General features: G+C 38.8%; 2 protein-coding genes and 1 long non-coding RNA gene across 4 annotated transcripts in view; 2 read left to right on the forward strand and 1 right to left on the reverse strand.

The window, feature by feature from the left end:
• Positions 1–2,225, reverse strand: part of LOC309507852 (uncharacterized protein C14orf132) — a 27,852-nt gene extending 25,627 nt beyond the window's left edge. For both annotated transcript variants that reach the window (XM_082182312.1, XM_082182311.1), the window contains exon 1: positions 2,106–2,225. In XM_082182312.1, coding sequence (XP_082038438.1) covers positions 2,106–2,189 — 84 coding nt within the window. In that variant the 5' untranslated portion in view covers positions 2,190–2,225. The remainder of the gene's footprint in view (positions 1–2,105) is intronic.
• A 17,296-nt stretch (positions 2,226–19,521) lies between these two features.
• LOC309507884 lies at positions 19,522–42,350 on the forward strand. Its single transcript, XR_014209279.1, has 2 exons — positions 19,522–20,576; positions 41,360–42,350. It is a non-coding gene; the product is annotated as an uncharacterized lncRNA (long non-coding RNA).
• Positions 42,351–53,129: 10,779 nt separating this feature from the next.
• Positions 53,130–68,945, forward strand: LOC309508209 (uncharacterized protein; the record flags this gene model as incomplete). The annotated part of the gene is made up of 4 exons (XM_082182728.1): positions 53,130–53,464; positions 59,050–59,120; positions 60,941–61,220; positions 68,690–68,945. Exons 1-4 carry the CDS (start codon positions 53,268–53,270, stop codon positions 68,943–68,945), a joined length of 804 nt encoding a protein of 267 aa, XP_082038854.1. The 5' UTR covers positions 53,130–53,267.
• Between the last annotated feature and the right edge of the window lie 3,144 nt (positions 68,946–72,089).

The following is a 72,089-nucleotide window of genomic DNA, read 5'->3' on the forward strand; positions in this document are numbered from 1 at the left end:
CGACTAATAAACACACGACTGCCTTATTCTGTGTAAGAAGTACATCATCTCACAGAAGGAGGAGCTCAACTGTCCTTATGAAGTGAGTTTGGAGTAAAAGCATGTTATTAAATGTTGTCTTTTGTTGGACAAGAAGCTCATAAATGCTTCTCATGTTTGGAAAGATGTTTGACGCATGTTGATTTTTCAAATGCAGGTTATAAGCGACTCAAACGCAGTGCTTTCAGAGTGAGCAGCGTTTACAGAGACGTACAGCATTTGCGATTTCATAATCGCGATAAGCCAACTTGATTTAAGTGCGATTTCATGTAAATTGCGATTAATCGTGCAGCCCTGAAGTCAAATGCACACAAAATAATGTTAAAATGCTGGTTTAGGCAAGTATTCACGTAAACACAGTCAGTCATGATTTAAGTGAACATAAACCGTTGAGAAAGAAAACGCATACACAGTATATTGGATCCGTGTGTCAGGCCTTAACACAATATATTAGAGATGCACCGATTGATCGGCTGGTGACCGGAATTGGCCCGATTTTCACGTGATCGGCCATGACCAGCGACCAGCCGGTTAGTCTGACATATGCCGGTCAAATGCACCCGGCATGATTAACATCGCGCAACATCAGCATCACACATGCAAACGGAACGCATTAGGAAACCTAGTGAATTACGGCCGTTTCACACCGCAAGCATGAGCGGCGCATGAGCTGCGCCAATTTTTTTCGGCATGCATGATAATCAATGAGTGCATTCACACCGCGAGCAGGAGCAGCGCGTGAGCAAGCAGGAGCGTCGCGGGCAGTGAAGCGCAGGTTTCGGCGCCAAGTCTATTTTTGCTGCTGCTAACGCTCAATTAAAGTGAAAGCACACTTTTGATGGACAAAATAAGTATTATTTCACACAAAAAGTGCCCAAAATGCACAGAATTTGCATGCCTAGTGTGTTTTAACAAGACCTGGAGTAGGCTATGTCAGAAAATAATATTTATAGAAAATGTACCCATTTAAACTTGTTTTTATTATTCAGTTTGGGTAAAAGTACTATATGGTGTTTTATAAAATAAAATACAAAAAAAATGAGTAAACTAGTCAAAATATACAGTATAAGCTTTCTTTTATTTTAATTTTAATTAACTTTTAATTTCCCACACCAGGAGTAATTTATATAGTTCCATTTTATAGCGATTATCTGTTAAAAAAAAGTCTATGTTCTATGCAAAATGTTCTATTAAAGACAAGATAGAAAATAAATATTTGTGTGTGCTGTAAAGTGGTTAGAAAAAATGAAATCGCACTCGGTTAAAATCGGTATCGCAGGTCAAACTCAATGAAAAATCTGAAATCGGAATCGGCCAAGAAAATTGTAATCGGTGCATCTCTACAATATATACCTTAATGAATATATACCCGCTGCCAAATTATGAGACAATATAAAAAATTATTTTTCAATTTCAAATAAATTAACTGAAACTATTTAAATGAATGAATGGAAGGCATAATAATAATCTTATTCTATTACATACAGGACTGTACTGATACGCTTCAGATTATCCCCATTTTTTATAGGTAATTTATCTTTTTTATTATTATTATTTTGGCTTGATTATTTTATTTTATTTAATCCATTTTAAATGGTTACTCAGACAGGGCTTAGATTAAAACAGGATTAAACCTTAGTTAAATCAAGACATTTGAGTAGGTTTAATAATCGTGCATTAGAAAAAAAAAAACATTACTGATGTGCATCTTGAGACAAAACAATGTAAGTGACATATTTTAAGATCTATATATCAGTGCAAGTTGCGTTCAGTTAAAACAGCTCAGACTTGCATGCATTTGAGTCTGGGACTAGCTTAAGCCTTTCCTGTGAAACCAGAGGTTTGTCTATAAATGTTTCCTTTTAACTTTCTTTTGAAGAATATAGTTAAAACACTCGGAACACCAGAAACCAAAAGTTAGCCTCTACAGTGAAAATCAGATTGATGAGGAAGACAGTCAAGCAGTGTCGCACCACGCTATTCCACAGCAATCTGTGAATCAACTAATTACCCTTAATTATACATATAACAACATTTTATGACCAAACCGAGGTAGTTAATCCTACCTGTGCTGCCATCAGAGATAACTCCATTCCCTTCTTCTCTGCAGATGTGATGTTGTTGTGTTGAGCTGAACTGAACTCTCTCATCCTCGCGCCCGTCGCTGTTGTGCGCGCGTAACTGTGCTCGGCTCGGCGCGCTTCTGCTGACGAATTCAGCTGCAGGCATGCACGTGCACGCAACCCTTAAAGAATTATTTATGCAACTTTTTTTTTTATCTTTGACAGTCAGACACACTGACACTTGAACTGCCTACTACCTATTAACTATTGGGCTGTAAACAATATTCTTTTGTAAAATTTTTAATTATAGTTACAGCACAAAAGGTGAGTAAGTAGCCTACAATCTGAGTAAGGTTTGGAGACAAAAGTCCAATTACACAAATATCTGTTTGCGGTGAGGCTGATATCTAATCAATAACTGATGAAACCAAACTATTGCGCAGTTAACCTATTATGAAACACCAATGATAACACCCTGAAATCTTAAAATAGCCTTGATAAATATTGACCCAATTAGGCTTTATCTCTCCAAACACTATAACACAACACTCGTCAATTTAGTAAATCAACAGAATCACGATATATGACCATTACAATGTTTACATATGAGATAACATGAGGGAAGATATGCTGATTTAGAAGTTATAGAACAAGATGTACAATTATTCCACGAGGCCAGATGTCTGAAATGTACATCGTATTCATGGTATAATACTGCATAATAACCCCAATAATTACAATACATATTACATATTATAACAAACATGCCACTTGGTGCCTTCTGTGCTAATTCTGAGTGGCTCATCTTACCCCAAACGGTTCTAATGGTATATTTACTTCAAAATAAAAACTATAACTTTTACTCCACAAATCTAAAAACATGAATGTGTCCACAAACCCCTCATTAACAAATAGACACAAAAAAAACTTAGATATTCAACATAATACAATGTCAGATCTCTTTTTTTCCAGAGACACAACATTAGATCAATTAACCACAAAACTATTCCGACTGACTAAATCTCACAAATGATGATATTCAGATGAAATGACTTCATCGATTTTCAGAATCAGGTTGAATGTGTGAAACACTAGTGTTTTTATTTTCTTTTATTTTAATGATTTTTAACTGATTGCTTGCGTGAATCTCATCTTATTTTGCTAAAAGCTCTTTCTGGACGCAATAATGCGTTGTGTCATCTGACACATTCAACCGATGCAATGACGAGTAATAAGAGGAGCTTTTATGCAACACCCTCGGCTACTGCGCATGTATAACCATAGACCTATATTTTTACATCATGTGCTTCTGAATTATGGACATTACTATGGAAACTTATTTAAACAAACAAACAAAACATTATTTAACAATAAACAAAAGGTGGCTTAATATACCAGATGTTAACGCCTGAAACTACTGAATAATTTGTGTGCAAACAGTTAGAAAGCTAACAGTTAACAAAATAATTATAAGTAATATAATAAAAAAAAAAGTATTATTATTAATAATTATGAATAATATATTAATTATATTATTAATTAATAATAACTAATAATAATAATAGTTAAACAATGTTTACGAATGACTGTTCAAACAGTCCCAGTTTCACCACATCAAGATTCATCGTCCAGGATGACATTTCTACTGAATTATTCACTTTCTGAATGTTCTCGCTTCCTTTTTAAGGGCCAGAACATCATATTACGAAATCTTTCAAATTATTAAAAACATGCCATTACCAGAGATATTCAGAACTCTCTGTCAGGCAGTATTGAGTCGATGCACTGTGATAAAAAGTGCTTTTTAAAACATACGGCACAGAAAAATAGAAATACTCCAATATCGAGAATACCATTGTGAAAAATGATTAAGTACGTATGGATGTGCATTGATGCTTTTATTTGATCAAATAAAGCTTCTTCTGTGCGAGAAGGAATTATCAGTCTCTTTGATGCAGTCTGTCATTCACAGACGTCTTAATGCTCCCAGCCTGAAATCACTTAAAACTGTTAGATATTATTAACCTTCTGGCTGAAGCTATTTTTGAACATTTGCTTTATTAAGTGATAACAAAATCTGAGGATGTGCTTGAGGCTGATGAGAGCAGATGCATCACGTGCATCATAAAGCCATGATGAGTGTTGAAATGCAGTGAAGAGAGAACGACTCACATGTCCTGCCCCAAAGCACAGGAAAAGCTGAACACAAACTTTAGACTTTTGTCACCCTTTATTAGTTTGCTTAATGGCTTAAATGCACAATATGTACGATTTTTGGATTTAAATATCCAAAAACCAGTAGAACAATGTTATATATTTTGTACATTATCCCAAATGTTTCCAATAAGGTTTAAGTCTAGATAAATCAGATATTTTAACCTGTGTCAATGTGTCTCCTGTCAATGACGTCATATCCGTTTTATGGTTTCAAGACGCTTTAGGCCCTGTCCCAAATGGATTTATGGACTTCCTCAGAGTCCACACTTTGGTGACGTCATGTAGTGCAGACCCATAGGGCTCTTGGCGCGAGTCCACGACGCCGCATTGAGAGGTATTTTTGGGACAGACTCGATCGTCACGCCGGAAATAATGATCTGGTTGTTGTTGGACAGGAGAAATCACATTTTTGTGTTCAGTTTCAGAAGAATTTACAGGTTTCAATATTCATATATGTTTACATATGACTCAGTAAAGCCCTGACATTCGGTTCTATTTATTTAATGAATCATAATACGATCATATTATTCAACGCGCTATTATTGTTTGAGACATCAACCACTGGTCGATGAACATAATGTTTGTATAAACTGTAGGTAACAACTGGTAAAATGTACATCTAGATAATAAAAACCATAATATTTTCTTCTCAGCATGTTAACAATTATCCGTGAGCGAAATCTCCCCCCATCCGTTGACTGATTGGCCTTTCGCAAGGATTCCTGGGTAGTTAAAGTGTGTGGAGCCTGCATCTATGTGGGCTTCGTGGAAGACCGCTTCAAGGGTACAAAGGGGGCGCTGCTGAGCACACTTCAGAGCGTTAAAATGCTGAATGGGACGGCCTACGGACTCGTAGACTCAGCGAGCACGCGCAATTTAAGTCCACGAGATCGAAAGTCCTCATGAAGTGTGCCATTTGGGACAGGGCCTTAATATATTACGGCCTGGTTTCACAGACAACGTTTAGATTAAGCCATATTGGGCCTTAGTTCAACTAGGACCCTTAATTAGCGCCTAAGAAAAAAAAAATATTACTGGTGTAAATTTTGTGACAAAACAATGGCACTGATATATTTTAAGATATGCTTTCCGTTAAAACAGCTCAAACATGCATTTTAGTCTGGGACTATAGGCTTAAGCCTTGTCTGTAAAACCAGGGGTTTGTGTTGTATTGTAAGCAACTGTTTGGATCGACAGAAAACTAAGCTCAACACGGTTAGTCCCTTGTTTTATTGGTTTACTGCAAGTAAACTGTTTGAACCACACCTCAGAGACAATTGTGTTAAAGGGCTAACACAGTGTAATCAGAAAGAGCTTTATTTATAGTAACAGTAATACAGCATTTACCATACAATATATTTAAAAATCAACTGCATGCCATTTAGCCATCCAGCTTTTATTAATATGATATTCTAATGTCAATCTAGCTTACTGATATGTGCAACAAATGCCTCATAGTAGCTTATTATAGTAACATTATATCATAACTTTCAACACACTTAAATGTATATTTTAGTATAATTGTTTTGATCAATTACAACAGTGCTGAGTTACCTCACAATTTTAATTGGTCAGATAAAGTGAACTTTATGAGTATACAATTCAGCACCTGCGGCTATTTCATTAGAATGAAATAAAATAATGCGAATTAAAGTGATCAAACGTAACACTAACAAAGTTCAAGTTCAGCGAAGAAGTCAAGTCAAGTATATTTGTATAGCGCTTTTCACAATACAGATTGTATCAAAGCAGCTTCACAGTATTAAATTAAAATAATACAACAAAGTTTGTTTCAAGAGGAATTTATTGATTGATAAAATTAAATTAAATATCCCCAAAATATCCCCAACTGAGCAAGCCAAAGGCAACAGTGGCAAGGAACCGAAAAACTCCATCAAGTGACCTAATGGTGTCCTAAAACTCCATCAGGTGACCTAATGGAGAAAAAAAACCTTGGGAGAACCCAGGCTCAGTCGGGGGCCAGTTCTCCTCTGGCATTTATGAGCTAGAGGCCGGATTGTAGTTTGAACTGTAGGATTATATGAATGCCTGGCTGAAGAGATGCGACTTTAATCTAGTTTTAAACTGGGAGAGCGAGTCTGAGCAACGAACAGTATCAGGAAGACTATTCCAGAGGTTTGGAGCCAAATGTGAAAATGCTCTCCCTCCTTTGGTGGTTCTGGATATCCTAGGTATGACCAAAAGCCTTGAATTTAGTGATCTTAAAGAGCGCGATGGATTATAGGGTGATAGAAGATCCGTTAAATAGACTGGAGCTAAGCCGTTTAGGGCTTTATAGGTCAGTAGCAATACCTTGTAATTAATACGGAGCTTTATAGGTAACCAATGCAGTGATGATAAAATCGGTGTTATATGATCATATTTTCTTGATCTCGTAAGAACTCTAGCGGCGGCATTTTGGACTAACTGTAGCTTGTTTATTGAGGATGCAGGACAACCAGCTAATAAAGCATTACAGTAATCCAGTCTCGAGGTCATGAATGCATGAACTAACTTTTCTGCATCAGAAAGAAGGAGGCGGACGTTAAACATAACTTTAATCGTTAAATAAACATCAACAACAAAACTAAAGGAGCAGCAACAGCCGAAAGCGGCATATAAACATAATAAGCCCCGTCCTGCTTCATTCCACTGTCACGTTAATAAGTTTAATACATTAGCTTAGTGGTCTTCACTATTTCTTTCATGAGAGCCGCACTGATAGGACAAAGTCAGTAGGAGAGCCATTTTTACCGCAAAGTATAAAAAGTTACATCCAGTCATAAATACCATGTTTGCTTATCAATCTGTCATCCCTGAACAGTCAATATGCAATGCAAGAAATACAAAAGGGTGAAAAAAAAAAACATTCTTTATGATTTACCAGTCAAATTTGTAACTGAGACAAGATGATTTCCCTTAATGACAAAAAAAAGGAGGATTTCCAGAATATATTCATCGCAGAATGACCTTAAGTTTTTTTTTTTTTTTCTACATTAACCCATCATGTATCTAACCATCCAAGAGCACATGCAGCGTTGAGAGCCGGATAACTGGCATCTCCGCAGAGACTGGATATGTTTACATGCACAACTTTTGTTTCAATCGGACTGAATTCATTCCGATTGATGAATCTGAATGTATTGTAGTTTACATGAACACTATACATCGTGATGTGATAGATGATCGGGTTGATGAGCGCATTCATAAGTCAAAAGATTCAAATCAAAATCGATTTTTTGACATGCGCACACTGCACAAATATACAAAGTTTCTCGCTGTTGTCGCTTAATAACTATTCTCCTACATTGGTTCTTTATTTGTTTTAAACAGCAGACTTAATATTTATCCAATTCTGGTCATAATGTGGAGACTATGAACATATGAACCGTTGTGCCCAAAAACCAGTCGTCTGTGGATGAGAATCTGAAACAAGGACTGGTGAGCTGTTGTCCTGCTTCACTGCACAGATGCTGAGTGAAAGGAGAATTAATGAATGACAGGACACTCATTGCTTTCCATCAGCTGTGGACATAAATATCATATATAATATATAAACGCTAGATGTCTCGTGCGCGCTGCTGGCCAATGGAGGTCGACGTCCGCACGTGGCGGCCATCTTGCCACAGTGTGCTCGCTCACTCGTTTAATGGTGCATGTACTTTTAAATAACCATAACTTGCTCAATTTTCTACCAATTTTCAAATGGTTTGGTTTGTTATAAACGTCAGAGATGTAGTTATGACACTGCATACATACACTGCATACATATGAATAATTATAACATACATGTTCAAGCATTCGGAATTATAGCCACGTTAATAACGTTTGTAAGAAACCAAACCGTTTGTAAATCCGTCAAGATTTCAGCGAGATAAGAGGATTTGTGTGCATGCTGATCACTCACCTTACATTAAGCCGGCCTGTGACAAGATGGACGAACGGTGATGCCGGAAGTGACTGCGCCATAAGACACCTAGCATTTATATATGATATCTATGGCTGTGGAGGTGAAGACAACAACTCCCATGATTCCACGCTCACTCACAGACGCCTGTTATTGTTTTGAATAAGTGACCTCTAGTGGCCAAACTTACATTCTGTGCCTTTAAGCACTAGAGGGCTGTACGTCTATACACGTCTGAACTAATGCATGGATAAATAGTATTCAAATTCAATAATATACAATAAAACACACTCTACATTATATAATGTAACAGTTGGCAATAGATGTCTTTTGTTAAGGACAGAATGAAGCCACACTCGTGTCCCCATACATGCTCACTTCCGCCTTTATTGTCTCACAGTGCGAGTCGCCTGAGCTGTGCTTCACCTTCACAGCGTTCATTCAGATGTCATGCAGTTTTAATCTCAGGCTCAGAGGTTCTGGTTTTGAACATGACAGCGACTGATTCAGGCGCCGGTGTGTGTTTTGATCCCGCATGACAAGACCAACTCTGGTGTGTGCATGTGTGTGTTTCAAACCTGTATGAATTTCTTTCTTCTGCTGAACAGAAAGGAAGATATTTAGAAGAATGTCAGTAACCAGACAGTTTCTGGTACCATTGACTTCCATAAATATATATATTTTTCCTACTATGGAAGTCAATGGTACCAGAAACTGTCTGGTTACTGACATTCTTCTAAATATCTTCCTTTCTGTTCAGCAGAAGAAAGAAATTCATACAGGTTTGAAACAACATGAGGGTGAGTATAATGAAAGAATTTTCATTTTAAAGTGGAGTATCCCTTTAAAACTCATCTCTGATCACCAAAATTACATATTTAAAAGTTCTTTTTTAAGTAAGTGATGGCTTAAAGGGAGCGCTATTGACAATCTAGATAAATAGTTTTGTTTTTCATGCTTCTAAAGGACCAGTGCTTACGTTCACACTGTAAAATATAAAGAGTGAAAACTGCATTTTAAATCCGCTAAATTTTTCTCCTGTGAGTCATGAAATTGCGATGATTGACATAGTAACCATAGCAACATGAGAACGTGATACCCATAGCAACATTTTGGCGTCTAATAATGTTATGATTTTTGTTACATTTACACTTTAGTCATAAGTTAACATACACCTTGCAGAATCTCCAAAATGTTATTTTTTATTTATTTTTTTAAATAAGAAGGATCATAAAAACATTGTTTCTAATTAGTACTGCCCTGAAAAAGCTTATACACATAACAGATGTTTAATAGCCTAGTCCACAAGACAAAATACAGGAAAAATTACATAGGCTTGATTTTAATATTGTGTGGCATTACCTGAATGGTAATTTAATGGTTGTTCATGAGGAAAAATCCTCCAGCTCCTGCACATTCTTTGCTATCCCAGCATCTTCTGCATATTTGACTCCTTACTAGCAGTGACTATGATTGTGAGATCCATCTTTTTACACTGGGACTCATACACAACTATTACAAACCCTGCAAACATAGTGATGCTCAAGAAGGAAGCATCCGTTAAGAGCCAGGGGGTGTAAACTTTTGGATCATTGGTGTAAATTGTTCTTATTTTGTTTAAAAATTAATTAATTAATTTAGTCCTGCCCTTCAGAGGCTAAATAAGATAATAGGATGTAAAACAAAATAAGAAAAATGTAAACATCACCATCATCTTGCTCAGAAGTTTACCCCTGGCTCTTAATGCATTGTGTTGCATTCTTGAGCATTACCTTGCAGATTCTGAAAGATGTACAATAGGTAAACGTATGACTGTAACTATACATTGCAATCATTTTGTAAGGTTTAAAATATTAGACCTTTCGCCGGAATTTGATTGACAGGCGATCTGACCAATCATAATGCAGATACCTGCCATTTTTGCCCGACAAACAAACCAAACCAGTTAATAGATTAAAGTCAGTGGATCTGAACTTGGTGTGTATTGATTTCTTTTTGCAGTTCTGATGTTCATTCATGTTTAATTCGTGCTATAACTAGAAGAGATGATCAGTTCACGTGCTGCTTCATCTGAGGCCTACACATTAAAGCACCACAAAACAGTATTTATTGTTTGAATTTCATAAAAATTACAAAATTTGAAAGCTGAGACTTAATTTCATACCAGAAGTAGCCTGCTCTGTCTTGTCTGTTGGCGCATTGTCAGTGTCCTTTTTGCTCCGCAATATATTTTTCACTGTGTGAGAACATGTGGAGTGAGAGCGGAATGGCTTGTCGGACGTAGCAACAGTAACTAAGAGGGGCGGGTCTTTGTGAAAGGTCAATTTAAAATCATTTAAATCTTTGTGGACTCGGCCGGACTCGACTCGGACTCGGATGTTAAGGACTCGGACTCAAGTCCGACTCTGCCCTCTTTGGACTCAGACTTGGACTCGGACTCGATTGTTAAGGACTTGGACTCGACTCGGAATCGACAAAGGTGGACTCGAACCCAACATAGCGATATCAAACTGTGTTTCTGAGACTGTCTTTGGTTCACTGCAGTTTTAAGGAGAAAATACTCAGCGATGGTGTCGACTTATGAATTTACACATGTCGCTTTTTTCCACCTTTGTTGCCATTGGCTTGCCTTGCTTAGTTGGGGACATTAAATTTAACATTTAATTTATTATTCAACAATATTATTGATCTGCCTGCATTGACACTATTATACAAGAACTGAACTGAGCTGGACGATGACATCACGGTTTACTCCAGAGCGGCTATATATAAATGTATATATAATAAAACTAAATTAATGACTTTTCTAAAACAAAAATGTAAAACTTATCTAAGCTGGACTGTGACGCTATTTTCTTCTGGAAACAAACTTTTTTGCATTATTATCTGTAAAGCTGCTTTGAAACAATCTGGATTGTCAAAAGCGCTATATATAAATATATAAATAATGTGACTTGACTTGACTTGAAAAGGTTTGTCTTAAATCATATTAAAAACAACACATAGACATATAAACAACATTAAAAACTTGATTTTCACCACAGGTGGACTTTAAGGGAACATTCCATGTGATTATTTTGCAAACATTATTAGAACGTTACTTTTGAATGTTCTCTAAACGTTCTGAGACTATTGGTAACATTTATGGCCCTATTTTACCGATCTAAGCTCATGGTCTAAAGCGCACAGCGGAAGTGCACTCAGGCCGCGTACGAATCCACTTTTGCTAGTTTAACGACGGGAAAAATGGTCGGCGGTCCCGGCGCATTGTCTAACAGGGTCGTCCCTATTCTCTTAATAATGGGTGTGTGGGTGTGTTTTGGGCGTAACGTGAACAAAACCAATCAAGAGTCTCATCTCCCATTCCCTTTAAAAGCCAGTTGCGCTCTCGCCATGCCGTACTCGCTATTTACATGGTGGAATTTGCAAGCGGAACAACTGAACGTTCTCCAGAGCACAAACGGATCTGCTCGTGTGCGAAGTTAAAGACCATCTACGGGACAAGCCGGATTTCACCATATCTTTATGTATACTATAATAATCTTATACATTGTAATCCTTTTATTTGTAATATTTGGCATGTGTGTGTGCTGCTGGGTGTCCCTGTGTGTGTAATAAGCAGAGTGTGTGCTAAGCAGAGTGTACGCACGTTGTGGACCCGCCTATAGGCGCGTATTACTAACGCGCTCTTTAAATAACAAAAAGACATACTGCACCACAGTTGACCAATGGCTCAGTCTATTTCAGTTCCTCAAAATAGCAACGGTCCAACAATGCGCCTGAACACACACCTCGTTTTCAGACCAGCTGATCATGGGCCACAGATGGGCGCAAATGCATTTGCTATTTAAACAACGTGAACGCAGGACGTGAAAATGAAAACTGCGTCGGGCTGAAACTATCAAAACACACTTGCACTGCATTGCACCCGGTGTATAGGGCCCTAAAGATGTTAGACAAACTTTCCATGATCAATGTATAAATAATGTACGTTTGTTTATAACGTTGAGAGAACCATGCTAGAATGAGTTCTAAGAATGTTAAAGGCAGCAAGGCGGAAAAAAAAGCTTCACATCCTAATAGCAATCACTAATTTAGGTGGTCTAAATGTATGTATATGTATGCAGGACCATAAAATGTTCATCCAATCATGCATTTGATCCGTCTGTCGTGACGCTACTGTTTGCTCCCTGCTGTTCATGTGTTTTGAAGGAGGCGTGGCTTTGCAGACGCTCTGAGGGGAGGGTGGGATCTTATGCTTTCAAAGCTAGCTCACTATTGCTAGCCTCTCAGAAAATTGCCTACCCGGCCTGCCTTTAATTCCAGAGAGAAAACGTAAACTTTGTGCATGTATCACAGCAGTGAGAACTATACAGTTTCAAAAGTACAAGAGCAACTCAGGTAAGCTAGTCAACTGACCCAGATTAGCATCCATCATCATGTGACATGGCACCCGCGATGAGGTCATCATGTTGGGTTTGTTAATGCTCTGTGTCCTGCTGTGCCTCCTGTCGGTAGTGTGATGTAATGAGCCCTGAAGAAAGAAAGGATTCACAGGCAAACACACTTGCTCCACTTTAGTGTCTATTGCATCCCACTACACACATTACAACTTCACTCAAAGACTTTTAAACAACACTTTTCAATGCACTTACGCTATTTTATTTCATTTGACAACAACAATGTCCAAATGCATAGGCTATGCACTTCACAGGAGAATTCTGTCCTTTTTATGAAACATCAAGACCGTTTCCACCCCAGTGAGCAGCTTCACTTAATTTCAAAACTTTTCAACTAGCAAGCAAAGGTTTTAACGCTGCCTTCATCTGCTATCTGAAGTGTCCTACTTCCCACTTCTGGAGTCGTGATTACAAGTTCGTCACATTCAAGTGCTTTATTGTTGGAAAGAACAGGAATCATGGAGGACACCAGGTTCATTCTTGCCTAGTTTTGGGAAGTTTTGGGAAAATATTATTAAAAATATTATTAAAGCCAAAATGTATGTAATATAAAACATTCACTGCGCTATCTACAGTATAGGCTAGCTGACGATACAGGCTATTTTCACTGTACAATACGCTTAAATGATTATTTATATGTAAATAAATAGGCCTACATTACTTTCATTAGTTGTGATTAAAACTAATAAAGATTAGAAGTCACAGCAGCAATCTTTCTCCCCTCCGCCATGTTTAAAGTTTGTGTCCCTCCCATCTCGGGAACTTGGGTATCAAAATTATTCCCGGGCTTCCCAGTGGTAAATACTACTTGAGAGGGCTACTTGTTCAATGCTTAAGCACGAAATTCCTATTTAGCCTACCTATGATAATTCCGATAGCACGAGGAGGCAGCATTAGACCCAAAAACAATGACAGCAGAACAGAAAAAAAAAAAAAAATTCGTTTTGATCTCAAACACGGATGTTTAATTGCATAAAAAAAGACTTGATTTCTCGTCCCTCAGCCCTCTCGAAAACATTAAAGCATTATGCAGTGCTCTGGATTCACCACTAGAGTGCTCAGTTTCACATTAAACCTGAATGCATGGAAGAGGTGAGTAGAGTTCCCAACACTGCGAGTCTCGTTTCTCTTCTCTGGAACATTACAGTCGTAACCTGACACGTTTTTTTTTTTTTTATTACCAAACAATACAAATGTTTTATACAGCGGAAACAGATGACAGAAGAAATCCGAAATTTGGGGCAGAACTACCAGTTTGCCTCAACTAAGAGGTCAAGTCAAGATTAGTTGCTTTTTGATGCAGACGCTATAACTGAACTGGTGTAAATGCATCTGAAACCATTAAAGGTACAATATGTAAGAATTTTGCATTAAAATATCCCAAAATCTCAAGGCCAGTGTTATATATTTTGTTAAGTTGATTACTTACAATATCCCAAATGTTTCCAACTATTTTTAAATCGTGAGAAAATTGCGATTTTAACCAAGGAAACGGGGCGTTAGAGCAGGGGGGAGCTGGGAGTCGCCAGTCAATTGCGTCATATCCGCGTCACCCTCGGTTTCCGCTCGTACTGCGTGGAGTCCTGGACAAATGCGGAAGTTGTAGTTGTAGCGTCTATCAAGCTACAAACTTTAGCTTGTTTCTTGCTGTCGTTATGGTACACAATTATTCTTTACCGATTGCAGCTGGTTCTGTCGACAAAGCATGCTTAATTTTATATTTTCCAAATGTAGCATTCGGTAATAGTTATGTTTATGTAAGGAAAGTATTATTGCTTTAGATTTGTGTTTAGTTTATTGACATTGTTTATCACGTCTGGTGTTTATGGCCATGTAAATAAACATAGCATGTGTTATACATAAAGATTAATCAGTATTTTGGCAAATGATGTGGGCATGTTCGAATGTACTTTTACAACAATTGTTTAGAACACGTAAAACTGCGCAGCGTTATCACAACAATGAATTCGACATACAGTAACATCTATGATAACCAATGTAGTATTAAACCTTACTTTTCTTGCAGTTAATTCATTTTAATGAAATAAAAGTGTGATGAGGTTTAAGAGTCAGGAAGGAAGAAGACAGGGGTCGTCGTGACTGGGACTCGTACTTTATTAAAATAAAGCAAAACAAACAAAAGCCGCGCACAACGCGCATTCACCGTGGCAACCGCGACGGCACAAAACAGTTCAAAAATGAGAGCTCGGATCCACCGGTTCTCTTTCTCTGCGTCCAATTTTCTCTCCAGTCTCTCTCTCTCGTTCCAGCGCGCGGCTTATAAGCTCTCCACGCCAATAATACTGCAATAAGACACAGGTGTTCGTCATTTGCACTTGACCTACTTGCTCGTCTCTTCTCTCTCCCATCACAGACCGCGCTGAACCACGCCCCCCTCGCCACAAAAAGCATGTCATTAAACGCAACATTTATAAAAATAGAACTTAGCCTCATCCATGAACATGATTTTTCGATTCCCGTCTGACTGATTTACATCCACGGTGGAGTTTAAAACGACAGTTCCCATCATTCCACGCTCCTTCACATCGTCATCAAGCTACGCCGTTGTTGTTGTTTGGAATGTAGCGCCCTCTAGCGGCAAACAATTATTGCATATTGTACCTTTAACGAACACTTAAAATCATCCGTGTATGTTTTATGATTTTGTCCGAGCAACACACACACACACACACACACACACACACACACACACACACACACGTGTGTGTTTGTGTGCAAGTATATTTATATATATTTGGGGAACATTTAGAAATAGCCACATTTCCTTTTAAAACATAGGCCTAACATTTAAATTCAAACATAAAAATCTTGATTAGCCTATATCTCACTTTCGGCTGCTCTCATACAAATAAGAAATAAAGGTTCTAGAAATAAAATAAACTTTAACTGAGATAAAATAAAAATATAATAAGGCTTAATCTTACAATTTTCAACCTAGTTGCCATTGCCTAGTTGCCATTTCTAATTTCTAATGAACTTCTCATTAACTAAAAAAATTATAAAACCATATAGATCAACACATCTAAATTATTAAAACGTTACCTAAAATTAAAATGGAAAATATACAAATAAAAAAGTAATTCAAAATATTAATAAAACTATACTAAAATAACGCAGAATAAAAAAAATAAATAAATAAAAAGCTGGGTGCCCTCTGATCAAACATAGCCTATATACAATCTTTTAATTGCAAAAGTACAATACAAGTTTTACATTTCCTGTGCAAATCCCTATACATTTCTAGCTCAGATTGTCCGTATATTACACTTTCCAAGTACACACAACATGCAGTTCATAACAAAACCAGCAGACGGCGCACGAACACTGTTGGTATGTCCTATGCTTTTCTCCACACACCCTCACTCACTCACACACAAACTTTTGTTTTACTTCCTGTTTCTTGTCCATCTACCAATGTTGTAGTCCATTGTAGTTTTCCCTGTTGATTATCCCTGAATGTTCCCTGGTGTGTCGTGTTAGCTTGTTAGCCTCTGTGTATATTAGCCCTTGTGTTTCCCATGTACTTCACAGTCGTTGAGTGTTTGTGGACGGTTGGTGTTCCTGATCCCTGTGTTTCATCCAGTTCTGGTCTTATTTCTCCATTTAATAAACAAACCCCTCTGCATTTAGATCCGTTTCTTCTCTTCTATCTCTTCTGCTCCTGCCTGGATTACACTGGATATCTGTTACAGTCAATTGAACAAACCAATACAATCCATGCTGTGATCGGGGGTTTAATGTCTCAAATTATTCCTGTGTACAAGGAAATCAATTAGCCAGTGACTGTACAGATCTCCTCATGATACCGATCATTATTAATCAACACACTTCTGAGGTCACACACACACAGTGCTGTTTTCATCTCCTTATGACTTCTTTCACTTCACTTTCCCGTGTCTTATCTCATCATGTCAGTCAAAATGTAATTGCACCGACCCTGAAAGACTGCCTCTGAACAGTAGCGCTGCGAGGCGTAATTGCGGTTAGCTCAATTTCAGGATGTTTTAGTTTGTTTGGAGAGCCTGAGGTAAAGAAAGCACAGCTTGCTTGGCTAGCGTGAACTGACAGCCATTTTCTATGGCCGACATGCTTTCTCGGAAGGGAGATGGACACACACACACACACATTATGAGGGGAAACTCAGTCCTCAGGCTCGACGCACACTCTGACATGTTTCATCACTTTGTGACGCTTGCTCTCCATTCACATTTTTCACAGCGTGACATCAGAGAGCTCATTCATTATAGCTCACATTCAATCAGCCTGAGCACTTTAAAGTGAAAAATGATCAGCTTTGAAATCACAGTTAATGTGAAAACACCGTGTGCCGGGCTGTTTGGGAGCAGGTTAGCATTAGCATTTCCAACAGACAAGAAGAAAATTCATGATTTGGTACTAAATCATAATTATAACACAAAAAGTCAAAATTAAGACATGCTAAAATGAAATTATGAGATGAAACGTCATTGACATGAAGTCATAATTGACTTTTTATGGCATACTTTTCACTTTTAAAGAAATTGTCTATTTTATAACAACTTGGTCTGTCATAGTTTTGACTTTTTTTCTCATAGCTTGTCATAAAAAGTCAAAATAATGACATTCTAAGTCATAATTATAACTTATTTTTTCCACTTTTGACTATAATTTTGACTTTTTATCTCATTATTATGACTATCTCATAATAATCTCTTTTTTATGTCAGTTTTGACTATCTCGTAATTATTATATAATGTCACAAAACTTTTTTAATCTCATAACTATGACTTAGTCTTTCGAAATGTTAACATGTCATAATTATAAAAGTTTTACCTCATAATTATGATTTTTCTGATGTGACGGAAATGGGCTCCCATAACAACTAAATGATTCAGGCTTGATGAATAATGACTGACTTTAACTTTCTGAATTGTACATGCAAGCATCATTCATCTGATTATGTCATATCGGCCTTCCGTTTTTAGTGTCCCGTTGAAAACCACTTAGTCATTTTCAGTCCTACAAGATTAAAAATGTATCGTATAAGGTACGTTAAAGTATTTTACTTTTTATGAACTTGTACAGTGCTTATGTATATGTATGTATTAGTATGTATACATGATATATGAATCATATCATGAAGAGAAAGTCATGTACACCATGGGTCGATGAAAAAAGTCAGTATGATTCAAATGTCTTGATATCATGATGAAGAAAAATGTCTTATTAACAGAATACATTCTTGAAAATAAATGTACTTTAGGGTTAATCTTCCTCATTAGTTTGGCATAATCGTTTTTTATTTATTAGAACAATTGTTTCACTGCTTATTAACATTTGAAAAACTGCAACCAACATGCAAAAACATGCAGAAAAAAAAATCGTAAAAAGGTTCCTCATGACTAAGTCAAGGTCAATAAACCTCTTAAAACATTCAATCATTTGGCCTTTAAGACAAGGTTAGTTCAGGTTGTACATTATAAAAAGTTATAAAAAAACCATAATATTTATAAAAAAAAATATATAATTACCTCGAAAAATATTGAAAACTATTTTGAACTTGATTAAGATGTGTACACTGGAAAATATTACTTTTTACATGATGTTTACAAAGACAACCTTTACTATAAAACTTTACTTTACACTGAAAGCCAAACCCAAACTTTACAGGTGTCATACTGTACATGGTTATCAGCCTGCTACTGTACGCTCTGGGCAAAAGATGCTCGCATTGGGTTTGCTGTTTCAATGCCTTGCATTTCAGCCTGTGAATATTTCATCAGCCTCTTTTCTAAAAATAAAAGACGGTGAAAAAAAAATTTTTGATGGAATCGGGCATGACTCCGCCTCCTCATGAGTCGCTGCCGATCTCTTATTCAGACATATGTTATGACTCTGTCTTCTCTGTGTCAGCTTTATCTATCCTTCTCCCCATTCCTCCCACATTCTCCCTCGCTACATACTTAGGTTTCTGACTCACATGTCTTGGACGGGCTGCTTTTGATGCGGAAAAAGTCTCCCTGGAGGCAGTTGCTAAGCAACTGGCTACTGTTGGATTATGGGTTAAGTCAGAAGCAAAGAAAAACAGAGATGATGTGCATGTGTGTGTGAATGTGTGTGAGGCTGAGTCAGGCCATCACAACACGTCTCTATCATCGCATACCCCAAACACACTCCGGAACGGAAGCTACAAATCTCCCCTTTTCTCTTGTTTGATGACAATGTGTAAATAATATTGACCTTTAAAATGGCTCACCGTGACATATATCAAAGTTTTTAAGGCAAAGGACAAAACAAACACCTGAAGGATCTCAGTATTGTCACCACAAACTTAATGTGTATTCATATGTGCAGCACAGATATGAGTTCATACAGGCATTACATGTGAAATTATACAGTTACAGTGCTTTATAGGAAAAATCTAGGAATATTTTTGGAAATGTAATATATGAACATATATGAAATATCAATATATGTAATATATGCTCACATAAAGTAAAAACATATATGAAATCTATAAGAAATTGGAACAATTCCATGTATTCACATACACACATGTATGTGTAACCCATATTTTGTCATATATGAAATATTCTAAAACATAAATGCACATATATTACATTTCCGTATGGGTATTTCGCTCTGAAATCACATTCAAGTGTCATATATTTCTCTGTTCTGTGTGCATGAGTGATTTTGTAGCCACTGATGAATGAATGAACTCAGTCTGTTACTGTCTTTCGCTCTGGGAGCTTCCATGTGGACCGAGGGATGAGGAGGAGGAGAGAGGGAGGATACAGAGAGAGCAACACAGAGGAGATCAGGAGCGCGGGAGGAGGGAAAGTAACTGATGGAGAGAAAGCAAGAGAGAGAGAGAGAGAGAGATGGAGTGAGCGGCTCTGAGAAACACTGAGAGCTCGGGAGGGAGGGAAGATGCCAGACAAAAATATGAAAAATACCTGAACGCAATTAAAAAACGGGACTGAAAAGATTGTGAAACCAAGTGAGTCTGAAACAGGAGACGGATTTTTAAACTTCTGGATACTGTGATTCCCTTGGACGTTTTGTCAGATGGGATTTCAATATTTAAAGCCGGAGAAAAATGGTGCTCTCTCCTCCTGACGTCCTTTCTGCTCTCTTCTGAAACATGGCTTTTTGCCCTCTGACCTTTGAACTTGTCCTTTCCATCTGTTCTTCATTTTACTTGATTTACTTTCCAGCTGAAAGAGGACAGGTCTTCCATTCTCGGACCAGGACATCCAGTTAGCCGTTGCGATACAGAGGACATCTCTGTAACTCTTTGAAACTCATTTATCTGAGAGATTTTGACAGTTCAACTTGGAATAGGAAGTTGCATTGTGTTCTCTTGGATGTGGACAATCAAGAGAAGCTGGACAACACTTCCATCGCAAACATGACGGACGCCGTCGCCAGTCGAGGACAGCGGGACCGTCAAACTCACTTGCAGTGAAAGATTAATGAACCTAGGCATGTTTCTTGTTCTCTCTCTCTTCGCAGCAAAAATAACACCACCGTCAACCAGATTCATCTCTCAGCACAAGCAAGAAAGCTTGTCGTAACTGGATCTTTGAGCTTCTGGAAACAATCTGAGCTTGAGTCTGAACACTGAAGGACTGTTTAAGAACCAGAGGGAGGGATAGTGAGTGACAGAACTGGACCAGGCGGGAGAAAGGACCAGGACCAGGACCAGGATCAGGACCAGGACCAGGACCAGGACCAGGACCAGGATCAGGATCAGGACCAGGACCAGGACCAGGATCAGGGCCGAGTGGGGTTTCCACAAGTTCTTTCCTTCCTGCAGGCATGGATGCAACACCGGAATAAAAAACAGGACGGGAAGTTTCTGCTTTCCCACTGGTACAATGTGTGGTGAGTAATGAGTTCAAAAAGAGATTTCAGGATTTTAAAGGGGATAGTTTGTGCAAGAATGAAAATAATATCACATCGTTCCAAACCGTTCCAACTTAAAGTCCCCCTGTAGTCAATATTATATCCCTTAAAACTCATCTTTGATCACCAATATTACATATTTTAAAGTTTTTTTTTTCCTTGACAAAATATTCTTCATGCCTTAAAATATCTTGAATGTAACTCGACACCCTTGCCTCATTTAGTATGCATGGTTCTATGAATATGCAAATGAGCCCCGCCTCCACTCACTCACTCAGCTCAGAGATCCACTGGTTGACGATCACACGTTGATCTGATTGGTTACAAGGTAGTTTGTGACGTCAGAAACACCAGCGATTTCAAACCGTGTTTTTGAGACTGTCTTTGGTTCACTGCAGTTTTAAGGAGGAAATACTCAGCAATGGTGTCGACTTATGAATTTACACATGATGTGTCTTAAAGCATATTAAAAACACCACATATACATATAAACAACATTAAAAACTTGATTTTCACCACAGGGGAACTTTAAACAAAATATTGTTTTAAATATCTTCTTTTGTGTTCTATGTAAGAACAAAATAGTACAGGTTTGAAACCGAGAAAGAGTAAATGACAGAATTTGAATCTGAATGCTTCAGTGATTGATTTAGTGCTGTGAGAAATACACAAGATTGTTTTGATCATTAAAGGGGTCATGAACTGGCTTTAAAAATATATACAGTAAATATATATTGTTTTCTGAGGTCAACTTATGTCGTTCACTTGGTTTTTACATTCATAAACATCAAAATGAATAAGTAATAGGAGGATCTTTGTTGACATCTTTGTACGCATGCGCGAGTGGTTGTGTGGCAACAAAACAAACAGTATTGCGGGCAGTAAAGACGCGACGAGCATTTTCAAGAGAGTTAGCGGGCGAAATCCACAATATATAAGCACTTTAACATCTGAAGACCGGAGGAGGTTTGGAGAGAAGCTCAAAATTTGTATTGGTGACAAAATCGAAGTTATTCAAAGCCCATATGAGATCTGGGATGACAAAAAACGTTGGTCCGACTTGCCCGTGTCTTGGCCACCAATCTGCTGGGGAGACATTTATTCTTATTTAATAGAAACCCCTGGACCCTTCACTAATGAAAGATTAAAGGCTTTCAAAAGTCTGGAGGCCTATGATTATTTTGTTTTTTCGAAAAGTTGGGCCGATCTTTTCTGCCAAACAGAAAGCAGTGATCGTAGAAAGCAGAGGTTAGAACAGCCTTTTATTTTTCTTTTAAGTTTTGCGATCCAGAATAGCCCATTTTGATGTGAGGAACATAGTCTGGGTGCTGTGGATCGCGGTTTGGGACACCTGAATCAGAACGCGAAAACATATGACTCGGTTGATTTGACTCAGTTTTTTTTATTTTTTTATTCAATCTTCTATAAATACATAGTCACTAAGACTTAGGCCTACCATGAACAAAATGAGCCTCACAAACTCGATCAGTAACGTTAGCTGCAGGAATCCAGGCTTTCTTCGGAGCGTCCAGGTTCAATCGCCTAATTGCACGCAACCATTTCTTTCGTTTTTCGCGATCCTTTTCGGAGGGAATTCGGAAAAACTTTTTATCAGGCCCCCAACGAGCCGTACTCGACCACACAGCAAGAGTGAACCATCCTCTTCTCTAAATCCTCCTCCAAACGTGCAAAACAATCAAATTACAGGTATCTAGCGGTGTTTCCTGCCACACGATTCCCATGATGCAACGCGACAAACATAAACAATGACGTCACAAAAGATCCGCCTATAGGTAGGGGTGTGACGAGATCTCGTGTTACGAGATCTCGCGAGATTAAAACGCGACGAGATTTCTCGTCGAGGTGAAACTTGTCTCGTGAGTTGTTGTGATGTCAGTGATGGAGCGTAAGGGTGAAATTAGTATTGAAGATGCCCCTGCCACTTTTAAATCATTTGTGTGCCGGGCCAATCACACACACACTCCGCGCACACACACACACACACACACACACACACACACACACTCACTGTCCCTCGCTCACTCACTCACTCGCGCGCACACACACACACACACGCTCACTCGCGCGCGCACGCACACTCACTGTGGCTCGCACTCAACCCGTCGTGGAGGACCGTTAAAATTAAACATGCTAGTCTTTCTGTCGTGATGTCCTGAAGCATCGCAGACGCGTAGGTTATCGCCCACTATGACACACTATACGAAATGAAACGATCGAATCTTGCGTCCCGACGCCCGTTGTCCGAATCTCCACGAAACGGATCGTGCCAAAATCGTGCTAAAATAGTGTAATCTGAACCAGGCAGGTAATAAACATTTGACCTATCACGCAAAGAACCTATTAAAGCACTAAGACATGGGAACAGTATAGCTAACATTCACATATCACATATCGACATCGCAATATTAAACAATGTTATCGCACATCGCAGCTTTTCCTCATATCGTGCAGCCCTGCCCAAAGGTCTCAACTGCTGCCAGAAATCGTCGACATGCTTATATTCTTGAAAAAGAACATTACCATAATCTTAGGCTGTTCTGTGTAGTTAATTTATCTCTTTTTCATGCTTGAAGAAAAAAATTGTTTCTGTTTGAACTTGTAGTTTTGAGAGAGCAGTACTTTGATTATGGATACACACTTTCTGTTTGCATTTAAAGTGTTATTTCAGTTATTTATATTTATTTTATTTATACTGTTATATTTTTTTATGTTCGATTTGTGGAAAGGAGTTAGATTTCTCATGTGAAATCGTACAGGGGAGAAGCCAGACGGTAGAGTTTATAGCAAAACATTTTGCAGTGTTTGCATGTCCTTTACTGCATAGAATTCATTAAAATAGAAGTAAAATAACATTCATTACAAGTTGATTTCAAAATGCACCTAAATTGTTTTGCATTTTGTGATTTTCAGTTGAATAAAATACAATTTTCCATTAATATATTTCATCATTGAGGATTTTTTAAAAATTGTGTAAAAATCTCGTCTTGTCTCGTTCTCGTGAACCCAATCTCGTGTCTCGTCTCGTCTCGTGGAGTAAGCGTCTCGTCACACCCCTAGTAATAGGCTATTTTCTACCCTGGTTTTGAGCCTAGCTCCTGAAACGCTTGGCTTTTATGGGCGTACCGCACTGAAGAGTTGGAAGTAAATGCCCACTGCTATGATTGGATAACAGTTTTGTATATTATAATGAGTTTCATGTAATGCTTCAATCAGTGGGCGGGGCTAAACAGGCAGTGTTGAAGTAGGCGTTGATCTTCTTCTGTGGAGGCGGGGTTTGATACCCTTTGACCTCATAGATCCCCACTTTGAAAAACCTGTCGTTCGCTGTGACTGGTGACAATAAAAGTTTTTATTGGGTTTTAACCCAAATTTAAGAATTTTTAAATTTAAGAAATGTAAGTTTTAACAAGGAAGTTTTCAGATCTGAAACTTACAGGATATTCTTATAGTATGATGACCTCTAATATGTCAAAAGCTCAAGGAAAATTTGATTTCACCCCTTTAAATCTGTTTCCACAGAATGAGAATTGTATTATAGCATGTAGTGTTTCTTTAAAAATGACATGTTGCACTGCTTCTTGCTTTACTTCTGAATGTGCATGCAATCATGGACATGATTTTACTTTTGTCTACACCTAATATTTGTGGCTCCAGGATAGAAGTTAAAAGGGTTAGTTCACAGAAAAATGAAAATTATGTCATAAATTACTCACCATCATGTCGTTCTAAACCCATAAGACTTTCATTCATCTTCAGAACACAAATGAAGATCTTTCTGATGAAATCTGAGAGCTTTCTGTCCCTCCATTGACAGTCTACGCAACTACCACTTTCAAGCCCCAGAAAGGTAGTAAAGACATCATTAAAGTAATCCTTAAAGTGAGAAAGACATCATTAAAGACATCATTAAAGTAATCCATGCATGTGACTTATAAAATTGAGGTTAACCACTGAAGTCACAGGGATTACTTTAATGATGTCTTTACTTTCTGGGGCTTGAATGTGGTAGTTGCGTAGGCTGTCAATGGAGAGATCTTCATTTGTGTTCTAAAGATGAACAAATGTCTGGGTTTTGAAATGACATGAGGGTGAAGTAATTAATGACGGAATTAAAATTTTTGGGTGAATTAATCCTTTAAACTGGTTCATTATTTGAATGATTCCATAATGATTTTTTACATTTTATGCAAAACTGTGATGTGGATTACCCTGGAAATCCAGAGTTCTCGCGAGAGCACAAGTTTAATTTGCTCAGCGAGTTACTCTGGCGTCAAGTAATGATACTCATTAAATATGCCCTTGTATCCGAGCTGCACCAATCACATCAGGTTATCTGATATAGGCGGGCCAGAGGCGAGATGACGACAGCGCTGTGACGTCAAAGTCATTAGTAAACATTGCAAGATGGCTATGGATGAACACCAGTTGTTTGAAACGGCTTTGGCCGCTACAATGAACGAGTTAGACTTGGTTTTTTATCTAAAAGAGGAACAGAAGACGCCGCTCGAATCCTTCCTTTGCAAGAAGGGTGTTTTTGCTGTTTTGCCAACCGGATACGGCAAGATTCAAATCTACCAGTTAGCTCCGCTGGTAGCTAAGCTTATGGGGCTTGTTGTGATTGGTCGTAGTGTTATCCAATTGCGTGCAGTGAGATTTTCAAATGCATGCTTGGTGCCGCCCCTCGAGCTGGCCGATATTCATTAGTCGATGCCAGACTCTTAATCTTTCAGATTTAGGTCTGGATTTCCAGGCTAGATGTGGATTGTGAAGGATGTTGAATGATCATAATAACTATTAAATTGGCGGTTCTGTTAGACGTATAGCATGACCCAAATATCAGTTCTGTAAAACTGTGGCCTAAACCCGTATCTAACACAGATTTTACTGTCCATGGACAGATTTATGACGTCTTTATGAGAGTCTCTGATCATTGAGTCTCCGCTCTCCTCGAGTGATTGTGTGAAGTTATTGACGCCTGTAAATATTAGAATTATAATTCGAAAATCTGCCTTTCAAAGCCTGTGTAACATGCAAACATGTGGATCTCAACACAGTTTGTCTTCTCAAAGTCTCTTTTTAAAACTATCCACTCCCGTTCAGAAATCCACAATGATACAGACACTGTTACTGCTATAAAACATAAATACATTTTTGAACTTTCATTACACTGTGTAAAAAGGTTTCAGAATTGTTCCGTAATTTTCGAAATTCTTTCTTTTTGACTTTATTTCCTGGTCCATGAACAAAAATCATCAACCTATAGGTTTTAAGATCCGTTCCGGATCCTTGTTGTTTGGCAGAATATGGGAAGTTGTGTGTGGAGAGATGAATGAAACACGAGTTGTATGGTGATGCTCCAAAGCAGCGTCTTCCAAAATCTGCTGAGAAATATAATAACACAATTGACAAGTTGGTCTTGTTGAATATCTAAAGAGTAATTATCAGATGATATTTTTCTACAAGACAATGCCCAAACTGCAAAGACAGCAAGAAGTTGCTTGAGAACAATGCTTTGGCCTTGGTCTGAGTCCAGATTTGAACACTATAAAAAAAAAATCCAAACATATGGAGCTGCTTATGTGATGAAAACATCGAAATGTAAAAGCTTACTAACCATGCACTACGGTAAAGGTGTTTTAGAGCAAAAATCTTGAGGCACTTTTTTCCAAGTTATGGTTAGTTACTGGTACATTTTTGTAAAGAGAGAAAGAGGAAGGGCAGAGAAAAAACTGAACATCTATATAGTTGTTTTAGACTTTTATCAAACATAACTATGAATATTATGACAGAAACCAAAGTAAATTCACCAGGAAAAGACAACTAAACGACAGCTTACTTGAAAATGTTTCTTCTCTAAAGGTTACAGTCTAAATGTAAACCACATTAACCCAAAACCACAGGAATACTGTATGCAAATGAGCACAGTTAATAATCACTCTAGACTTCATCTCTAACAGAAACCCCATAAAACTGTGAAGAATCAAAGAACCACAACGTTAGAAAAAGGCCAATAAAATTTAAAATAGTAAAAAGATAGTAAATAAATGCACCACACAAGGAAGAATGAAGTGCCAGGTCTTAAATGCATGGTTGCAAAAAGGCACATTTGTTTTAGAAAGATGATTGAATATGATCATAAAATCTAACATCTGAATATTCATATGCAAGCTATACTAACATTATAAGTTGCCCTCAGGAAAACAAGGACATTCATTTGTAGAAAGAGTAAATACAAATGCTCAAGTCTGTATTCACTGTACCATAGCAGTGTGAATCATCATGTGTGTGTGTGTGTGTGTGTGTGTGTGTGTGTGTGTGTGTGTGTGTGTGTGTGTGTGTGTGTGTGTGTGTGTGTGTGTGTGTGTGTGTGTGTGTGTGTGTGTGTGTGTGTGTGTGTGTGTGTGTGTGTGAGAGATACAGGAAAAGAGAGAGACAGAGATGTGTTTGTGAAGCATGTGAGAGAGTGCTCTGTAACTTATGGACACATTAGTGAAGTGTTCATGACACTCACATTAACACATGCTTTCGACAAACACAACAGGCCCTTCTCTGGCTGAGAGTGAGAACAGGTTTAAACAGCGAGGCCTCGTGTCAGTCAGACTGTGTTTTCTGCAGGGACTCTCATTGTGAAATTCTCTCACTTTCTTCAAGCCTGAAGGTCTTCAGCATGGACTCGGTTCAGTGACCCAGAGTAATCTCATTATTTCCTGTTACGCAATCACCCGAAACTCAGCGTTCGTCATTCCAATGCAGTGGGTGGATTTCAGATCACATCCATGTCTGTCTCTCCAAGTGCTGCCATCTCTTTCCTTTCTTTTCTCCATCATTACTTTCATTGTCTTCCACTTCCAAATTCCCCCCACCACCCCACAATTAATCCAATTACCTAGAAACACTGCAAAAAAAAAAAAATCCTAGAAGCACTTAGAACATTTCTCATTCTCAAACAGCTTGGACTCATACGTTGGGTGATAAGAACTGAAACTCAAAAATATTTTAGATAACTAGTCCTGTGTGAATAGGCATGTGGTTTCATGTGCTTGTGATTTTATTTTTATTTTTGTATGCATGCATTTTTCTCCCATTAAAACAATGTTTTATACAATAGTTGATGCATTTATGTTACCAGTTGAAAGAAATGAGTGTAATGGTTGCACAATGGTTGATTGACATCAGCTGAGGAGTAGTCCGTCATTCGCTGTTTTTGGGGAATTTACACCTCAAATCCAATGAAATCACAGTAATTTCTGACTACCTCCAAATGTGGTTTCACTGAAGGTTTTCAAACCTTCCTGTTATATAACTTTATCATTTTACTTTCCCACCGCCCTCTACTGCAGAGAGATCATAGAAAGGGCATTATGCAGAAGAAAATGTGGAAGATATGTAATTATGCAATATGCAGATACAGAGAGACCACACTAGAGCAGAAATGAGGAACAGCATAAAAATAATGTATTCATAATTTTGATGCTACTTTTTTTGCATAATTTTTTGACCATATCTGGATGGAAGCTTGTTTCCAACAAGGAACAAAATAAATAAAAACGGAAATTCTGACTTTTTTCTCACAATTGTCATATCACAATTTTGACTTTTTTTTTTTTTAATCAGAATTGCAAGGTTATAAGAAACATTTCTTTCAAACTAATTCAACTATCTATATTTCTTTCTTTCTAACTTATCTATTTGTCTTTCTTTCTTTCTTTCTTTCTTTCTTTCTTTCTTTCTACCTAATCTTTCTTTCTTTCTTTCTACTAATCTTTCTTTCTTTCTTTCTTTCTTTCTTTCTTTCTTTCTTTCTTTCTTTCTTTCTTTCTAACTATTCTTTCTTTTTTCTTTCTTTCTTTCTTTCTTTCTTTTTTTAACTAATATTTCTTTCTTTCTTTCTAAGTTATCTTTCTTTCTCTCTAACTAATCTATCTTTCTTTCTAACTAATATTTCTTTCTTTCTTTCTTTCTTACTAATCTATCTTTCTTTCTAACTAATATTTCTTTCTTTCTAACAAATTTTTCTTTCAATTTTTCTATTATTCTGTATCTCAGTTTTTTTTCTTGCAACAGTGAATTTATATATTGCAAATCTGACTTTATTTCTTGCAATTCCAAGCTTTTAACTCGTAATTCTCACTTTTTTCTCGAGTTTGTATCTTTTGTATCTTGCAGATTTTTAGATTGAAAAAAAAAATCTGAATAGTGAGAAAAAACTCTCAATTGTGAGAGAAGAGTCAGAATTGTAAGATAGAATGTCACAATTAACTTTTTTTTTTAAATTATTATTCCATGGCAGAAATAAGCTGTGTGGAATGGATAAGTATGTAGTAAAATGGGGTAAACTGATGATTGATGGATTTCGGTCTTGGTGGTTCAAAAGTTTCAATGACTTTCTGCGAAGGTGCTACTGAATCATGATGAGAGGAAAGTGAACTTGTTGAGGTGAGCCCAACCTGGTTTTGAGACAGAGGTATTTAGGGATATCTAGACCTGGAATGTCCCAGACTCGTCTCTAAATGATGGTCGGAGGGAGCAGACCGGCACAGTCACATTGAAGGCAGACAGAACTGGGCTACAGACGGTCAATTAGGGACAGGGCTTTGCTATTTTAGGTCTTTCAGCTTAAGACGTATCCATGTCAGACTTATGGTGTAGTTGTTGGGACTTATGTAGGGAAACAAACATAAAACCAAATGACTTCATAACATTGTAATAACCAAATAACATTTGTAATGCAAATATTGAGCATGCAGTCTTTTATCTGAAGAGTTTGACTGGGAATTTCTCGTTCTGTGACCTTCTCTTCATGCTAAGCTCTTTTTTGGACTGAAATGAAGTCTGGGCACCGACACTAAAACCCGGGCTTACGTACGGCACTAAATTAATGAGAATGAGGGCACACGTCCAGTGAAGCTCAAGTCTATTAATTACTTTGATTGATTTATGTGCCAATTAGTGCCTCTGGAAGCTTGGCACCGCTTCAGACGTCCTGATTATTAGTGACATGGAGTTGTGTGATGCTCTCCGTTCACAATACATATAGACATTTCTATCGTCATTAAGGGGCCGTGGATAATTCAGGATGTGTGAGGAAGTAATTGTTCAGTTTTACTTCCTGAAAAGTGTTTTATATCGCCTGAGGACACTTGATTCATGCTTCAGAAGAACGATGAGGAAATCTGAATCAGACTCAAATCTTTAAATAGATTTAAGTGGATCTTCATAACCATTTTCCACCGTCTCTCTGGTCTTTAGAATTAAACATGTTTTATTTTGCCTGCTATGGCTTCCGTAACTTTGCATGTGAAAAGAATAACCATGTTTACTGACTGGCCGCTTTGCTGTTGGCTCTAATGCAATCTTTGAAGAACAGCCTGGTGTATTGTGACAGGCGCACAACACAATCTGCTCAGAAATGTGCTGAAGATCAAACATTGTTAAAAATAAACCTCAGCCACTACCGATTCTTTCCGAATGAGTCACTTCTGAGTTTTGTTAAATGTCTTTTTGGACGGGTAGAAAGCTTGGAGTGACAAAAGTGAGTTAGATTTATTTAAAACTTACTAAAAGGTAAAAAAAAAAAGTGGAAACATGTTTAAATATTAACCGTTAGATGGACAGTACTGGATTCAGATGGACAGGAGTTTTGAATGCATTTCTATTTTTAAGGTTCTTACCTGTTGTTTATCATGTATTATGTAATACACTTTAAGGAAAAAGCCACCTTTAAGGGGTAACAGCTTATGTGGGGCAGAACGCTCCAATGCTGCACCTTAGTTACAGTACTTTCTAAGGCGACTTAAAATTAAGGCAGAAATAGTGGCGGGAATATTATATTACCTTATATGGGGGGTTAGTGTTAAAGGGGTGATGAACTGAGAAATCAAATTTTCCTTCAGCTTTTGACATATAAGAGGTCATCATACTATAAGAATATCCTGTAAGTTTCAGAACTGAAAACTTCCTTGTTAGTCCAATAAAAGCTTTTATTGTCACCAGTCACAGCGAACGGCAGGTTTTTCAAAGTGGGGATCTATGAGGTCAAAGGGTCTCAAACCCCGCCTCCACAGAAGAAGATCAACGCCTACTTCAACACTGCCTGTTTAGCCCCGCCCACCGATTCAAGCATTACATGAAACTCAATATAATATGCAAAACTATTATCCAATCATAGCAGTGGGCGTTTACTTCCAACTCTTCAGTGCGGCACGCCCATAAAAACCGAGCGTTTCAGGAGCTAGGCTCAAAACCAGGGTAGAAAATAGCCTATTACTTATTCATTTTGATGTTTCTGAATGTAAAAACCAAGCGAACGTCATAAGTTGAGCTCAGACAACAATATAAAAAAAATTAAAAAGCCAGTTCATGACTCCTTTAAAGGGTAACTAAACCCCTGGTCAGAGCCTGACTCCACCCACTGGCAATATTTGAAAAATGCTAGAAAAGTGGGCAGACCCCGGCGGAGATAGAGGGGACGAACCGTGAGCGGGGGGGCGTGCACCTGAGACCCGCTGTCAGACTCTCTAAAATGGAGAGTGACTCACAGGGTCGCAAGACGACGTAAAGTACATGCATCTGATGAGTTTTATCGAGTTGATGTCAATAGCGCGCACTCTCTGTAGGCATATTCATATTTTGCCGCTATGTGAAAAAATCCAGCAAAATGCGCCGACGCGTTTGTCGACCCCAGAGGATTAACTTTAGCCTAACCATAAATTGTGATTAAAATCTATATGATCACTCACACCAAGACGCCGCTGCGGTGGTGGAGTCCATGCAGGAGGAGCAGCGTTTGGCACTGCGTCTCTTTTCAGTGCGAGCTGTGTGGAGAAGCCCATTTCCACCACTATTGCATTTCAAAAGCAATTCCACGTAAAATGCAGGTTTCACACTCACGGTCTTCCAGGCCAAGTGCATGCAACCACTGGCGCCTAATTTCCAAGTCTGCTGGAAAGCTATGCAGTCCAGCAGTGCTGTTGCAACCAGCAACACTACACCTACTCTCCTGACCACTGTACAATACAGATAAATCTACGCTAGCTCATCCAAGGGCGTGGTGAGCTGGAACCTGCTTATGTCACGTAGTACCGCAAACATCCAATAGGAAAATTCAACTGCAGTAGCCACCGTTCAACCTGAAGAGGGCAGCACTCAGACGTTTTTACACCATATATTGTAGAATTAAAACACTTTATGGCCAAATGTCAAAAAAGTTACTCGAATCAATGAACAGCATTAATAAAGCCCCATTCTTACAGATCATTAACTAAAAAAAGTTGGTTTAGGGTTTAGTTACCCTTTAAGCTCCTGTGGCATGTAGATTATTACACACACGCAGTTCAAAGTGAGCCATTGACTGTACGGACACTCCATCAGGACTGTTAACAAAGAAAAGATCTGGTGCAAACCCAGAGACTCAGACACCCATCTTCTCTTTTACAGAGACCCGAGGGACATGAGAGTACAGCAGATGTAGAGAAGTGGTTGTTCATCATCCTTTCAATCAGCATCCTCTCATCTACAAATGAGAAACAACAAATGAATCTGCAAAAATAATACATGTGAATGATTTATTACATTCATTATTTTTATTAAACATTATTAAGTGCCAAATTCAAGCAACAATATTGATAGATGATCAGATTGCAGTGGACGCAAAAGTTTGTTGTTGACTAGGCATGTGACGGTATCAAACATTATTTTGCGGTTAAAAACAAGAGAGATGCATTTCTTTAACCTTGAGCGCTGTGTTTTTGTCGGGGCGGCAGTGGTTCAGTGGTTCATGTAGGGTGTCTACAAACCGCAAGGTTGGTGGTTAGATCCCCGGTTCCACCTGACCAAGTGTCGAGGTGTCCATGAGCAAGACACCTAACCCCAGCTGCTCCCGACGAGCTGGATGGCGCCTTGCATGGCTGACACCGCCGTCGGTGTGTGAATGGGTGAATGTGAGGCTATGTAAAGCGCTTTGGTGGCCATAGGTCTGTGAAAGCGCTATATAAATGCAGTCCATTTACCATTTTTAGAATAACTTGTCATGTGCAAAAGATTCCCTTATGAAAATGAACCATGGTTTTATCATAGTAAAAGTGTATTTACCATGTTTTGTTTTTATTGCGGATTGATTACCATTTGCATAACCGCAGTTTTACAAAAAAATACCATGTTTATACTATGGTTAGTTTAGCAAAACCATGGTTAATTTGTGGTTAACATGGTTTAACTTTATTAACCATGTTTTTTTTTGGTTTTATTTGTAGTGAAACCATGGTGTGAGCACAATGGTCAAATGGTAAATGGACTGCATTTATATAGCGCTTTCACAGACCTGTAGCCACCAAAGCGCTTTACATAGCCTCACATTCACCCATTCACTCACTCATTCATACACACACATCCATCTAGTGCGCGTTTACAGTGCAAAAGCATTGGAAAAACGTGTTCTGTGTGGACATTTTTTTGTGCATGACACACATCTGCTCCTTTACTGAAAACTTTTCAAAAGTTCAAACAAAGAAAAAGACTAGCGTACTGTTTCCATCTTGTTAAACATGATTCATATCTCAGTACCTACATTAATGCTGGGAAGTGGGTTCTCATTACAGGTATGTGTCATGTTCATGTCTTAGATTGGGTCTAAATTTAACCACATTAAACATACACACGGGCTCTTTGCAATCCCTTATAATATTAATATTGCAGAGTGGGCTCTTGTAATGTGGGCATGTCTGAAAGGTTATCACTATTGCATGCTTTGTGGACTGAGTTGAATGTGTACCACTGGACTTCTGTATTCAATATTCATTCTGAATTCAAACAGAGCTCTGGCCTGGTTTCTCACCCTCTCCGGATGGCAATTTTGTTTTGTATTCCTTTCACAATCTCTCACAGTTTTGTCTGATATGTTTTAGCTATGGCTGCACCATTCTGGCTGATGATGCCTTTTCAGTGTTCAATAAGATGTTGGAGTAGCGCTATTAATATTAGGGTAGATGAGGACAAACAATCCATACACAGATTAGATCTGTTTGATTCAGTGTAGACAATAATACACACAGTCAGTTTAGTGATGATGTTCTGAATTTGACTTTTCACTGACTGGAATCAAAAAGTATTTAACTAGAAAAAGAAAGAAAGTTTGTCAAGAAAGTTTTGAAGATGTACAGACACAGGATAGATAGATAGATAGATAGATAGATAGATAGATAGATAGATAGATAGATAGATAGATAGATAGATAGATAGATAGATAGATAGATAGATAGATAGATAGATAGATAGATAGATAGATAGATAGATAGATAGATGCCACTAGGTGGAACAAGTTGTAATTTGCTCCACTGGTCTGTTCAAAATTAATGAAAATTGGGGATTTGTTGCTTTTCCCTGTTGTAATAGAAACTCTTCATCCTGGCTTCAAGCACTAGTGCTGCTTTTGTCTCTTTCCAGTGTTATAGTAATTTTAGAAGCTGTTTAGTACAATGGATAGAACAAGATGGTTGACTCATTGAGCTCATCCGAAGATGCTGATTTTTCTGACAGTGGTTTTAGGCTGTTGGGCTTGCACAGTGTGAGTCAACCCGACCCAGCTTTCATTCGCCTAATCGTCCACCCCCACCTTTTTTCATGCTTTCTTTTTTATTCTCTGCTTTTTTTAAATTCTGACTCAACGCAGCACTGGAGTTCCTCCAGTTTCCACAGGACTGCTGTTGGACTGTGAACATGTCCCTCAACCGGGTGTTGTACCGTACATGTAAAGCTACGAGGACTGAAAAAGAATATCTCTGTTGCGGTTGGTCACATTTTAGGTCGTTTTTGCTAAGCAACTACTACTGTTATTGCTGAGGGATTCAAACCCTAAAGCCCTATTCGGATGGGATTAACATGTAACTTAACTTACATGGGTAGATGGAGTAATGTAATTTTACCACATGACGTCTGTAATATTAATGGCCAGTTCGCACGGGATAAGATATCTCAGTAAAACTAGCAGAAGTGGGAGAGTAACTCGATTTGCTCATCGCCGTCACCATCCTGATATCATGTGTGTATTACGTTACTTCCTGATATCATGTGCGCAAACACATATAACCTATATTTATGTATATAAAACAGTTATGTCCGGTCGAACGATGTATTAATTAACTTCAGATTGGATTGTGTTGGTAATAGTCACTTATCTAACGCTAAAAGATGTTTCGTACCTCTAACAAGTGCTTTCGATCTTCTCTCTGATCTGAATGGTGTGTGTGAAACACTTGAGTTTTGCCACAGACTCGTCCCAGCGTCTCGAACGCAACTGATGCTTTTTCAAGCGTCTCCATTCTTGGAAAAATCGCGGAAAACTACTTTTAAACAAGAAATTACTAAATATTTACGTACATATTTACAGCGGGTCTATTCGCACGGGATTAGTATTACCTGAGGTCATTTTTCCAGATCTTATACAGAAGGTAAAAGTCGCCGTAATCTTTACTGACATTGTCCGTGATGATCACTGAGATGCACATTCGGACGGGACTAAAATCATGAGAAGCTCTGGTAATAATTACTTTACCCCACCTCTCCATGTTAAACTAGTCCCGTCCGAATAGGGCTTAAGTATTAAACTTGTTATGAATATGAACTTCAAATCGTGCAGAAAGTGAGCTATTTCTTTTCTATTTCTAAGTGGTTAGGTGAACTATTTACACCTGACTGATTATACGAATCAGATGATTTGTTGTTTGCAGTCTGATCTGTTTCTTTCCCCATTTTCTCTGTGTTTCTCTTTCGTTGTTTCTTTCACTCCCCCTCATTTCTAGAAGCCATTTGACTGTTGCGCAGGGCTGTTGAATATCCCTCTGAGTCTGGCAAGGCGTTCAGACCATGTGCAAGTGCCTCTCTGACTGGGCCTAGAGCAAGGAGGTGCCGCTTGTATTTCCCCCTAATTGGGTTGGAAATAATCGTGTTTCACCGCTGAATGGCTAAGCCACAGCAGAGTGGAGAGGGTGACAGCCTTGTCTCACAGGCTCTCATGGGTCCTTATGCTACTGCAACAGCTGCTTGGCTCAGTGCTGTTGACCTCCAGCCATCTTCTGTGAGGAAAAGAAAAAGTATAAAAACAGTTAACAAACACCTGAGGAGATCCGTCTTTACCGGGCACGTTTTCTGGAAGCCCTCGAAGCGTGTGCATCTGCTCAGTTCCTGTCCAACTGATTAGCCGTTCAATGACAAGGTGGCAAAACTAGCCGCTCATGATTAGGCTGAACATACATGATAAAACATTCACTTTGACATGTGGATCACATCAGATTAGAGGGGAGAAGTGAATTCCTGAAACAAGACAGAAACTACGAACCAGAGATTTCTATTTTCAGAATGTTGTGTATGGCTAAATGTGAAATGCTACACGTTATTTAAAGATTTGCTAGATTTCTCAACTCATGCACCAAACGTGAGGACTATTTCTGTGTGTATATTTGTTAAACATTACTGAATCAACCTAAATATGTTAGGTTACACCAACAAAACTAAATAGCTCTTTAACATAATTTATTTCAGGTTACTCATTTTTACAGCGTTAAAGTGAATGCATTTATTAATTCACGCGACCGCCATTAAACAGTGTTGCGAGATCCAGCGAGAAGTATTCAAGTTCTCTGAGATACACCACAAATGTCTCGTGATTTAAACTGGTTTAAGGCTAAATGAAACAGCGATGACATTCTCAACAATAGTGACGCAGAAAACAGGAGAAAAATTGTGCCACAACAATCCAGTTAGAAGGGTTTTTAAATCCACAAATCACCAAAAATTACCATGGATTTACTGTAGTAACACTAAGCACAGTATTGGGGAGGAAATGTGAGATTATATTATTACGTAGTCATGTATTAAATGCATTAAAGGAGTAATGGAATACAATTACAGTATTTGTGTGCATTTGTATTTACTAAAAGTGTTTAGGGTACTGTTTATCATAACAAATACCATAGAATCCATACTGTGGTAATGAGGTGTCATGCATGGTTTATATTATTATGCTCTACTACAAATATATGATACTACAAAAGAGCAAATGGTGTTACTGTTATTGTTCATGTAAATAAATGTACATCCACATCCCAGCTCAAGCTACTGCTACTGTGAACTCAAGCTAATGTGCATTTCTAAGACACAAAACATGTAGTATTATTTTTTGCCACCATCTGTAGATCTTGGTGGCACCGGTGCCACTGCTCTCACATGATAGTCTATAGGGCCCTGCGTTAGATATTCGAGTAAGTTGAAACCCAACACTTACATTTAAAAGTGTAATCCAGTCATCACTGGCGCACAATGAATCTTGGGATAAGCTACGCTGCGAAACGATCCACTAGTCAGAATCACTTCAGAATCTCAGCGAAGTAGTTGGTCATCCGGGTACTGTGAATTCGGACATACTTCTTTTTGTCACATACTGTTTTTCGCCTAATATATAGTGGGGAAGAATGCGATTTCGTATGCAGATGCTGGTGAAATATCAGCAGTCTTAAGCCCTATTCGGACGGGACTAGTTTAAAATGGAGAGGAGGGGTAATTTAATTTTACTACAGGACGTCTGTGATAATAATGGCCAATTCGCACGGAATAAGATATCTCAGTAAAACTAGAAGAAGTGAGAGGGGACGGTAACTCGAGGGGTAACTCGATTTACACACCGCCGTCACCTCCCTGTCATCATGTGAGTAATAAGTTGCTTCCTGATCATCATCATCATGTGCGCAAACACACATATATAACCTTTGTATATATAAAACAGTAAGGTTCGGTTGGGTGTATTAAATAAATTCAGATTGCATATGTTGGTAAAAGGCACTTACCTAACGCTAAAAGAAGTTTCGTGCCTCTAAAAAGTGCTTTCGACCTTCTTTCTGAATGGTGTGTGTGAAAACACTTGAGTTTTACCACAGATTTGTCCCACCACCTAGAACACAACTGGATGCTTTTTCAAGCGTCTCCATACTTGGAAAAAACGCGGGAAACTACTTTTAAACTGGAAAAGACGGAATATTTACATACATAATACAGCGGGTCTATTCGCACAGGATTAGTATTACCTGAGGTCATTTTTCCGGACCTTTTTACTGAAGGCAAAAGTCACCGTAATCTTTACTGACATTGTCCATAATGATTACTGAGATGTACATTCGGACGGGACTAAAATCCCTGAGAAGCTCTGGTAATAATTACTTTACCCCACCTCTCCATGTTAAACTAGTCCCGTCCGAATAGGGCTTTAGAAAGCATCTCGTCTAGCCTGATCATCAGGTTTATATTCTGTTATTTGCACCTTTTTTTTTTTTTTGACATTCTGTTTCCTTTAGTTCCTGTTTCCTCGCTCTGTTTAGTTCTGGTTTAATTGGTTACTGATTATGTCCTTGTTTGTTTCTATAATTATGTATTAGTTTCACACGTTTAGTTTACTTGTCTTTGTTCTACCCTTGTTTATAAAGCCCTGTGTTTCAGTTGTTCTTGGTCAGTTCTCGTTTCTGCATTGTGTGGTTTACGTTATTCTCCTGTGTGTTTGGATTATTAACAAAAGCCTGTTTTGTTTTTGAATCTCCTTCGTCTTCGTGCCCGCTGAACACATCATAACATTTGAAATGGCAATAATATTGCATATCGTGATATTGAGCCACTCAAAATGACCACAAGGGAAATTCCTTTACAGCAACAGCCCCCAGCAATGCTCTACCAAACACCCAGAACTCGCTTGCAACTACACAGCAACATGTTGACAACTCATTATTTTCAAATGTGCAGCAACAACCTGTGAATTACTCATTTGCAATGTGAGTTACAAGACCATAGCAAACTGGCCTCAGTTTTTCTTAGTCCCCCTCAATAATTGTATCCCTTAAACCTCATCTTTGATCACTAAAATGACATATTTAAGGTTTTTTTCCTTGAAAAAAAATTCTTCATGCCTTAAAATAGCTTGAATGTAACTCTACACCCTTGCCTCATTTAGTATACGCGGTTCTATGAATATGCAAATGAGCCCCGCCTCCACTCACTCACTCAGCTCAGAGATCCACTGGTTGACGATCACACGTTGATCTGATTGGTTTCAAGGTAGTTTGTGACGTCAGAAACACCAGCGATTTCAAACCGTGTTTTTGAGACTGTCTTTGATTCACTGCAGTGTAACGAATTAGCTCTATGAAATATTAATAATCAATAATATTTGGCTATAATTGATTATGAATATTTGGATCAGTTAATATAATTATCTTAATGTAGTAAAATGAATATTATAATAAACCCACCTGTTCGTCCCGTGAACACTCAGCGTTAATTGTTTATTAATTCTAAGAAATATTTATTTCCGGGGAAGGGAAATGTCTTTCTTACTGTACAGTACTAGAGCCTGTAGTCAAAATCTAAATCGCAAAGTAAACTTTGTTGCAAGCAAAGAATCAGAAAGAAATGCATATTGATCACAAGTTTTATTAACTAAATCACAAACATAACTAATCTAAACACATACATACATACACGGGTAAAATGGTGAGTGACAGGATGGAATCGGAAGAAGGAAATGGAACTATGGGAAAGATCCATTTAAATATGAAAAGAACCATCAGCTTATCATTTTCAGAGTACCTCGTTAAATGTATATACTTGCATGGCATTTGCAGCGGACACATTTCTTGAAGATCGTGGAAAAGGATGTTGGTGTTTCCTTTGAGTGTCAAACATTGAAGTTGCAATCGTTTTCTTCTCTGTTGGATGAAGAAGATATGATGAACTTGCATGGTTAGTTCGACTCTGTTCTGGCTGGAGTGCAGATTGTGGCCTGCCGGCCCTGGGTCGGAGAGGACACGCAGAGCAAATGGTGGGAGTTGCGATGGACTTCTTCTGCATTGAATGAAGACGTTGTGCCAAACTCCTGAGGTTGTCCTTGATGCTGTTGTGGTTGAGAGAGTCCTCTCTCTCCTGAATGAGCACATGGCTGTTGTGAGTCGAGGCCTGCTGCCCTGGGGCCTGCTGAGGCCACGCTGGACAGCACGGCATCCCGAACGTACCGAGAAGGCCAAGAGTTGATCATTGCCCATTCAGTGATGGTAAGGTTGCAGTTTTCTTCTGAGTTGGATTGAAGAAAATACAGGCTGACTCCTTTGGGAGAGTGAAAGGATAACAGGCGGTGGTCACTGCCTGCCGGGGCCCTTGGGTCCCCACAGACATCAACCCGAAGAAGCAGCAGTAGAGAGCCAGAAGAAGAGAGAGAGAGTCGCTGTGAATTTGTCTCTAATAAAGCCTGAGAAATGCCCCACCTCTCCGTGTTTGCTTTACCAATGAGAAGGGTGGAATTTCCAAGTGGGAAAAGTCCTCTGTGGTTGATTTATGAATCTTTGTTCTAAGCGTGTTCATTTGCATGTGCAGCTGGATTGGTTTCTGATGAAGAAACTAAGAAAGATTATTGTAATACTAATATGTTGCGCAGCTATCGGCATATCATGTACACAATCATTTCAATCTTCAAAGTACCAATTTATAGAGACCAAACATGGTATAGGTGAGGTTACACTGACCGTTGGTTATATCATAAAATACACAGTATCAAAAAAATAATAGAATTAAAAACACTACACAAGACAGTAAATCATTCACACAATTTTCTGGGATGCATGTTCATTTATAGATCAGATTAATGCAGCAAAGTCTGTTTTAAAGTCTGTTTCTGTCTTCTCCATTGTCTCTGTCTCGACCAGTGACACATTTTTAACAGCCATAAAACCAACTTATCTGATCGTGGTGATGGTAACTAAGACCTTCTTGCCCTTGTTGGGGGGATGGGACCACAGATCCCAGAGTGAGTTTGAAATATTATTTGTTAAAGGAACCGTATGTAAGAAATGTATTTCAATTAATCATAAAATGGCCCTGATATGTCACTAGACATTAAGAAATCATGTTAATTTCAAATACGTATATCACTGACAACAGGATATTGTCATTTAAAAGTGAAGTTGCAGCCCTCAACTGATGTTGATGTTGTCATGTTGTGTTTTGTCCTGAAGCTCCACCCTCCACCTATCTACCAATCACGAAGTCAGTAGTGTTTCGGCATCCGGGTTGCCAGCTCTGCTCTAGATACACTGGGATACACTGCTCTACAGTAATTTGAAAGTGATTGCAGTACCAGTTTTGGCCACAATCTTACATACGGTTCCTTAAACTATAACAAATACTTGTGTCTGATTTGTCTCAGTCGTTACAGCAGTTTTAAGGAGAAAATACTCAGCAATGGTGTCGACTTATGAATTTACACATGGTTTGTCTTAAAGCATATTAAAAACACCACATAGACATATAAACAACATTAAAAACTAGATTTTTACCACAGGGGGACTGTAAAAATGGGGGAAAATGTAAAAATCTTAATAGCTGAATCCAAAATCGCCCCCTATACCCTCAAATGGGATATTATCTGAGGGGACAGCCATTTGTAGTGATGTCCAAAACCATAGTGGACGTTATTGAGTGCACTCATTCAATCCCATATTGCACCGCAATAACGAGTGAACAGCCGATGTGCGTTCAATGGCTGTCCGAACTCGCTCACTTGTTTTCTTTCACTCCTTCAAGTGAACTGTATTAGTGGACTTGCGTAGGGAATAGTGATTGAGGGTTTAGGGAGCGACTTCGGATTCAGCCATTGTATTTGTAGTATGTCTTCCACATCTCGTCTTTAATCGTGTCTCTCTGTGTCTCTGTAGCAGGCGTAGCGCCCCCTGGAGGTGGGGATCAGTGATATCAAACATGCTCCACCATGGCCATCATCACAGGTGTCGAGCCATCGCGGAGGAGCCAGAGAATGACAGAGAGGAGAGGATTCTGGCAATCCTGGGGATTATCGGCACCGTGCTCAACCTGCTGGTAGTCATCTTCGTCTACATCTACACCACCTTTTAAGATCTCAAGCTACAGGATGCCCTCATTCGACGGAACGGCAATAAAGCGAAGAAGAACAGAGGCAGGGAAAGACTGGCATCATTTTTCTTCACCAAAAACCATCAAGCAGTGCCTGACCTATTCAATCAGTCTCGAACATCCAAGCATTAAGTTCAAAGCTACACTGAGACCTTTTAGTTTCAGTTAGTGTGAAAGATAGCTTACACGTCTTTAAGTATTTGTGTATCTGTTCATTATTCATATGTTCATTTTGTATAGTCTTGATTATAATTGCATGTTCTCTGATTTCTTGCGTACACTAAGTATTATATACGCTATTTCAGATGTGTGTGACTTTCACAGAGCAGATTATGAGGCGCTAAAATCTGTTTTTGAACATGCAGAGATAAGGTAAAGGTTATTGTATTAGTTGTTTTATCTTGAATTGTCTCTATATAAAGGACAACAGAGCAGAATGCCACAACAATGTCTTGTTCTCAGGTGTTCAGCAGGGTGAGTGGGAATGTTTACTTGAAAAGTGAAGGCAGTCGGTCTCGATGTTGAATACGAGACTGATCTCAATGAACACTTTCTATGTGCTTTTTGCAACCAAAAACTTCAACCTGACGAAAACAGTGTTGTAATAGTTTTGTACAACAACAGTGGTTTGAGTCGGAGTAAATGATATAATAGAAAGATGGGGTTGGAAACATGCTTTTAAAACATCATAAGAAATGGTTTTGACTGTTGAAATGGGCTTTTAGCTTCTTCCGCAATGTTTTGAAAGAAAATATTAAACTTTAATAAACCTAAGAAGAAGATGCATCCAATGTTTTTTATAATTAAAGGGACAGTTCACCCAGAAATGACAAATCTGTCATCATATATGACTTTCTTTCTTCCTTGGAGGAGATGTTAGGCAGAATGACAGACTCACTCACTTTTTACTTTTATTATATATATAAAAGATGCAACGGAAATGAGTGGTGACTGACTTCTATTTCACTTAACATCTACTTTTGTCTTCCACTGAAGAAAGAAAGTCAAACAACATGAGGGTGACAGATGACAGAATTTTCACTTTGGGGAGAATCTTCCCTTTAAAATGACCATGAAATCAAAATGAACAATTCCAAATGATTTATTTAGTATCACTGAGATTCTATTATAGTTTTTATTAATATGTTGAGTCGGTTTTTATTTTTATGTTTTCCCATTTCAATTTAATTTAATTTCAGTTTTAGTTCTTTAGTTGTGTTTTTTGCATTCAAAAAAAAAATTAATATATAGTTTTTGTTCATTTTTATTTTCGTTTTAGTTAGTAGCCTACATGTTAAACTACATTAAAATGAGAAATGTTGCTACTTTATATACTGTATATATGATTTATTTTATTTCAGTTAGCTGTATTTCAGCTGTAGCCTACTCACTGTATAATTTATTTCTGAGCAAGTAACAACTTTTTTCCCTTTAGTTTTAGTTTAAGTCCCCCTGTAGTCAATAATTGTATCCCTTAAAACCCATATTTGATCACCAAAATTACATATTTAAAAGTTTTTTTTTTTCTTGACAAATATTTCTCCATGCCTTAAAATAGCTTGAATGTAACTCGACACCCTTGCCTCATTTAGTAGTATACGGAATCCTATGAATATGCAAATGAGCCCCGCCTCCACTCACTCACCAGCTCAGAGATCCACTGGTTGACGATCACACGTTGATCTGATTGGTTACAAGGTAGTTTGTGACGTCAGAAACACCAGCAATTTCAAAGCGTGTTTTTGAGACTGTCTTTGGTTCACTGCAGTTTTAAGGAGAAAATACTCAGCAATGGGCGTGTGAACCGACACTGGTCTCACGGTTCGATTACGATTATCATGTCATCGATTCAGTTCCAGGGCTCGAATTTCGGCGCTGGATTGCGGGTATTGCGCATAATTTTAATCATTCCCGCAGGTCTCTCACTTATAATGCGGGAAATTCCCGCAAACATTGATTCACTTTAGCATGTAGGTTGTATTAGTAAATTAATCCACACAGATTATAAAATCAAATCAGACATTTTAAAATTCACAAACAGCGTGAGTGATTCAGCGGTGCTGCGTCTTCTATCTCTCGTCTCTCAAAATGGGTTGAACAAGGTAATCGTTGCAGGCGGCGATAATACACTCTCGCGTTTCGGAAGTCGGGATAGATGGAATTGTCACTTGCATAATCGGGACAGCATTGCATCATGAGTAACTAAAGTTTACCATTTGCACGTCTTTTTAAGTCTTACCAGTTTAAACATTCACGCGATTTTAAACTATTGTAGGCCTTTAAAGTAGTTGGAGCATTTTTAATTCTCTCGCACTCGCGTCTCGCCTCCCTCTGCCACTGAATGCTACCGCGACAAAGCACGTACGCGACAAATGACGTCAGAAAAGCGTCAGTACATTATAATCGGTTATTGTCTATTACTGAACCGATACCGAATCGTCCTCGTCTGCATCGCGATGCATCGTAGAAACAATTAATTTCGACACCCCTACTCAGCAATGGTGTCGACTTATGAATTTACACATGGTTTGTCTTAAAGCATATTGAAAACACCATACACATAAACAACATTAAAAGCTTGATTTTAACCACAGGGGGACTTTAACTATAATGTAGCCACAACTACACAGTAGCAACGAAAAGATTATCAGAACTTCGGTTTCATGCTGCATGACTTTAGTGATTTATTTCAACAGTACAAACTCCATCTGAACCAACAGTGTTTATTATAAGGGAATTCCTAGAAATGTCAGTGGTTTTCAGCAGTAACAAAAGCTCTGAAGACCCCTGGCATATTCTGCTGCTCTCTGATACCACAGTAAAAAATAATAATAATGCACTGCCAAAATGATGCCATAAAAAAGAGATTCCCTGTCTCCCTATTTGCTCATTTGGATGGGAAGATGATGGAGAGAAACAGTTAAATAAGTGGAGGTGGAGAGCGAGTGAGTGGCACCACTGGGAGCTGAACGCCTGCAGTGAAACACATGCCATCTGCTCTCTTCATGGACAGTCAGTGGCGTTTGCCTACGCATGTCATCTTATAGTGCATGTAGGAGGAGGCTGGAGCCACACTCATCTCACATCCGGGCAGTGCCTCCTCAAGGAAATAACCCACATAACAACAATATAACAACGCAAATATTACAAAATGTTTACATTTTTCACATCAGTTGATATTACTTTTAAATATTACTTCGACATTCCAATTGAAATTTCTTATGTTTTTGAGCACAAATAAATTAAATAGAAATTAGTTAACTATCAATCAATCAATCAATCAGTCTGTCTGTCAATCTATCTTTTGTAATCTATTCGTGGAAAGTGTATGTGCTTTAGAATAATGCATTTTTTCAGTTTTGAGTTTTACTGAATTTAGGCTGTGGATGTTTAAGGGTTCGAAATGAATATCTCCATATTCTCATAGTCCCGTATCTTTTAAAGCTGTTAAACATCTGTCAGCTACAGATCTAAATCTTTAAAGTATAAAGGCATGTATAAATATTTCAGCATGGCCTCTGTCATTTCGAGACAGAATGTTGGCTGTCCTTTCCACGAACTCCCAAGAAAACCAAAGGGGTTTGTTCTGTAGTACGAGTGGATCCATGGGACGAGAGGGGACTCGTGTTTATCTGTTTTTAATGGAGCATCTCGCTGCTGTATCAGCCCAAACCACAGCAGACACAGCGCAGGTACAGCAGGGCACAGAGAGGCTCCTCACAGCGACGGTGTGAAGATCCTGTTGTGTTTACAGGGCTCTCGCTCCTGAATTATTGATACTCCTTTCTGTTTGGATCTGTTTAAAGGAATTGTATGGATACGGCTATAGAAACACATAACAGCTTTAAAGAGGACCTATTATGCCCTTTTTTCAAAGTCTTGATTTTGTTTTTGGGCTCCACGAGTTTTTCATGCATGAATGTTGATTATTTTCCTCATATTCTCCATTGTTGCGGCTCCTCTCTTCCCAGTCTGTCAGTAACGCTCTGTTTACTTCCTGTCTCTATGAAGCCCCTCCTTCTGAAAAGCACACTGTGCTCTGATTGGTCGGCTGGAGCAGTGTGTTGTGATTAGTCGAGCGCTTCCAGTGTGTTTGGGAAATGTCCCGCCTCTTACCATAACCGCCAGTTTAACACACTACTAACTCAACCAGGCCCCGCCCCTTTATTCTGCGCATTAATTATTTAAATGAGGAATATTGTGACGTGTTCGTTCCCGGAAGAAACTCAAGACTACAATGGAGGCGTTTCAGGAGTTCAGAAACACTGACACTGATATAGAGAAGAACTCCCGCTGGAGGGACTTTGTGCTCAAACAGCAACATTACACACTAAAGCCAGATGATCATGGGAAAAAAGTAGAATAGATTTTTCAAAATACACAAGAGTAAAAAAAAAAAACTGTTCTCTTCAAAAAAAATTATTCATCTAGAATGAATCTTTTATACTGATGTGAGACACAAGCACAACAGAAAATCTTTACTTTGACAAGGAGCAAACTATTAGTATTGCTTTTTTTAAAGCTGCAGTCCGTAGATTCTCCTCTTTGTCGCCATCTCTGTTCGAAATCTGCAATTGCAGTTATTCGCGGAATTATCCACTTTACGTGGGTTGTGCCTCGGCTCGGCACAGCGCGGATGAATCCAGTGTTTTGAGGAGAATGTGCAGCTGTCAATCACCGCACTGGAGTTATGGATACTGTCATTCGCAATCACAGATTCTACTTTTTGGAAGTTTGACCAACGTAAGAATTTTCACCGGAAAATGTCGTCTAAACAAGTAACATCCACTTCTGTTCTGACCAACTAAGGGAAAAAAAGTATTGCAGTAAATCACGCCGATTACACGTTAAATCTAACGATCGCTTATAATATCATGTCAAACCGTGCAAATTATACTTTGTTCTCAAATTGTTAATGTTAACAACATCAGCATTGCGTGACTACATTTAATATGAAGGTAAAAGAGTAGCAAGGGAAGAGTAGAATTTGAGAACTTGTGCAATAAATATTCGTACTTGCACGTGAACATTTACACTCACCGCTCCAATGTGAAAACCTGTAAAATAATGAAAGTTGACATTTGCACTCGCAGACAATAGTCACAAACCTGTATTCTGAATCTGAAGCTGCAGACAAGTAGACACAAATGTGTAAAATGTCATTCACAGAAATACGACAGACACAAATAGAAAGAAAAAAAAAGAGTGCAAATTTCAACATTCAACTGCAGATTTTTATTTTACAGGTCTTCACATTGGAGCGGTAAGTGTAAATGTTCACGTACAAGTACGAATATTTATTGTACAAGTTCTTAAATTCACATCTACGTGCTCTCGAGTTTTGCTATTGTTTTACCTTCATAATTTAATGCCCTTCCAATTTTTGTCCTTGTTTTTGCATGGGCCGGTTGCAGTCTCTTTTTTTTTTGGTGGCCAAAGTCTTTTTGTCTTTTGTCCGAAGTCTTTTGCATTGTACAACTAATTTAAACCAGTTGTCACTGGTGATTGTTGTTTGAACCTTTCTGGATCCGCCATCAAATTGATAAGTTTAATTATATCAAGTGCTGTGAGAAAAAGCTATAAATCTCCAGCATCCTCACACTCATAGCCGACTAGCCGAGACTCTTCTTTATGTGTATAGATGTGACGTAATGACGCAAACACATGCTAGAATTTCCCGCGGAAATCCACCAGTACCACTGGAGTTAAAAACATTATTACAAGCTTACCGTTGTGAATCGAGCTACGGCAAGCAGAGAGTTTTGAACACTGGCTGGTTATGTATTTGCTCAAAAATTAATTGACCCAAAAAAGTTACGAACTGCAGCTTTAAATAAAATAACCCTGATGTCACACTAAGGATATCGTTTTTGTACATTTGTCACTTTCTCTTATATTCTCTCTAAGACAGCCTATGATTTCCACATCCTTAACTAATGACATGACAACCCTTTACAACACAAGGGCACCCTGACAACACACACACACACACACACACACACACACACACACTATAGCACATGCATCTTTCACTGCCTAAAATAACTGCAAGTCCTTTTCCTTCATTACAGAAGCAAGAAATTCCCTGAAGCTAAATGTGAAAAGCACATTAAGGAAAATACGATTCCTGGATCTCTGAGTGTTAGTATGAGCAAGCAACACACACATTTTCTTCATGAAATTGAAACTGTAATTTCCATAATGAGATTGTGCTGTTATGTAATTCAACAGTATTATGCAGACGCATTATGTTTAATCCAATCACACACACACACACACACACACACACACACACACACACACACACACACACACACACACACACACACACACACACACACACACACACACACACACACACACACACACACACACACACAGCAATATCAGTTCAAGACAAGCATTTAAACAAGCAAAAAGTGTCCCAAAGCATTTCCCACGCGTGAGTGTGTGTGTGTGTGTGTGTGTGTGTGTGTGTGTGTGTGTGTGTGTGTGTGTGTGTGTGTGTGTGTGTGTGTGTGTGTGTGTGTGTGTGTGTGTGTGTGTGTGTGTGTGTGTGTGTGTGTGTGTGTGTGTGTGTGTGTGTCCAAGCCTATATGTAACTAACCTCACGACTGCTTGCACAGTTTCTGACAACAAGAACACAGAATGATATTGCTTTTTTTTACGAAAGTTCAATAAACAAGTTACTATTAAGTAAAATTTCATTTAATATTGATTATCATATTAAGTAACAGAGTGGAATTTCAGACAGAATACACAACAGCAGAACACACTGTCTCTGTGTTTCGTTCTTCAACGATTCAGTGTTAGAAACAAATCGGTAGAGCAAATAATGCAATGATATAAAAGAACTAATCATATAAACTTGGAATTCTTTCTCATGGTCTCATAGACAAATGTGTATTTATATAAATTCAAAATGATTATGTGTCTCTGCCATCTGACAGCAGCTTCAGTCAGTTCTCATTATAACTGATACTGATGAGAGAAATGTATATATTAATAGAATTAAACAGATAATAAAATAATTGTCCTTATTGGTGAATGCAAATACACTTATTTCAACTTATTATTGTGGTGCACTGACTATTTTTACAGTAACAATTTCAGATGATCAATCTTCCTTTTTTTTTTTAAAGGGACAGTGAACATTAATTAACATTCATGAATGTAAATGTACCCAAATGTACTATTATTGCCTTTATTGTCATTGCATTTAACAATATTAGACCTAAAAACTAGAGACTTTTGTGTGTGTGTGTGTGTGTGTGTGTGTGTGTGTGTGTGTGTGTGTGTGTGTGTGTGTGTGTGTGTGTGTGTGTGTGTGTGTGTGTGTGTGTGTGTGTGTGTGTGTGTGTGTGTGTGTGTGTGTGTGTGTGTGTGTGTGTGTGTGTGTTGGTTCTCTGGAAAAACTACATTAAAAAAGGTGTAGTTGCAGCATTTGAGTTAAATTTTTCCTTATGGTCTACCTCCATCTGTCTTCGTCCTGTCCTCTACTGACCCCTGGGTTATATAACACTGACCTCTGACCTCTAATTACTTCTAGAGTGCTTCTAGTGCTCATTAGGAACGTGTCCAGGTAAGTGCAAAGTGGCAACTCTACTGTAATTGCCCATTATAACATTTCAGACCTATTTGGCGCCTCGCTCCTCTTCTCCCCGGCTCTCTGAGGCCTTGTGCAATTATTTCTGTGTCAGGCTTTATCAGAGGAAAGTCTCTTGTGTTGAAGCACAGCCTGGGCTACAGGGCTCAAGCTTTCTGCACTGGAAGCAGGAATTAAACTCTCCTTCAGAAGTCCCGAAGGTCTGAGAGAGCAGATGGTGTTACGAGGGGTCTCGGGGCCAGAAAACACCCGGCCCTTGTGGAAATCAAGTGCGCTTAATTGTGCTGTATGTGCACTTGCAGTGAACTTCAAATCTGAACGGTTTATTTAAAAAAAAAAATTTAATTGCTTATATTAATTAAATAAAAAGTGCACTTAAAGAGATACTCTCTCACGATTAGTATAGCACACTTAAGCACATTATGTAATAATGCAAAATCAAAACTTTTAAAGTACATTTTAAATCATGTTATAATCTTCTTTTCTCGTGCTTTAAAGTAGTACACTTATGATGATGTGTTGACCAACATACTAAAGCACATTTTTAACTGCAGTGCGTTTTCGATATTACAATTAAAGTTAATATATTGTAAATGTACTGAATTGCATCTTTATCATTACAAATATGTAATAACATTAGAAGTTTTAATAGAAATAATGTTTAGTTTAACAGAAGTAATTATGAAATTGTATAAAGATGTACTGAAGTACAAGTGGGTCAAAAACATTTAAAATTTAATGTAAAAATAAAATCATATTTTATTATTTATTAATTACACTTAAGTACACTTTTATAAAGTCCTTACGTGGGTCGAAAAACATATTTTATTATTTATTTTGTAACAATAAGTAACACTTAAGTATATTCGTCTAAAGTAAATATAAGTTGGAAAATGGACACTTAAGTACACTTAAGTTAAAAAACGAATTGCCTTTAATATGAATGTAAACTATAATAATTTTTTTCCATTTAATTCTAAATAACATGCAAAAACATTACGTTCAGTTCACACTTTAAAGTATATAAAAAGTACACTTCTTTTTCACAAAGAAAGTCTTATATATGAGGAGCCTTTTAGTGCTTAAATCAAACTTCATTCACGCACACACATATGAAACGCTTGCATACACATATATAAGTAGTACTTATAACTTCACTGTCATTATGAGCTCTTGAGGACAATTCAATGCTTTTCCAAAGGGCAAGAATACTATCGCTCCATCAAACTCGTCCATCATAATCCTTCTTGCTGTAATGAAGATAAATGACTTGTTCCTCCATCAGTCTTCATGTCTGCATTGAGTGAGGAAAGCGTATCGTTCTGCTCTCTCAGACTGATCTCTCCAGTCCATTATCTGAAGTGTGATCGGATCCTCTCTGAGAGGACTTTATAAAGAAGAGACATGCAGTCGTACAGACACTGAAGAAGAAACATGAATGAGACGTGCAGTCGAGAGTCACTGAAGAGCGGAAACACATAAGAGTGTAACAGATAGGAGAACTATGGGTCAGGAGGACGTGATTTAGGTCAAATAACATGTGTGTGTGTGTGTGTGTGTGTGTGTGTGTGTGTGTGTGTGTGTGTGTGTGTGTGTGTGTGTGTGTCCAATACAAATTGGAGGATAACTCATCTCATCAGGAAACATTTATAACTATTTTATGATTTATTAGCATATTCTTTTACCTATGTGTGGGACTGAATCCATTTGAATTTGCCATCAGTTCATCAAAATGTATAGATAGATAGATAGACTTTTATTGCAGAGAGTCATGGTCCATACTTCATAGAAAACAACAGACGGCACAAAATTAAAACACATCACATTAAATACATATATAAAAAAAAAAAAAAAGATTCTATCCTTTCAGAAGACAGTCATACCAGTGTCTCCAAAGTTTAGATGTGTAGCGTATGGCGCTATATTCAGTGTTAGTCAATATCATGATGACACTATTTCCAGACTCATTAAGTCGACAAATGAAATTATACATTGTGTTTCTCAAAACAGCCTTCAGTGTGTTAACTCCAGCAGACACAAACATGTCACTGGCACTAGTCCATCTCGGCTTTTTTAACAATAGTCTTAGTGCATCATTATAAGCCACTTGTAGTTTTTGAAGGCTGGCTTTCTTGTAGTTCCACCAGAGATTTGCTGTGTACAGTGAAGTACAATATGCTTTGAATTAAGTTATTTTAAATAGAACTGAGACTGCCATATATGACTATATAAATCTATATAGTTTGATTAATGTAATATCAGTAGATTTATGTCATGTGACAACAATAAAGGATAAGTTCTATTCTATTTTATGATTCAGTTTCTTTCTTTCTTTCTTTCTTTCTTTCTTTCTTTCTTTCTTTCTTTCTTTCTTTCTTTCTTTCTTTCTTTCTTTCTTTCTTTCTTTCTTTCTTTCTTTCTTTCCTGTTCTGTCTAGTGAAACATTAACTTTGATTGTTAGTGCCATCTAGTGAATATGAAGCACAACAGCACAAATATAATCGGGGTCTCTTGTAAATGAAGAGCTGGAATATTTATTAAAGTGTTTGCACGCTTAAATATTATTAGTGATAATCTAAATTAAAGAATGAATTTATGAATTTTAACAAATATATTATGTAATATATAAATTGACACTTTTTGTGTCAGTCAAATAATTTTGTGTCATATATTTCAGGGCAGTCAATTCAAAACTGAATGGAATATTTAATAGACAGATCATTTCATGCTATAATGCTTGATCTACAGAAACTGAGTCAGAGTAATCTTTTAATAATAAAGGTTATTCTTTTCCCTTCGAAAGTTCCATGAAGAACCTTTAAAATCCATGGAACCACTAAAGGTTCTTTAGACAAATCAAATGTTCTTCACACACACACAACCTTTTTTATTTTAAGAACTGTTGACTGGAAGGTTATTTGGGGAACCAAAATGCTTGTTCTGTGACATCACTGAAAAACAAAAACAAAAAACTTTGGGACTTTCCCTGTTGGGAACCTGATGCATGGTATGAAGACGGGAATATTTGCTCTGTCACAGGAACAGACGTTCATGAGGTCACAGGGTATATTCTGCATTATTGGGGTCTCTGCTCATCCTCAGTCTTCTAGTGGTGGTGTTGGTGTATTTACACCCATGTGTGAAGAGAAGTGCATTACACCCCACCACTAACCTTCAGACATCTGGACGTCCTGACTGCCCTGGACAGTGTGTTTGCTTCGGTGATGATCGTATTTCCCATGCAGAGCTTTGTGTTTTATTTGCCTTTTTTTATTAAAGTGTTTGGATGCATAGTTGTGACTGACAAAGTAAATGAAGTTTAGGCTGATCATAGTGTTTTTGTTTTTTCTTGGATAGAAATCATATCAGCTATAGGTTATATAGCTATAGGTTCCTTATGCAAACATAGGAGTGTATTTTAATTTAACAAAGTGAACTTTACCATATTATTCTAAAGGCACTTTCTTCTAAAATTAAATCAGGAAATATTACAGTTGTTTCCTTTTTTCCTTTATTCATGTTAATCTAAATAATAAAGACCTTAATGACATCATTTTCTAGGAAGTGACATCATTTTGGAGGGAAAAATTCAAGCACAAACTTGAATTCCGTGATGTAGCCTAAAAGTATCTTTATTGTGGACAACCATATAAAGGCATTTATTTTACATAAGCTTTTGAGCATGCAGCATGTGTACCAATTTTGTTGTAATATTTGTAAATATTGTTTTTTAATTATGTAAATAAATAATTAAAAGCGTGTTGTAGTATCTTTTTTAATTTTTTTTTACGCATGGTTTGTAAGTGTTTATCTATCTGCCACACTCCCGCACTGCTGCTTCAGTCTGAGCTCTGATTGGCTGTGTCTCCTGGCTGCAAAACAGACTTCACTCTGATTGGCCCAAAGTTTGTTCACGCATCTCTTTCATTGATGTGAGTCAGTGTGCGGTCAGCAGCGCGTCTGGATGGAGAGAATCACTTCAGCTTCACAATGAATGAGGGCCATCAGCGTTGACGGAGCACTGTGCTGGAGTCATTTACTTACTTTCAGAGCAAAACGAATCAGTTGCAACTCACTAGGTCGGAATAACGATGTCAGAACTATGGAGACTGTCATTTTGCATGTCATTTCTTTCCCTGGCGATCGCAAACTCCTCCTCGGTCAGTCATCAGATCATCAGGTCTCCTCAGATGTCTCATGATCTCATCCATCCTCCACAAAGCAGGAGCAAACCGCAGAGACACCGACATCAGAGCAACTCAACGAGAATACAGATAGATGTAAAAGGGTGAGTGTCTTAATTGAAGTCAACTCGAAAGTCTTTACATGACATGTTTGTGGTGATATATTGTGGTTAAATGATTGAATGCATGTGAATATGTGACCTTAAACAACAGTGTGGAAACTAAATAGACCTCTATTAGCCTATAATTAGCATATATATATATATATATATATATATATATATACATATATATATATATATATATATATATATATATATATATATATATATACAGTATTGCTTTTAAATGTAAATTCACACTCTTCAAACTAAAGGTTATTTATTGGCATCTAATTATTCATTAACGAATAATTTTCAGTAAATTTCAAAACTGAAATTAGGTCTATTCGTTAATTTACTCACCCTCGAGCCATTATGGGACCTAAACCTTTATAATGGGAGTGAATAGAGCCTGAGTTTTGGAGGCTCCAAAAAAGCTCATCCATCCATCATAAAAGTAATCCATTACTAAAGTTAATAAAGGCCTTCTGAAGTGAAGCCTTGCTTTTTTGCATGAAAACATCCATATTTCTAACTTTTATAAACTGGTAACGGCCATTCGCGAGTCAGAAGAGTGACCTCTGACCCGACGGCGTAAGCTCAGGTGAGAGTAGACGCCTCTCGCGGTTCAAACAAACAGGGCTTTGCAACAAACTCAAGCTCATCCCACATTTCTCTTTAAAAAATCTCATTTTAGACTTCTAATTCATGCAGTGTTTTGTTTTTCTCAATCCTTTGTGCTTCCGCGTTCGTCAATACGTCATGCGTCAGGTCAGAGGTCACTCTTCAGCCGGAACTAGACTTGCGTACAGACGTTTCTGGAAACCAGTGATTATAGTATATATAAGTTATAAATATGGATATTTTTCTTATAAAAACGCACCGCTTCGCTTCAGAAGGCTTGTATTAACCACTGGAGTCGTATGGAATACTTTTATGATGGATGGATGCACTTTTTTGTGCTTCAAAATCAAAGGTACCGTTCACATTATGAAGCTTGTAAAGATGGACCATAACTCCAAATAATGAAATAATAATGCACTTGGTATTAGATTTTATTTTCTTCTGTTATACTATTGCTTGTAAAGGAGTAACATGTTGTTTCCCTCACCTCACCCTCATCTTGACCTGGCACTGAGACCGTCGTGGTTTTCTCTCTGCCCAGTTTACAGGCCCAGTGAGACTTTACTTCAATCAAAGTTCTTTATAGAACCAGAATGACATGAAAACACTGGCCTGTCTTTTGTTCACATTTGTAACAGTCAGTCAGATGTTTCTCGAGACTCACTCCGGAAGTGTTGATCCTTCAAGCAATGAGAGGAATTCCTGATTATCCTGAAAAGTTGGAGACTTAGTGACTGGTCTTTGTAAGCCATAACAGAGCAGGAAATTACTTACCCTTCTATTCATATTCATTTTGAGGGAGCCAAAACGCCACTGAACCTTTGTAAGAGTTCACCAAGGATGCACTACTGCTCTTCTGTAACAATCCCACCTCCTCTGGACTTCATCGTGCTTTCAGGTCAGCCGAGGACAGTGACTGGAAACACGTCCATCCCGGGGCAATGGGGTTTGGCGGAGGGGGAACATGGTAGTGTTTATTTCAGAGCCCTGGAAGAAGAACCAGCAAGGAAGCAATAGCTGCCATCTCAGTTAACTATAGACCCGATGTAAGGGGCTTTCTCACCGGGTAGTTCTAGGAATAACCACCGGGGTGGTTCCCTGAAAACGAATGGTTCCCTTAGGAACATTTTCCACGTTGCATTCGCGCCGGCAGTACGAACTCTGAAGTGACATAAGCCGCACTTGTTGTGACTTTTATTTTGACAGCACTGAGAACGCCAGAGCCTGAGCATTTTCCGTGTAAAGGTATTAGCATATTAGGTGCTGGTGTTTCGTGTGCGTTCGGCCAATCCGCGAACACTAACGTCACTGGTAATTCCTATAGTGCTGGTTTAGACCGACTCTGGAGTACGAGCAAATATGTTCCTCCTAAAGGAGTTCCTAGAACTAAAATCGTTCCTAGTTCCTGCGGTGCGAACACGCCAAAATCTGGGATCTTCCGCCAATAGTTCTAGGAACTATGAAAAGGTTCCTCCGGTGCAAAAGCTCCCATAGTCCGGCTATGAGTAACCCACTTCTAGCCAAAATAACCTTGAATTTGGGTTATTGCGAGATGTATGATATTCCATCATGTAAGCAAAGTCAACAGTGATTACAAGGTGTTTGGTTTCATTTCTTTGACATGTTCTGTGTGTAGCCTGTTCATGGGTGATGTTTAGATGTCTGTTAAATTTTCACTGACAGCCCAAACTTTGCCTTGTTTTAGCCCATAGACGTCAGGGCTGTGTTCGGACGGCTATTAGACGTCTTTTAAATGTAAAATTGCTTGCTGGAGAAGGAGGGTGATGTTGTGGAGTAATGCTAACAGGCCGACTGCAGGTTCAACAGTTCAGAGCTCATGAAGGCCAAGCGCATAGCTTCATTTCAGAGCGCATCAACAGAGCCTTTCACACCTCGAGATCTCAGAGGGAGACAAAAACATGATTATTTCCTCCTTTTTTGATGGAGGTGCCAAGCAAAGTGGGAGCTTTGTGACGATCCTGCAGTTAACCCACATGTTTGACCTTGAGGACCGCTGTTGAGCTTTTATTGAAGCTTCTCCGTGGCTCTCTGTTACGAGGTGCTGGAAAAAAGAGCCGGGGCCAAGAAGAAAACCATAAACCTTTTTTTTTTTTTTTGCACAAAAGTAAATAACATTTTTGAAATATAAAAGGTTCATTTGTAATCTTTATTTTACGGCCTGTGCTCCCAGTAGTGTTGGAGGTGCAGAGGTTTGCTCGTTTGGAAGATGTAACGTTTTGCTCACTGCCTTGTTTCTTTGCGTTCTGCTCACACAGAGAAAACACAGAGCTGATGGACGGCCTGTAGGCCGAGGGAATGAGACACATGTGGGTGCAAATGCAGCTGGTAAAGAACAGATGTTTTATTCTTTACATGATATCCAAAAGCCAGCCTAATCCTCCTTCAAAATTTGATGATTTTACGTTTTCACAAAAAATGACAGCTCTGTCATCATTTACTCACCCGTATGAGGCTTAACGCCTTTAAGTATAATGCATTATAAAGATATTCATAATGAATATTATAATAATGCATTATATCTTTTTGTACATAATTGTAACCAAAATTAAAATGCATTATAATATTAGCAGATCTGAAATTGGTTGTTTGTCATGCGTTTGCATTATACTTACTAATGTTGTGTTCAATAAGTATTATAATGTGGTTACAATTAATTATGAGATCATAGAATGTACTGTATAAGGTGCATTATTAATATTCTTTTATAATGCATTATATATAAAGGCTTTACGTGAAGTGTTTCCGACTTTTGTTCTACTGTGGAACACAAAAAGAGATATTTAGCAGAATGTCCAAGCTGCTCTTTTCCATACAATGAAAGTGAATGTTGATCACAGCTGTTTCTAGTTCAGATCGATCCACATTCATTGTGTGAAAAAGAGCATCTCTGGAACAACATAAGGGAGTAAATAATGACAGAACTTTCTTTTTTGGTGAACAATTCCTTTAACATGTCCAAATTGTTTTGTTTCTTTTTTAAATATATGAAAAAGTTGTCTGCCGTAGCCATGTGAACAGAATAAACACAGACATCTTTGATAACTATCAGGTCTTGCAGTAATGGGATATTCTCAGCTCTGTAAACATCTCTCACGTCTCATTGGGAATGTATCGTTTAGGTGTCGACTCCACATTAAAACCCAAACTGGGTACAGAAGTCGATGGCAACTTTCCATTCTGTCATTGCAGAAACTTCCCTATTTGGGTCTAATAGGGGCCCAAATGAAGCGTCGAGGCCTTTATTTAGAGATCAGACAGACAGACGGATGGTAAAAGGTCTCAGTGTTATGAGACATCTCAGCACAGCTTCAGTTTGAAGGGATAGTTCAGCCAAAAATCAAAACAATGTCATCATTTACTCACGTCAAGTTGCTCCAAAGCAGTATAGCTTTCTCTTTTACAAAGAAGATTGTACTATTTACTCTTTCATACGCTACAATGAGCACAAGCCTTCAAAAACTCACGCTAGCGAAATAAAAGCTTCATGCGGTTCATTCAACTCGTACTCGTGAGTCATTGAGAATCATTGAGTCAGTGAGTCGAATCAGTCGATTAATGAAAAAATCATTCTGAACTGAATTGTGAACTGAATCTATTGATTTATTGAAAAGATTTGACTAAAAAATTATTTGGATGTTATTGATTATTACATGAACACGCTGAAGACGGGTGGATTCAAGTTTTTAATTGAAAAACAACTTAAAATTTGGTCTGTTCAACACACAAAACTTGGTGGAATACAGCGCTAAAGTCATATTGACTGATACCTATTATTTTTGCATTCTTTTTGATGCTTGAAAGCTTCAGATCTTTCATTGTAAATTCATGCAAAAGCAAACAAACAAACAATCAGAAGAATTCTTCAAAACGCCATATGAGTTTTTAATTGACATGGGGCTAATTTTCAATTTTGCATGAACTATCCCTTTATGGATGCATTTTTTCCTGTTGTCCAGAAGAGAAAGACATTTTTAAATGTGCCATTTTGTATTGTTTCACAAATTAATTTTCATTCATAAATAAAAAAAATAAAAAAATGTTGCAGGCAGCATAACATCAGCAGAGAAGTTTACAGCTCACACATTGATCAAAATGGCTTTATTTAGTGATTGTAGTTAAATCTCAAAGTCTGTGTGCGCTGAGTTAGCTTTGATCCCTCTCCGAAGGTTAAAGGTCATCCTGACCTCCACGTATCCGGGATGGCCCATGCCAGCTCTGTCTCCATCGGCTTACGCTGCACATCATCCCGAGTTCCAACAGAAGCCACACAATAAAGGCACATACTGTAACTAATTAGCTGATCCCAGCCGACGCTACGGGAGGGTCGTGTTTCTGCGCTCTTAAAGCAAGCGTTCAGGATGGGCTTGTGTTAGTGTGCTAATTGCCTTCTCTCGCAAACGCAGCTATATAAACAGATGCGGCCCAGGAGCCTGAAGAAGACTCCTAATCCAGCAAAGTTTACCCACCAGTCGGGACAGCCAACGCCACTGTGGGAAAAACAATATTTCTCATGTGTATGGGCACCGGGAGGACGGAGGCCCGACGAGGGGGGCGTCTATAACAAACTCGCTCCCCCCTTCATTTTTATTCATCGCCGCTATTTGTCCAAGCTGAATACAACACGGGGTGAAGGGTCAGCTTAAACCCAAGGCTATTCACTCAGTCCAATGCATCTTAAGGGGCCCAGGGCCACGGATTGTAAGTCTTTTAAAATCGTGCTTTCAGAAGTGGTTAAAATGTGATTATGCCGGACAGATTGATTTGGCATGGAGCCTGGAAAGGTGAAATGCAAGTGAAAACAATTTTCACTTGTATTTTAAAGACAAGCAGACTCTATGCTTGTGCATTGTGGCATGTGGTGATCTTTACTTTTTTATTTTTGTTCTTGTCACCCTTGATCTCTCCGTCTCTGACACTCTTGATCTCTGTCCGCTTTCCTCCAGGCCCAACGTCTGTGGCACCAGGTGCTGTTATTCATGGCTAGTCAACCCCAAGACCAAGCAGTGCACAAAACGTGAGTATCTTTTCAGGGCCATTCAGATGCTTTTATACATTTCTATTATGTTCTTAGAAAGAGACACTTCTACAGCTGGCAGTGTTGCATCTGGCTCAAATCCTCTTCATTTGTGTGATTCTGAGGCAGTGAACTGAAGTGTCAGGACAGCTGCGAGCTGGACAACTTCATGACCAGAAGCGGAAACATGTACTAAACCACTGATTCTCAAACCCCCCCCTGCACAACACAATATTCATAGGCCCGATATAAAATATTAACAGAACTATCTTTAGTATATAATATATGAACTGTAATACATTACTAAATAAATATTAAAATGTAATATATTATTAAGTTAATTAACCACAGTTCTTTTTATGATTCCAGAAGTTTAAAAAAATTTAAAATAGTTATTGAGGGAATTTTTGTTCAGTCTACATCGTTTTTTTATGATTTTAATAAAGTCAGATTGTATTAATATATATATATATATTTTTTTTTTTTTATGTACACTTGTAAATAATTATAGGATTAATAAGCTGTGACAACATGTGTTTTTACATTGTTTTAACTCATCAAAATAAGTTAAGCAATTTAATGATAAGTTATACAAGGTTTTATATAATCTTTTAAGCCAGTTTAAGGTAATTTAAATTTAAAAATGTTTCAAACATCCAAGTTGATTGTACTATATGTATATATACATACAATCAACTTGGATGTTTAAAACATTTCAATTTAAATTACCTTTAACTGGCTTAAAAAATTTGTTAAATCTTGTATATATATATTTATTATAAAAATATATATTTTATTAATTAGTTATATTTGTAGTGTGTGTGTGTGTGTGTGTGTGTGTGTGTGTGTGTGTGTGTGTGTGTGTGTGTGTGTGTGTGTGTGTGTGTGTGTGTGTGATAATTTGAACAGAAATATAATAAAACTTTAATACAAATAATGGCTTCATCCTGCATCCAGACCCCCTGGTTGAGAATCAGAACGCATGAAGTCACAAAACAAAGCTTGCAGTTTTATGAGATTTAACATTGACATTTACAGTCAGCCAATTCTGATTCTGACTCTGTTTCAATGAAATATGCTGTTATTATTACGTGTTTTATGTCATGCGTTCAGTTTTGAGCAGATGATTATTGATGAAGACCCCTCAGCCTGTGCGTTCCCATCTGACAGGCATTTCATGAAAAAGTTTTGTGTTACTGAATTGAGTCCATATTCAGTTTTCAATTAATGCTCATAAATTCAGGTTGGAGATTAAAATCTGTTCTGAATTTGCTCTGTGCACAGTGTTCATCGTTCCAGTGTGTTATTTGAAAAACTGTTTGCGTCTTTCTATGTTTTATTGATTGATTTTATTAGGCTCATGTGGGTTATATAATATGTTATAGATTTTTATGTATATTACGTTCATGCATCTTACTAACAGCAGTAAAAATGTACTTTATGTCTGTTTATTTGGATGCCTGAACATTATAACAATCTTTTCCTGTAAGTAGGCCAAACCTTTGAATGCCATGTTGAGGCAGCGCCTGAGCTCATACGCACAATTAATCCAGTCCCTCAGTTTACAATTATAATCCACACCTTCCTAATCCTTATGTAGCTAGATTTACCAGCTAATAGCTCACCCCTTGACCCATGTGCTTTTAAAGGGCCAGTGCAACTCAAAATACTTCAACTGGAAATGTGTTGTGCCCCAAAAAAAAAAAAAAAACATCCCCAAAAATTTGATCAGGAAAATAATATAGCTTTAAATGCTATGCAAAGTAGTGGAAAACCATTAATAGAATGGAAAAATTGTTTCTTTGTTGTTCTCCCACTAGCAAGATGTCATCCGCGCTGCCATAATAAAGCAGTGTGTCGCCGGGCGAACATCTGTCAGTGTCGTCCAGGCTTCCACGGCCATCGCTGTGAACATGCTAACGTCAGCCCGACCTCCAGCACCTGGTTTGAGGCACAGCCTGGTCCCATCGAACACTCATACACCACGGCAACAGTTACCATGGCAACGCCTGTATCCACCACCATCCACAGCAACATCTCCACATCTGCCTCCAGCCCAGATGCAAGAAAGATGCACTCATTACGCTGGCAGCCGCCCAGGTGAGTGAACGCTTCAGAAGTGATGTGCTGTACACTATAGTGGTTTGTAAAGTGGCTATATTAGTCAGAAAGTGCTGCTAGCTTACACTGGTAATGGAAAGTCATGCTGAGCATGTTGCATTATGGCATACAGTATTTCATGCAGCGTTGTTTGGGATTTGCCTACAGGAGGCGCTCTCATACTGCATATATACTGTATGCATGCAGATTGCAGATTGTCATATTTTATTGAAGATATTTCTTGTTTATATATAACTGGCTCTTCCTAAACAACCGGTATAACAGTGTTATTGGAGGTTTTTTTCAACTCAGCTTGTCATGTCTGGAGTCTTTCATTTTAAACTTATCAAAATTACTAGGTGTAAACATTTTGTTAAATGGAAAAAATGACATAGTGTGCCTTTAAGTGTTTATAAAACAATCGTTTAAGATTTGCTGCCACAAAGTGGAAAAATTACAGTTAACCGTATGTGTTTTGACTAAAAATACAGATAAAGGTACTGCAATCAAATCACTTTTTCCACCATATCTTACTCAATGTTGAAAATATACATAAAACAGCTAATTAAGTATGCCATTTAAAATATCAAGCACATAAATTAACAAACAGACAAAAAATAAAGCAAGAGAAGGATATAATATAGATAGCAAATAGTTGGTCTAAACATCACTTTTAATTTAAAGAATGGTTTCAAGTGGATTTTTTATTCCAGTTTGTGGACAATCTTTTCTCAAAAGAAACAAATTGTGTGTGTTACTCGGATTTGCCTACAGGAGGCGCTCTCATACTCCAAATTCATATAGCCATCCGACTCTACTTCACTCACTGCCAGCACAAGACTGTGTGAAGTAACGACTATGAAAAGTAAGTGTAGTAAGTGGGAAGAATACTTCAGTACTTAAATCTTCTTGAAGGATTCTTCTTGTTTACTAAAGGATTGTAAATCCATCCATGTGGTAAACAGCTGTTACGTCTGTATACACTGATGTTACGTATATACTTTCTTTCTTTATACAGAGACCTTAAGTAACCCTTATCTTCTCACAGCTCGCTCTCCACCCTGAAATGAAAAATAACGCTATCTCTAATCTCACCTAATGTTTTTCCAAGGTGGATAATGTGGAGTAGAAGATGTACTGCTCACTCTCAAACTGACATATGTATTTTAACTGGCTGACCCATGGGCAGATGCTTCTTTTATATTGTATTCAGATGACAGAGGATGCAAAAGAACTAAAGGTTGTGAAGAAAAGTGTTATGATTGGAGAGCCACACCTCATCTGATCTCAGATTGATGGAGCAACGAATGCCATAAAGTTAAGAAGTCTTGCCCTTGTTGGAAGACTCTGATCAGAGCTTTGATATTCAAGATGGAATATATTTACTCACGAAAGTGTATATGCGGTCATGGTTAAGAAATAGTTTATGACACACCAAGGTCTCATCTTGCAACATCTTGATTTAGATGTTTTTATGGTGAATAAAAGACAAGAAAAGTGTTTAGCTTATTGTGTAATGTGAGGGTTTTCACAAGGAGATCCACAAAACAACAACAGTTTGTTGGTGAATTATCCAAAGTAATAATAAACAAACACACAAAATGTGTTGAAAAGTGTTTGAATTGTGTGGGAAATCTTGTGGCGATTTCAGTTTGCATGATAATATTGCCTGTCAGAGAATAATCTATTTTAAGACACTAGTTTTCCTCCAATACAGTTAAATTAGAACTTATTTAACAATATAATTAATAGTACTGGAATCTGGAATTTTTAAAGTCCCCCTGTAGTGAAAATCAAGTTTTTAATGATGTTTATGTGTCTATGTGGTGTTTTTAATATGCTTCAAGACAAACCATGTGTAAATTCATAAGTCGACACCATTGCTGAGTATTTTCTCCTTAAAACTGCAGTGAACCAAAGACAGTCTCAAAAACACGGTTTGAAATCACTGGTGTTTCTGACGTCACAAACTACCTTGTAACCAATCAGATCAACGTGTGATCGTCAACCAGTGGATCTCTGAGCTGAGTGAGTGAGTGAGGGGAGGCGGGGCTCATTTGCATATTCATAGAACAGCATATACGAAAAAATTTATACGGAAAAATATGTCATTTTGGTGATCAAAGATGAGTTTTAAGGGATAAAATGATTGACTACAGGGGACTTTAACTTTGGGAAAATCCCTTTATATTATCGGTATCTAATACCATTTTCAATACCACAGGGAAAATATTTGCCACAACATTAAGGACAAAACATTTGAACAGTATCTAAATTCATTGACCATAATCTATTGTCTTAACTAAAACTCTGCTATCTGAGATTCTTCAGGCCTGATAGCTGAGTGGGATTATATAATAATACTAATAATAATCTCTAAAACAGGAATATATTACTATTGTAAAACAAACACTGTAAAATAAAAAAGGAAAATTATTTCAAAATAAGTATGTTAAGTGTAAAATTACTATACCGATGCTTTATTGTTTTCACTTGCAAGAGTTAAACCCTCAATTTTTTATTTATCAAAAAAAACTAAATCTGTATTTTGGCAACTTAATTTACAGTTTGGTTTTGTGTCCTAGTTTGAGAGATTTACTGCCTTTTTTTTAGGTCAATTAGACCCTCTCAGACTGTTGAGCAAGTCCTCTGGTGAACCTAAGCTTGGGAAGGAAGGGCCTGCCCTGTGGAAACAGTTCTCGCACAATAGACTATTGAAAGACTCCATTATGGGTCATTTTCAATGATCTACCTGATGGGCCAATGTTGCATACACACTCTGTGCTGACAGCCCTGCAATTTCCCCATCTTTCAACAGTTTTTATATCACATTCAATGTGTGAACTAGATTTGTCAGATAAGTCCTCAGTGTTTGAAAGTCCCGAGGCCTGGCAACTAAACCCAGAATTGCTAAAGCAAGCAAGTTCTGCTTTTATTTCCATGGCTTTTCAAGTAAGATATGAATGCTTACATTTGTCCGCTATGAAAGGAATGTGCTCTACATATGTATTTTAGAAACCTCTTTGTCTGAAATGTTGTCTAAAAGGTAGTAAATCATCACAATGGGGTTTATAGGAAATGTCCCAAGTTTGTTAGCTGTTTAAGGGATTTTTCTATAGCATAAAATAAATTAAAGAATGTAAATATTAGTGCACCACAAAAACAGAAATATGACGTGGTTCTTTTGTTGACAATCCAAAAAGAATATTGCACTTGGATGAACTAATTTCATTTTTTGATTCAGAGACATTGTCTACATTTGAAAAATAGAGTATGTGACTGATTATCATTATGGTTCAATTTGCTGGAGCTCAGTGCAAATCTAGGAGTACCACAGGGCTCTGTATTAGGACCTATCCAGTTGTTCTATATCATGGTTTTCTGTGAATGAGTCCTCTCTCAAATCGTCTCCTATGGCGCCTAGGGTGTTTATGTTGAGTGAGTGTGTGTATAACACATGCAGAGTTGGGAAGGTTGCATGTAAAATGGAAATGGCCATATGCATGTTTTATAGGCTGTTTGCTGTTGACCTAAACTCACGTCAGCTTGTTTTCACTGTAAATTATCTCTGTTTGGGAAAATGAGCTCATGCTCAAAAGTCCATGCCAAAAAGGTTTTCCACATGTGCATCTGCTTGGGCACACAATTGTACAGGAAACCAATGCAAGAATAAATTTGGTAACGTCTCTCTGTTGGCTGTGGAGTTCTTTTCATTATTTTAGTGGACCATTAAAGGGATACTCCACCGAAAAATGAAAATTCTGTCATCATATACTCACCCTCATGTTGTTTCAAACCTGTATTCATTTCTTTCTTTTGCTGAACAGAAAGGAAGATATCTAGAATAATGTCAGTAACCAGACAGTTTTAGAGACCATTGACTTCCATAGTATATTTTTTTCCTACTATGGAAGTCAATGGTATCTAAAACTGTCTGGTTACTCACATTCTTAAATAAAGTAGAATAGTTGACATTTATACAGCCATACTGTACAAGACACCTTAGTTTGTGATGCTTGATTATGTTGTTCGCTGGAAATTATTTACATTTACATAAAAAATACATACTTTGATCTTTATAAGTATTGCAATATATCCATCTCCATCCATCTTCTTCCGATTATCCGGGGCCGTGTCATGGGGGCAGCAGTCTAAGCAGAGACACCCAGACTTCCCTCTCCCTAGACACTTCCTCCAGCTCTTCCAGAGGAATTCCGAGGTGTTCCCAGGCCAGCGGGGAGACATAATCCCCACAGCGTGTCCTAAGTCTTCCCCTGGGGTCTCCTCCCGGTGGGACACTCCCAAATCACCTCCCTGGGAAGGCGTCCAGGAGGCATCCGGAATAGATGCCCGAGCCACCTGAGCTGGCTCCTCTCGATGTGGAGGAACAGCGGCTCTACTCTGAGCTCCTCCCGAGTGACCGAGCTTCTCATCTCTAAGGGAGCGCCCAGTCACTCTGCGGATAAAGCTCATTTCGGCTGCCTGTATCCAGGATCTTGTCCTTTCAGTCATGAACTGTGTGTATAGAGTAGGTGAGAGTAGGAACATAGATCGACCGGTAAATCGAGAGCTTTGCCTTGCAGCTCAGCTCCTTCTTCACCACGACAGACCGGTACATCGACCGCATTACTGCAGAAGCTGCACCGATCCATCTGTTTATCTCCCGTTCTATCCTTCCCTTGTGTACAAGACCACAAGATACTTGAACTCCTCCATTTGAGGCAGGAACTCTCTACCAACCTGAAGTAAGCAAGCCACCCTTTTCCGACTGAGAACCATGGCCTCGGACTTGGAGGCGCTGATTCTCATCCCAGCCGCTTCACACTCGGCTGCAAACCGTCCCAGTGCACGCTGCAGGTCCTGGTCTGATGAGGCCAACATGACAACATCATCCGCAAAAAGCAGAGACGAAATCGTGTGGTCCCCAAACCGGACACCCTCTGGCCCCTGGCTGCGCCTAGAAATTCTGTCCATAAAAATTATGAACAGAACCGGCGACAAAGGTCAGCCCTGCCGGAGTCCAACCTGCACCGGGAACAAGTCTGACTTGTTTGTTTGTTTGTTTGTTTGTATACTTTATTGTCCTTTTTAAGGAAATTTGTCTTGGACTCAAAGCTGCATTGATACACAACATATACATACATACATACACATATACACACACAACCAATAAAAAGCTACAAATATTAACAGCATCAACGGTCCCTCTTCCCACCATATAGGCAAATTGAAAATGGATCCAATAATGAATTTACACTACAGTCCCTCTTCCCACCATATAGGCAAATTGAAAATGAATCCAATAATGAATTTACACTACATTTCAACACGACTACGTTACTACATCTTGCTATTTAACATATTAATAGATACAGGAATAAATGACTTTTTGTAACGGTTGCTCTTACACAATGGGACTCTATACCGTCTCCCTGATGGCAGAAGCTGATACTCTGGGAATAAAACATGGCTTGAATCACTTACTATTGTCTGTGCATTTTTAAAAATCAACGATTCGTAAATTGATTGAAGTGATGAGTACTCTCTTACACCCATAACTTTCATTGCAATTTTCACAAGACGAGCAAGCTGTGATTTTAATTGGACCGAAAGATTGCCATACCAAGTTTGCATCCCATAATTCAAAAGACTACCTAAAACAGCGTAATAGAATAATTGCATAATTCTCTGATTTACACCAAACAGCCTAAGTCGTCTCAAAAAATACAAGCGTTGTTGAAATTTTGAACAGATATAATCAATGTGGGCTTTCCAAGTAAATGACCGATCAATGACCACACCTAGATACTTATAGGTATCCACCTGCTCAATGATATTATCATAGATGATAACTGGGCTATAATCACCTAATCTTTTTGGATCTATTATCATTTCCTTCGTTTTTGATACATTTACGATAAGATGATTTACATTACACCAACGCACAAAATTCGTCCGGCAATGCGAACCAAGCTCCAGCTCCGGTCGTACAGGGACTGGACAGCCCCTAACAGAGGGCCCCGGACCCCATACTCCCAGAGCACCCTCCACAATTGCAATATATTTCTTTAAAATGTCTATAACTGTCTATACTTATTCTAGTTTGTACAGAGGGTGTTTTTACTAGTGCTGCTTTTATTTCTTCTGAACTTTTAACTGTGGATTTATTTTTGCATTTTAAAGGTGCCCTAGAATGGATTATTTTATTATTTTATAATGTTTCCTAGTGTGCCCTTATAATGTTAGTTTGTTTTTTAGATCAAAATTTGTTATAATTTAGAAATAAAAGGCATATTTCCTAGCCTGATTTTATCCTTTGATTTGAACACTCAGTTTGAAGGGGCGTGTCTGCTGTGAGACTTCAGTGTAAACGCCCTCTGCTGTGATTGGCTGACATGCTTGCATATGAAATATCTGGCATTAAATGTAGAGCTATCAGGAAAACTTTTACTATTACAGCTTTTATACGTTTTTACTATTACAGCTATCGGGATTAATAAATCGTGGGAAGTTTTTTAAGTATTTAGATCTATTCCCATCACATAAAAGGTTGCAGTGAGCATTGAGCAGATGACAGTCTGTTGATTGCGTGAATGAAGATCTTATCACTGCAACGCGATTTACTGATGCATAAATAGTGTTGAACGACTTTGAGAGAAAGATTATCTGTCTGAATTTGAACAATTACACATCAGAAATTCACATAACCCACTGGTTCTCCAGAGGCTCGGATGAAGGAGCTAAAAAATATATGTTTGTGTTCATTTGTACATCCAAACACTGAGCAACTGCCATGCTTCGTTCGCTCGTTTGCAAGCCACAATGTCTCTCGAGTAAAAAAACAATATCGCGCTGGATCTAAATAACACAGTGTAAATTACCGTTAGTAAAATCACTACTTACCGCTTGCGGGAATATAACGTTAGTTGAAATTGCCCCCTTCGTCAGTATGAGACGCCGAGAGAAGCCTGGCTGCTTGATATTGTTCCAGGTTAGAAAAAAAGTCCGCGGTGAAATGGGCAGAGCAACTAACAACTTCGAATTAAACTGTAGCGGTATCCGATTATATATAGATAGATTATAGATAGATCTGCCATTTTCCCTATGATCCTCCTCCTGCTTGTTTCTTCACCTGCAGAACTTCTGATGATTTGGCTGTGCAGTTTCGCCTGGCACTGAGCATGGGCTTGCATATGCAAATTTTTGGAGGCGTACATATTAATGATCCCAACTGTTGCGTCACAGTTGGTGTTATGTGGAGATTCGCCTGTTTTTCAGGGGTGTTTTTCAAAAACGAGATTTAAATAAGAAAGAGAAAACTATGGTGTTTGAGACTCACTGTATGTCATGTCCATGTACTGAACTCTTGTTATTTAACTATGCCAAGATAAATTCAATTTCACATTCTAGGGCACCTTTAAAGGGCTTTCTCATCATCCATAGGTTTTTTATTTTGCTTTGTGTTGCAGCTTAAAAGAGGCCGAGTCAGTCCTGTTGAAGAGAGCGCTGTCCAGTGGAACTGGTGGAGAGAAGATCACGAGTGCTATACTGAAATACATTGAATCAGAGCGAAGCAGACTGGAGTCTTCATCATCTTCTGGAGAAACCAAACTCTCCAGCACCAAAACCTTCCAGACTCAACGTGGCCAGTACACACTCCTTTACACAGCAGGTCAGTCCAAGCCGGGGAGAATCATATCCTTCACTGTTGAACATTTCAAATGAGATCCTGTTAATACTTAAATGGTTTCTTAGACTGCAATGAGATTAAATTAAGAGCAAATTAGATCTAAAAAAAAAGTGTCTGAAATCAAATGTCATAAATTTCTTTATGATATCAAAAATATCCAAACAATCTGACTGTATGTTTCACATTTTGATGTTTAGCTCTACGGTCTTACAGTATATCAACAATTGATTTATTAATGTTTATTTTCTTTATGTGTATTCAGATTTTTATTTTAGGAAAAACATCTGAGACAAAGTTGAGCCTCAAATGAAGCATAAGTGAACTCCTTTTTGTCTCCTGGGTTATGAAAGCGCAACCACTGAGCAATGCAGTTTTCCTCTGGCTGACAAGCATCTTTTAGCTTTTTGAAATGTAGCAAAACTGTTAAAGGAGAAATCTGCGTATGGATGTCTCATGCATAGAGTAACGTCTCGGTTACGTATGTAACCCTCGTTCCCTGAGTAGGGAACGGAGACGTTACGTCGGATGACGACGAATGGGGTTTCGCTTAGAAAGCCTATCATCTTCGAGTATATAAAACGAGCCTATGGCAAGGAAATGCCATGGGTCTGCGGAATTTGCATTGCGTAACTCCGCCCCACCCTGGGGGTATATAAGGAAGTACGCTGGCAACATGCAGATATGTCTTCGCTGAGGAGCCGAGACTGAACTCAGGCGTTCCAGCGGTACAGCGGAAGTGGCAGGGAGATGTAACGTCTCCGTTCCCTACTCAGGGAACGAGGGTTACATACGTAACCGAGACGTTCCCTTTCGTAGTCACTCCGAGTTACGTCGGATGACGACGAATGGGGTTCCCAGTGTAATCACGCCACCTCTCGACTGTCTTCCAGTGCCCTGCGTAGTCTGAGCTCCCTGTCGTGAGACTGGCACGGACGAAGGACTCCTACTTAACACAGGAATACCAAGGTACACTGGGAAGCATATCTCAGTGGAAATATGCAATCATGCCCAACCCGAAGGGGTGGACTTGGAATACACATATGACCCCGAGGGGCTGCATATGGAGAAACACTGGGGTGTCCAGCCGCAGGTGGAATATTTCAACCCCAGGGGTGACAAGGTGGCTTGCCAAAGTGGAAATACAGTGGAAATACACATGTGGGGGTCGCCCGGAGGGGGAACCATGCACATGGAGGCACCTAGCCAAGCGCGAAAGCTGCCGGTGGCATAACTCTGGCGTTGACGTCGTCAGTGCTGGAGGAGACTCAGGGCTTATTAGGCTCACCTGAGGAAAATATCGCACGTATCCCGTCCGTGGAGAGGAATGGCGAGCAAGCGAAGACACCTGAGCAGAATCTAATAACGGCTAGTTGAAGCGAGTACATGAGAAGAAACTGGCTCCACTCAGAGATTATAGAATCTCGCGAATGTGTTAGGTGTCGCCCAGCCTGCAGCTCTGCAGATGTCTGTTAGCGAGGCGCCATGCGCTAGAGCCCAAGAGGATGCCACACTCCGGGTGGAGTGGGCCGTCACACCAAGGGGGCATGGTCGACCTTGCTGCTGGTAAGCCAAAGCAATGGCGTCCACTATCCAGTGAGACAACCTTTGCTTGGAGAGAGCCTTTCCCTTCAGCTTCCCACCATGACAGACAAATAGCTGGTCAGAGGTCCTGAAACACTGCGTTCTGTCTACGTAAGCACGGAGGGCGCGTACTGGACAGAGCAGTGCCAAGGCTGGGTCTGCCTCCTCCAAAGGCAGCTCTTGCAGGTTCACCACCTGGTCTCGAAAGGGAGTGGTGGGAACCTTGGGCACATATCCAGGCCGGGGTCACAGGATCACGTGAGAGTTAGCCGGCCCGAATTTCAGGTCGGTGGCGGCACGCAGCTCATCGAAGAGCCCTGGGTCAGTCCTCCCCTCGTGCATGTCACGCAACATCTGGGCCTGGTAGACCTGGAGTGTCGCCATGGCATGCAGTGAGGAGGCCGCCTGCCCCGCAGCTCTATAGGCCTTCGCCACAAGGGTGGAGGAGAACCTACAGGCCTTGGAGGGGTGCTTTGGGTCGCCGCGGGAAGAAGCACTCTGGGGACACAATTGCATGGCCACAGAGCGTTCAACCTGGGGAACCCCAGTGTACCCTTTGGCGGCCGCCTGATCGAGAGGAGGCAAGGCGGAGGAGGTCGCCGAGCGATCGCGGGAAGACAAGGGTGCCTTCCAGGACCTCGTGACCTCCTCATGCACATACGGGAAGAAAGGCATTGGGGTTGGACGCTGACGGGGATCAGCGGCCGCACCCAAAAAACAATCGTCCAACCGCGAGCGCACTGGACCGGGTGGTGGAGACCACTCGAGACCAATGGCCGCGGCTGCCCGGGAAAGCATGGCCGTCAGCTCGGGATCAGACTCGGGCAATGCTGGGACACCCGAAGATGGCAACACAGCCGAATCTTCCTCTTCCGAGGACTCCTGCCCACCTTGTGATGCAGCGATCAACATCACATCTTCCTCTGGAGCGCCGAATGAGACCCGCGGCAAGTCAGAGGACTGTACTGCGGGCTCATTTGGAACACTCATGGGTTGCACAGTGCTAGAGGGCGGTGTGGAGCGTGGAATAGTCGGCGCTTTGTTCCACACCGTAACCCTCAGGTCACCCTGGCCGGCAGCCGAAGTACCAGCTCTCGCGGAGCTCGTAGATCGGGGTGCGGATGAGGGGACTCTACCATGAAGGTCATTGAGTCCCGACCGCAAGCGTGCGATGGGCATGTTCCCGCAATGGGAACATGACTCATCCACAAACGCTGCCTTAGCGTGCTCGATACCCAGACACACAAGACAGCGATTGTGCCCATCAGAGTCAGAAATGAATAAACCGCAACCAGAAGTGCACGGGCGAGGCATCTTTAAAAAGACGTGCCGCATGCAAGCTCTTTTAGAAAGGAGATTTTCTCCACAAGTGTTGAAGCGACCAGGGAGATGAACACACAAACTCTGGCAAATCACTGCACAGATAAGCAGGGAATGTGCACTCGCTGGAACTCGCTGTCACACCAACACCTGGAGAGAGGCTCGTCTCGAAGAGAATAGAGAATTTACTCAGGAATTGGCTGTGGAGTGAAGTGCTGAACTTGGCTCCGAAGAAAAAACATATCTGCATGTTGCCAGCGTACTTCCTTATATACCCC

The sequence above is a fragment of the Leuciscus leuciscus genome, assembly GCF_965113295.1.
Source record: "Leuciscus leuciscus genome assembly, chromosome: 10".
Taxonomy (NCBI): Eukaryota; Metazoa; Chordata; class Actinopteri; order Cypriniformes; family Leuciscidae; genus Leuciscus; species Leuciscus leuciscus.